Raw genomic sequence first — 72,089 nt, 5'->3', positions numbered from 1 at the left:
AGATTGCGACGGGACGTGTCAGTCTCGTCGCAGAACTGCAACGGGACTGACGCGTCCCGTCGCAATCTGCGACGGGGCGTCAGTCCCCGTCGCAGACCTGCGACGGGTCTGACGCGTCCCGTCGCAGTTCTGCGACGAGTCATCTGTACCCGTCACAGTTCTGCGACGGGACGTCGGTCCCGTCGCAGAACTACGACGGGATTGATGTTCCGTCGCAGTTCTGCGACGGGACACCTCGCTCCCGTCGCTGATTTGCGACGAGAGATTATTTTCCGTCACTATTTTGTGACGGGATACACCATCCCGTCACTGATTTGAGACGAAAATAGATATCCCGTCACAAAATTGTGACGGTAATTTCTGACCGTCACTAAACCACTTTAGTGACGGCTTTCCATCACTAAACCCGTCACAAATTAGTGATGGGAGCATCCCCATCACAAAACCCGTCACTAAAACTGATTTTTCTTGTAGTGGATCAATTGAGTAATGACTTAGTCATACTCGAGTAAGCTCTCTATATAATCTATTATTTGAAATATCCAATTGAGTATGCTCGTATAATAATCAAGTATCTCTAGGAATTAGTCGAGTAATCAGCATCTAATTTTGAATAATATAGTCATTACTCAAAAAGAAAAAAGATGACAGTTTGACCATTAAAGCTTTATCTAATTATTCTACGAAGTCTAACTTTGTTCTCTTATAAAAAAAATTGATAAATATAATTATGCATGGTGTGCTAAATGCTTATCCATATAAAAAGCATATGCTTTCTAACAAATTTGATTGTTATTGGTTAAATCAAAAAAAGTTGAGTGTGCGCAGGTTTCAATGCTCAAATCCAAAGTCTCAAGCTTCTATAAAAGGCTAAAAGCTGCAAAGAGCCATTGTTGTTGCCATGGCTGATTGATGAATGGCTATAGCTAATGTCCGATGAAACTATAGCTTATGTTCTAGTAACATAGTGCAAATCTACACACAACAAGCCTTATTCTTTTCAAGCCAATTCAAAAATGCTTGAGTGAGTGTTCATCTTGTTTATCACCTTTCACTCCAAGCAATTATATAGTAAGGATTCATGTATATCTTTGTAAACTAGATTTTAGAAAAAAGAGTTGAGTGTTTCATTCATTTATTCTAATAACTCTCTTTTAATCAAGAGAATATTTGGTGTCATTGTATAATCTTATATTTTTCTCTTAAGAAATCATTTCACAAGTTTTGTGAAACTTGTAAAAGGTTAAGCTTGCGCCTTGCAATACAATATCTTCGTTGTGGATAAGCTAAGTGTGAAAAAAGCTTATGTAAAGGTTATAGTTGCTCTTGTAAAAGCTGTGGTTCCTATTTAGTCAGTTAAAAGTGGAGGTTATTGCTTAACTTGTAAAAGTAGGAGTTCCTACTTAGTTCGTAAAAGTGGAGATTACTACTTAGCTAATAAAAGTTGAGGTTCTTACTTAGCCCGTAAAAGTGAAAATTATAGTTGGACCTATAAAAATTTTGTATGAATTATAACTGAGTCCTAAAAACTAAAATTTTGTATGAATTATAACTGAGTCCTAAAAACTAAAATTCCATAGTGGATATTTTCAAATATTTAGTAAAAAGTTAAGGTAGTGAATTAGGCAGTTGGCCAAACCACTCTAAATCTAGTGTATTCATGGTGCTTGCTTTTTATGTTTTTGTTCTAACAACATTATTTCTACTTACATGCATTCTTCTCATATATATATATATATATATAATATGAAATTTTAAAATTATATTTAGAAATGTTAGCATGAGCATTTTATATCTTCAAACCTATTTTGCTCATTCTTATTTTTAAATATTTTAATTCATCATTTCATATATTCTCTATTATTGAAGGAGAAGGTTTAGATTTGTTTGTCATACCATTCTTTTATTTTATATAATGTATTCTTATTTCATTTTAATCATGATCAAGTATCTTTGTAAAGGTTCTTAGTGCTTACATAAGAGTTTTCCAATCATGATCAAGTATCATGCCTATATTTGTGTGTATAGTATCCACTGCTGCAACTATTTTTAGTTTAAGAAAAATATTTTTATTATATAATTTTACTGCATTATATTTGAAATTATATTAAAAAATCTCCAAAACATCCAATTCAATCTCCTCTTAGATGATCTTTCAATGTTTTAATAAAAGGATGGCTAGCAGGGTGTAGGAAGATATTGGATATTGAAGACTTTTTTTTGAAAGGGATATGCAAAGGTATTTTATTGGTTGTTGTTGGGAAAAATGAAAATAATCAAATGTTCCTGATAGCTTGGGCTATTGTTCCAAATGAAACAAATGTTATTTAGACTTGGTTTATTAGACTACTCCAACATGATCTCTAGCCAGGACATGGTAAGAGATTGCTATTATCTCTGACATTCAAAAGGTAACTTTCATTTGATTATAGGGCTAATAACACCAAAAAATCAAAATTTTTTGGATTTTGGCGATTTTATCCAATCTTTTTAATTTTGGCAAAAAAGTACTGATTTTCTAAAATTAGTTACAATTTTGTCCAATGCTGAAATCAATTTTGACTAGCATATGATTTTGCCCAAACGACATGCCATTTGGAATTTAATTTATCTTTTTAATTTTTCCATTATTTTCTAAAAAAAATGCTTTCTCCTCTGCTATGGTCGTCTCCTCTCTCTTTTGCCATGGCCTCCTCTCGTATTGCCTCATCGTTGCCCAGCACCGCCTTGCTTCATATATACACACACAACAACATGTACACACACGCACACACAAACATTTACACACAAAAACATTTATATACATACACTCACACACACAACAATATACTTATACACATCAATATATATACACACACACAACAATATATACACAGCAATATACACACACACAATAATATATACACAACAATATACACACACACAGAGCAAAACATACAACAAAATATATAGTGGCTAGCAGCGAGAGGGCGACGGACAGCGCTGGTGACAGGAGGGCGAAGGATGGCGCTGGCGAGAGGGAGAGAAAGAGAGAGAAAGTGGGTCGATCCGATGAGAGAGAGAAGTCCGATCAGACTTCGGACTTTTCTTTCTCTCTTTCTCTCTCTCTCTTTTTCGTCGAACTTCAATAGAGAAGTCCGACTGGACTTCTCCGCCTTGGTCCGTCAGACTTCTTTGACGACCTTTGAGAAGTCTGATTGGACTTCTCTCTCTCTCTTTCTCTCTCTCTTCCATTGGACTTCAACTGAGAAGTCCGATCGGACTTCTCTCTCTCTTCCATTAGACTTTAACAGAGAAGTCTGATCGGACTTCTCTCTCTCTTTCTCCCTCCATCTTCTATTGGACTTCAACAAAGAAGTCTGATCGAACTTCTCTGACGACCTTGGAGAAGTCCGATCGGACTTCTCTCTCTCTCTTCTCCGACGGCCATCGGACTTCACCGACCATTGAAGAAGTCCGATCGAACTTTTTCGGTGAAGTCCGATCCTCCTCTCTCTCTCTCTCTCTCTCTCTCTATGCATGCGTGTATATATATTGTTGTGTGTGTATATATATTGCTGTGTATATATATTGTATTTGCTGTGTGTGTGTATATATATATATTGCTATGGGTATATATGTTATATTTGTTGTGTGTATATATGTTGTTGTGTGTGTGAGTGTATGTATATAACGTTTTTGTGTGTGTATACATGTTGTGTGTCTATACAAAGCAAGGCAGCGATGAGGCAAGGCAAAAGGCAGCCATGGCAGAAGAGAGAGAAGGCATGGTAGAGGAGAGAGCTTTTTTTTTAGAAAATAATGAAAAAAAATTAAAAAATAAATTAAATTCCAAGTGGCATGCCACTTGGGAAAAATCATATGCCAGTCAAAATTGATTTCAGTATTGAACAAAATTGCAACTAATTTTAGAAAATCGATACTTTTTACCAAAATTAAAAAGATTGGATAAAATCGCCAAAACCCAAAAGGTAACTTTCATTTGATTATATTGTGGTTATTTTTCAATTGATTATATCGTAATGAAAAATGTACATTAATTTATTTGTGATGAAAACTGACTTAATTTCTTATGTGCAGGGTCTTAAACGTGCTATGGCTAATGTTTTGCTCAAAGTAGAACATAGGGAATGTGTTAGACATATTTATCATGCTTTTGCTAAAAAAATGGATGGGTGGAGAAAAAAAAATGGTATTTTGAGAGTGTGCTAGGGCTTCCTTTAAAGAAGATTTGAAAGAGAAAATGAAGAAGTTGGCAAAGTTGGAAAAAGGGTTAGTTGAAGATGCATTGAATTGGCCAGTGGAGAAAGAGCATCGGGAATTGTTTAGAATAGATATTAAATGCGATGTGGTGGATGATAACATGGCCAAGGCTTTTATTGGATGAATATTGGATCCAAGACACAAGTCAATCTCATTGCTTGAGGAGATTAGGGTAATGGTGATAGAGAGAATAACAAGTAAAAGAAGGGAAGTTACAACCTGGGTTTCTAATTTATCTCCAGTAGCTATGAAGAAGTTAGATAAAACTAAAGAGAATTCTTATGATTGGATGATGGACTAGAATGAGAGTTTGGGTATGTGTTGTTGCCCAAAATACAACAATAAAAATTGTGAGGTGGGAAGGATCCGGGGTGACAAGATATTGTCTAAAAGTAGTGTCAGCATCCTGAAGCAGTCACCATATCAGAAACGGAAGAGATTCTCAAGAATAGTAATGATAATGGTGTCATGAAGCAATGTTAACACCTTGAAGGTATGCCCTAAAGGTATGCGTTGAAGGTGTGCCCTGAAAGTATGCCTTGAAGGCATGCACTGAAAGGATGTCCTAAAAGTGTGCTCTAAAGGTTTGTCTTGAAAGTGTACCCTGAAGGTAACTCAATGCCCTGAAACCATCTTCATGTCTTGAAACGAATCTGTTGAAGCAATGCTACCAAAAACCATGAAATAGGTTAGAAGGTCCATGGGGGTGTTCTCCCGCGAAAATCTTCCGATGATTAAGTTAGTACTAGGAAAATATGGTTCACACAATAGAAATCGATTAAGTGTTTAGAAATTACTAAATGTGGAAAAAGTCTCATTCTTGGTCTTGTAGCTGGATATTTATAAGGCTTGATTGTAGAGAATCGTTAGAAGACGTGTCAATTATTTGGGCATTTAAGAGATGTGTTGCCTGGAAGCTTATGCCCAAAAACATCTTAATGCTCGAAAACACCTTTTTATGCTCGGAAGCTCTTCTTATGCCCAGAAACACCTTAATGCCCTAAAACTCCTCTTATACCCAGAAGCTCCTTTTATGCCCAGAAACACCTTAATGCCCTAAAACTCTTTTATGCCCGAAAGCTCCTTTTATGCCTGGAAACTCCTTTTATGTCCGAAAACACTTTAATGCCCAGAAGCTCCTCTTATGATCGGAAACTCTTATATGTCCGAAAGTTTCTCTTATACTCAAAAGCTCCTTTTATGCCCGGAAGCTTCATTTAAATGCCCAAAAACTTTCCTCCTGCACCCGAAAACATTTTTTGGTGAGACCATTTTATCATGGTACAACAGTATGAAATCCAGAACTTGTGTGACCTTATAGACAATCATATAATTGACATGAAGAATAAGGCTGCACATGCAGATAATGGGACCTCATTGGTATCCCATGTGGCGGAGCATCTAGAGGCTGATGTCTTTTTATGATACAATAAGGAAATATACTAGAAGTCTTACAATGACTACTTGCAACCCTTAAAGAGGAAAGAGATGAGCAAACAACCTCTGTACCTCCACTATGCTAGGCAACACCCCCCCCCCCCCCCCCCCCCCCCCCCCCCCGAACCCACACACACACACACACAAAAAGATGAGACAGTGATGATTCAAAGAAAATGGGTACACTGTAAAAAAAAAAAAAAAAAAAAAAAAAAGAAGAAGAAATTATTATGACCTGTAGTTTATACAAGACAATAGGACACAATGCATACAAATGCCTAACTAAGCCTGTTGGAACTTCGGAGGTAATACACTGTCATTTTTACTTTTAAGTTTCCATTTCAATGTTTAAGTTTCCAAATTTGCATCTGTTGCCCTTTTTCTCTGTCCTTTTGAATTTTCAGGCCTTACGTCTTAATTTGCAAATTTAATTTCTTGTTATCACAGTTTCCATTATTTTTTTTTATGAAATTTAATCTTTGTTTTGAATATTTTTAGATCCACTTTTTTTTATGAAATTTAGATTTTTTATAAAATTTTTGGATCTTTAAAAAATATTTTAAAGTCTTTTTAAAAAAAATAGATCTTTTTATGAACTTTAAGTCTTTCTTTATCAAATTTAATTATTTTTTTATATTAAAGACTAAATATCAAATTTAGTAATTGTTAAAAAATTAAATATTATATAATATATTAAACCTAATTTGATGTATCTTGCTCATATAATTTTTTTTATAAAATAATATATTACGTAACGTAAACATGGCCACGGTTCATGAACCGCCGGTTCCGGTTCATGAACCGCCGGTTCCGGTTCAAGAAATCTTTGAACCTGAACCGAACCGCCCAAGGGCGGTTTGGGACGGTTCGGTTCCGGTTCCGGTTCGTGCCGGTTCGGTCAACGGTTTGGACCGGTTCGGTCAACGGTTTGAGCCGGTTCGGTCAACGGTTCCGGTTCCGGTTCCGGTTCAAACCGAATTTTTTTAATTTTTTTTAAATATTGTTGTATTCAATTTTGGTCCTTGTTCCGTTGTTCGGTTCGGTTTGGTTTCGATTTTTAATTGTTAAATGTAATTGTAAATATAAATATTCTCAACCATATTTTTAATAAAAAAACACTACTAAAAATTGAAGAAATATAAGTAATAATTTCATTAAAAATAATTAAAACAACTAAACAAGTATGTAATACAAGTAATTAATTTTTACAAATGTGAAAAATAAAAAATAAAAAATAGAATTAGACTTAATTTCATTAAAAAATAATTACAACAAAAATGTAATACAAGTAATTAATTTTTACAAATGTGAAAAAAAATAAAATATGGACTTGGATCCTACGCATCTTCATTGGAGTCGGAAGTCGCCGTTGTTGAACCATCATTAACCCATTCGTCAGATGATGATGAATGGATAAGTTCTTCTTGACGTCGCATGTTAGCTCTTTCCCAATCATCGAGGCAAACTTGAGCTTCCAATGATTCTGGAGCCAATCTTGATCTTCTTTCGTCTAAAATGTTGCCTCCACTACTGAATGTTTGTTCAACGGCTACAGTTGAAGCTGGAACTGCAAGAAGTTGACTTGCAATAATTGCAAGAGTTGGAAATGTCTCCTTGTGCCTTTTCCACCACTCCAAAATTTCAAAATTTAAACCTGTATCATCACCAAACTCAAAAACTGTGGTTAGATAAGTTTCGAGCTCCGAATGTGAGCTCGATCTAGGTTTTTTCCTCATTTGATCTAAAAATTTATGATCCCATTTCATTGGTTGGGAGGAAGAGGAATGTGAAGCCATGGATGGAAATGATTCTTCACTACTAGGAGCAATAACATATGCTTCATATAATTGATTGCATAAAGTTCTAACCTTAGAAATTATAATATTCACATCAATTTCTTCATTATTTTCTAATCCTAACAACGAATAATAGTTAGACAAACACTCAATTAAACCATCAAATTTACACTTAGGATCAAATACCATAGTAACAAGAAAAATTTCAGGAATAAATTGATAATAACGTAACTATTTTTCTCTCATTTCTAAAACAGCATGACAAATTTCTTCAACATTAATTCCTTCCATTAATACACCGGCCACATTCATTGCTTCTATTAAAAATTGATGTGAAGTTGGTTTATAAACACTACTAAGTGTATGAGTAGCATCATTAAAAATTCGTAAAATATTCAAAATTGAACTACAAACATTCCACATAGTTGGAAAAATAGGATATTGTGGAATATAATTTGCTGCAAAAGAACACAATAAATCTTTATATTCAAAAGATTGATTAAGTAATTTAAAAGTTGAGTTCCAACGAGTAGGGACATCTTTTGAAAAACGTTTTGGGGTTTGACCATTGGAGGTGCAAAAATGTGCCTATGCTTTTGCAGTTCGAGGGTGTACCCAAATATAAGAAATAACATTTCTAATTGGATCTAAATAAGAATTAAGTGACTTAATACCATCTTGAACACATAAATTTAAAACATGGCATGCACATCTAACATGAAAAAATCTTCCACCAAAATTTGGTTGGCAAATTCTTTTCAATTCATTAATAGAAGCAGTATTAGCCGATGCATTATCAAAAGAAATTGAAAAAATTCTATTAACTAATCTATATTCTTGTAAAATTTGTTGAATTAATCTACAAATATTTTCAGCATTATGACTTTCATCAAAACATCGATACGCAAGAATTCTTTTTTGTAAAACATAATTTTCATCAACCCAATGACAAGTAATACCCATATATGAATGAGTTTGCCAATGATCACTCCAAATATCACTACAAATAGAAACATTAATATTATTGTTTTGAAAATATGTTATCAATTCAATTTTTGAGTTTTTAAACAATTTTAACAAATTCCTTTTCAAAGTATTTCTAGGAATTGATTTAAAACTAGGATTAATAAAGTTTTGACAAAATCGAGTAAAACCTAATTTTTCACCAAAACTAAAAGATAAATGATCAATTGCTACCATTTCAGCTAAACCAGACCTACAATTAGCTTCATTATAATGAAATAATTGAGGAGAGTTTGAAGAGGTAGCAAACCCGGATATTTGTGTTTGATCGCGGCTCAATCCAACCTTGAGCGGGTGCTTTGTTTGCAAATGTCGGGCGAAAGTACCATATCCACCTCCTTGCTTGAATTTGTATACCTGATTACAATAATTACAAGATACATCAAATTTACCATCTCCTTTTGGTGTTTTCTTGAAATGAATATTAAAAATATCAGAAGTAGAAATTTTTCCACCTCCCTTTTGTTGAGTTTCACTCTCTTGTGTTTGAAAATTTTGAGTTTCAAACTCAACATTTTCAACATTTTCAAAATTTCTACCTTCACTTGCCATTTTTTTGAAAAAAGTATGATAATAAAAAAATATAATAATGATAAAATAATATAGTAACAAGTAATAAATAATTAACAATATAATTGAATAAATTGATAAATAACAAAATGAGAAGATTGAAGAAATTGAAATTGAAATATTAAATGAGAGACAAAATTGAGAGAATAATAGCTTGAGACTTGAGAGAGAGAGAGAGAGAGAGAAAAAAAGTGTGAAAAATGAGTGGGGGAGGGAGGGGTATATATAGATAGGAATTATAAAATTAAAAAAAAATTAATAAAATTGGACTTGGACCGTTGGGGGGGGAGGGGTGCTGCACGGGGGAGGGGGAGGGGGGTGGTGGGGGGGAGGGGTGCTGCACGGGGGGAGGGGGGGTTGTTCCGGTTCCGCGGAACCGGCGGTTCCGGTTCCTCGGAACCTTGAACCGGAACCGGACCGAATTTCGCCGGTTCAGTCCGGTTCCGATTCCGGTTCCGGTTCGGCCAGTTCCGGGTCCGGTTCCGGTTCGAACCGCCGGTTCGATTCAATTTTGGCCATGACTAACGTAACGTAGAGATAACGGCTCTATTTGCTTTTGCTCACAATAAATATTTAAAATAATAAATTTTAATAATTAAAATATTAAAAATTAGTATTTTATATATTAAAAATTAAATATGTTTTTTAAATATTTTGTTAAGACGCCACGTATCTCGTAAGCTTATTATCAAAACACATGACAAAAAAGGAGGGATAAAAGGACGAGATGGGATGGGAGATGGATGCCAAAAATATGAGTTGACAATTGAAACGACAACTCCATGCCACGGTTCCTGAAATATGAGCCACTTTCGTGGGTCCCACAGTCTGGGCTTCCAGTGCATATATCCGATTTCTTTTCCTTTTTCTTTTTATTTTTTCAAAAAATTATTATACAAACAACGTAATATTATAATTTATAATTTAACTTAAGATCACTATCTTTACGTTATTCTGTCAATTTTATTTTTTATTTTAATAAAAAAATAAATTATAAATATAAAATTTATCTTATTATATAAAACAATAATTAAACTCAATATATTATTTGTTCGATATATTACACAATGAATCTAATATCTATTCAACCATCCTAAAATGAGTAAATATAATTCCAAAGTGGTTGGTTGGTACATAACTACGAGGCAAAATATCTTCTTCAAGTTACTGACACAGTGAGTGAACAGCGAAAAGAAAGTTGAATAATTTGGATATACATAAACATAATATAAAATAAAAATGTGGAAGCAAGGACAGTGGGTGGGTGTTCCCGGGAGGATCAATTTAGACTGAGACATGGTGAAAAGAAGGCGCATGCCACGCCATGCCATACCCTGAGGGCAGGCAGGCAGGAACACTGCTGCACCATTGCGCTCACAGTCACAGCTGGATGCTGGATGATTGGATAGACAGCCACCCCAGAGTACGGATCAATTCCCCCTAATTTCCCCGCTGGCAGCGACTTATAAAAATTAATTAAGGCTTTAGCTTTTAAATTATTAACTAAATGATGCAATCAACCTACTATTAAGGGTTACTAGTTGGAAGGTACGTGCAATTACTGAATAATGGTTTGGCTAGAAATCTCTTTAATATTTAAATTAAAATTATATGATATCATCCTTTTTATATGGCTCTCGATACTAGTTGGAAGGTATATGACAAAGATAAAATTCATAACTTATTAGACTGATACTAATATATTATTTATCTGACTATTTAATTTATATTTTAAAAATTAAATTAAAGTAACTTATAAGGATGGATTGATGGAAAAATAAATATATTAATGTATAAAAAATGTAATATTGAGACAGTAATAGTAAAATTAAATTTAGGGCGTAAATGAAGTGATATTAGTACTTGTGAGTTGGGTCGGATACTTGATTTTATAGGCAAAAAAATATGATTGCAATATATGTGCATGTAAGTTAAAGTTGTCAGTTTGGCATGATAAGTGTGGACTCTTTTATCATCATTTTTTGGATAAAGTTGTAGTCACCTTTCTTGGGTTGGCATAGTGAATGATACCACACGCTTAAAACGAAGACATGAATTAAGTGTTTAAGAATTTACAAATTTTTAACAGATTTTGAAAAAATAATGAGATATCAATAGTTGATAGTGATTTGGTTCAAATCCAGCCTATTTTAGTGCATTACCTCCCTATTAAGAATTTTAAAATTAATTTATTAAACATTATATTTAATCAAATAGATCCTCTAATATAAATAGTTAAAGAAATGTAATTTCATACTTATACACAAGTAAGTCATTTATCTTACAAGATAAAAAATACAAGAAAGATATATAAAGAGATAATTTGAGAGTAAAATAATCTCTCAAATATTACACACAAAGGTTAAACAAAATAATATAAATGAAGAACAAAGTATTTTGAAAGAAAAATGAAAGCATAAGTACAATTGAGAAGTAAAAATACAAAATACTAGATCAAATGATTTTATTCTTACTCATTAGTCTTCTCTAGAACTTTCTTGGGTTGTATTTATAGGTTTCTCCAAAATTTGAAGTAAACTAGCAATTATTTAATTATTGGAGCTTGTAAAATTAGCCATTAAAATAATATGCGATAAAAACGATCGATTGAAACAATGGATCAATTGACCAGTTAGTGCAAATTCAAAAAAAAAAAAATGATCGACAAGATAGAAAACGGTTGACCGAAAGTGATACAATAGCTATCGACCACACTTAGCAGAGAATTTGCATAAAAGTAGTTGACATGCTTAAAAAAATGGTCAACACTTTAAGAAAAAACAGTCGATCATTTCAAAAACGGTGAACCGTTTTACAAAAACGATTGACATGCTAATCTTTAAAATTAAAATATGGATTTGAGATTCAAATAAAATATGATCAAGCTTGATATGTCAAATATAAAAGATTATTTTCACAATAAAAACTTATTTTTCCAAACCAAATACCATCAAGAGATTTAAGAATGAAATTTTTTACATTGGTTGAAATTGATTTTTATGATGGTACATATAAAACTTAAAATATAATTTAGATGCACCAAGAACAAATTTTTTCAACATAATTTAGTGTTACTCTTTATTATGATATTTTGGGTAAAGTTGTAGTCACCTTCACCTTATTTTAATTTCAAAATTTTGGTCCGAGTTATGTGAGGTTAAGTGACTATATTTTTCGTAGTCATCCTATTACAACTTGTGTGTACCAAATAAGTAGGCTCGTTGGTAGCGAATGGCCCTGCGGCTCCAAATGCCTGTGTATCAATGTTGTTGTAATTGCATATACGAGGGGGATTTCTTCTTTTTTTTTTTTTTTTTTCAAGATATTAATCATATAATATGGGGAAATCAAGTTGGACCAAGTTAGTTTAATGTTATAATTATTAAATCAGTTTTCACAATAACTAAATTCTTATATTTATAATAATTTACCATTAAAATTGCTATATAAAATATTTGGTAGAATAAGGGACTTTTTCAGTGATCATGCATTGAGAAAATATTATGTGAGATTAATTTATCAAGATTAAAATATAATTATTACATTATTAATTTTAAATATTTATTTATATAAAATTCTGTAACCATAAAATATTAGTTTAACTAATGGGTTAATTGCTAGCAAACTCGAACAATACGACATTTATTTGATGTAATCAAACTCAAAGAGTGCGATTTTGTTCACCCCATTTAACGGAGTTGAACATTATTGCCCTTCTGTTACTTTTAATCCCAAAGTGCTGGGAGTTATGTTTATTCCCGTTAAAGGGGTGAACAAAATCGCACTCAAACTCGAGGGGCATGGGCCCCACTCTTTTCCCTTACATTAATATTGTCCGACGTAAATAACAAATCAACTCTTAATACTAATTATAACTAGGTTTTCAATTTTAGATTAAATTTTAATTTCTTTAATAGACACATTTAACTCGGGATGCTATTCCTTGTTGGGACTCCCATCGCTCGATCCAATAAACACATTTAACTTATTATTTATTTGGGATGACCATTCTTGTGTTACTCTCGTCGCTTGTGTTCTTGATTTTGATAAGGGAGATAAATTTATAGGTCAGACCTTTGGGCCTTGCATAGAATAAAAAGTCGATCTCACAATTTACTGGTGTAAATTCTAATGTATCATTTGTCTGATCACTCGACCTATGTCTTAGGACAACTTATTATTTACTTTTAATTATGAATGGTCACTTATTTCGGTCCATAAGAATGATTTGACAAAATTAAATGAATGTGCGAACAATGAGATAACAAAGTTAACATGTAACATATCATTCTTGTTTGTATATTTATATAAAACTCAACCAAAAATTAAAGGACATGAACTTGCTGCATCTTTCTTAACATAATTATGGCTTTGTTTAATGAAAATTATAAACGGGAGCAAACGTTAAGTCCATTATTAAGATAAATTAATATGTTCCTCTCGTGATGTAATTGACACTCTCGTGATGTAATTGACAATAAGAATATGGGTAAAATTAATAAATAGTTATTGAACTTTAAAGTTGTAATTATTTACTCATTGAACTTTAAATTATAATTAATTATTAACTGAACTTTACTTAACGTTAACCATCCATCACTCGTTATAAATTCGTCAATTATTACAAAAGAAAAACACTAACGAAATCTGACGTGGCTAACGAAATCCGACATAACAAAAATAAATTTAATATATACTCACTGAACTTTAAAAATATAACTACTTATTTACTGAATTTTACTCAACGTCAACCATCCATATCTCATTACATTACCGACTGATCTTGAAACACCCGTTACATTACCGTCTAATCTTGAAATATATTAAAAAAAATTTGTATGCATTTGTGATCATTTACTTCTCAAATCAAAAGTAAAAAACTAAACTAATAATTTAAATTAAAAAAACTATTTATGCAAACTAAAAAAAAAAAAAAAATCTGTTTAGATTTTTTTACCTCCATTACAAAGAACAAAATTCAACATATTTAATAATAAGATTAAGAGTCAAAAACTAAAGGTATGTTGGTCACCGAATATGACCAATTTGGTCACTCATTGAAGGCATGCTGATCACAGATATGACCAATTTAGTCTCATTATTAAATACATTTTTTATGAATTTCGTCGTTCGTAATAGAGGTAAAAAAATATTATCTAAACAAATATTTTTTATTTTTTTACTTTTGATTTGCATCAGTAGCTTTTTTAATTTGAATCATTAGTTTAGTTTTTGACTTTTGATTTGAGAAATAAGTGATCTTAAATGCATATAAATTTTTTTTAATATATTTTAAGATCAGATGATGATGTAACGGGATGATTGATAGTTGACGTTGAACAAAGTTCAGTAAATATATGTTAAAATAATTTTTATCACGTCAAATTTTATTAGCATTTTTTATTTATAATAACTCACAGAGTTAAAATAAGTGATGAATGGTTGACATGAAATAAAGTTTAGGGATTAATTGGTTATAATTTAAAATTTAAAAAATAAATAATTATAATTTTAAAATTTAGTAAGTGTTTATTAATTTTATGTTATTTTTATAAATTAGGCTGAATTAAATGACAGAAGTCTGATTAAATCTAAAAACAGCAAGTGCAAGTACAGCCTGAACAATACACAGTAACACAGGTAGGCATTCGATGGGCTCTGCAGTGAATCTAAGTCCGCAGGCTGGCGTAGATTTGCATGTCCCCTTCCCCACGCCCCCATCCGCTATCCCCTTCTATATATATCCGCTTATTTTCTCCCTTCAGTCCTCGTATATGCCATATTTAAACTAATCATATCTCTCTTTATATGTCTCTGCTTGCACCGTTAATCTGTGCTTGCACTGTTAATCAAAGGCATTTTCTGGGCCCGATCCAATGCCATTTTTGGTTTGGTCTCATGTGGAATCTTCTGCTTCCATTAGTGAAACCCTTGAATAAGAAATGCTTTTCATCTTAATTTGTTTCATGAGGCAGCAGAGTGATATCCTTGTGTTTATATAGATATATAAGATAGTAGGTTTTTCATGAAGGAGGTATATACAAGTATGTGTGCGAGTGTCTATGTATATATATATATTTGAGTTATGGAGTATATACGGAAGGAGCTCTCTTCAGTCCAGCTCGAGGCGGTGAGAGGGTTGGTAACTCAGCTGCTGAGTCGTTGAATCAACAACTCATCAAACTGTGAATGGAGAAAACTGATGAGTTTCTGATTGATCGAAGCGGGAGCTGTGTTCAACCATTGCCGTCACGCCTTGGACTGAAGGGAGCTCCCTCTATACGTCTTGCTGTGGTTTCTCAGCTTATTTCATCACGTTCCATTCCCTATTCCCTATCTATACGTCTTGCTGTGGTTTCTCAGCTTATTTCATCATCGCGTGAACATTACTGGCTTCTCAAGTTCTCTAAGTTTCTGTGTCTACTATATAATGAACACAAGCACACGTGTTTATATATATATATATATATATGCTATCTGTTGTCCTTTGCATTTAATTTTAAATATATATTGTTGTTAATTGATTATTACGTGCATCTTGCTGGTGCAGGTAGAGATGCGAGCCGATTCTTGATCTTCATGTTCGTATGGCTGCAAATCAAGACTGAAGGCTCTATTACATCCAAGTTTCCAGATACCGTGGCCGAGCTATATATGGAAGCTTTGCATGATCTGGATTCGTACATTTTCAGAACGTAAATATTGTTGTACAAGTCAAATTTAAATTCCCTCGATGTTATGTTTATGTAATGTAGATTTAATGGTCATGTGAGTGATTATAGAATATTGTTTTTTAGTTGATGGGAAGCATAAAATAGTGTTCTTATGATGTTCATTATTATATCAAGGGTTTCTTTCTATTTAACTATTTGGCTGAATACAGATCTTGCTTTCTTCACACGATACGTACAATTTTGGTGATTTGGATGATTGTATTGGAGCTGGCCCTCTAATTTGATATTAATGTATCATTTATATAAAAAAAATTATGAGAAACCAGTTGTAATCTTTGTAGTTATAACTAATTCAGTGAGATTTTTGTACTTTTTAATATGATAATATTAGTGATTTATTCTATTTTATTAGACTGCAAGATTTAACGTCTAGAGGATATATATATATTCACATTTTCTTGTTTAATTTTATATTAATGGTATGTTTTAGTTAGTCTATCTTTATCAATTGTATATCACATAAAACTATTTGTGGAAGTCTTGTTAGCAAATTTCAAAATCTTTATTATTAGAATGATTTATGTTTCAAGATGTTACGAATATGTTTTTAATTAATTTGTATCTTAACCCTATGTATTATGAAGTCTTCATTGGTCTGGGATTTTTATATTTGAAACTCTTTTATAATAAGTTATCAACTTAATATTCTAATCCAATTATTTCCTTTGTAAAACTTAAATCGAATTATTCATTCCTAAAAAGTGAGAAGAAATCATTTTAAAATAGAGGAGAAATCACTTTAATATTTTTTTATTTCTTCAATCTGCATTATCCATTTATTTTTAATTTTAAAAATCATAAACCTGAAGATTTACATATTGAATCTCTTTGCACAGAAGCAAAAAATAAAAATTGTTTTATCAATTTATTATTTTGTTTGAAAATTATAAATTGGTTTTTCACATGAATTGTATTATCTATTTATTTTTAAAAATTGTGTTGCTGATTTATTACTTGTTTTTAATAATAAAAAATTGTAACTAAAAACTGGGAAGAAAATTCATAACTATTGTTTTTCTCTTTAAAGTATAATACCGATATACAGTTTTCAAAAACAGAAACAAGAATACAGTAACATGGTTTTTGAATATTTTTCTTTCTTTATGAATGTTGTGCTATAAATAAAAGCTTATTATAGGGTCAAGTAAACCTAAAAGCTTAAAATATCTTTTTTGGGTTAAAAGGCATAAATTTTTCATATAGGGAGTCCCACACAAAATGCGCAAACACAATAAGTCCGACATTTAAATTTTTTTTTGAATATTTCAAGAAGATGATAAATAATTATTCATAGCAAATTTTAAATTCTGAAATGGTTATGAAATATTTAGATAAGTATTATTCCTAATAAATTCTATTCCTAATAAGGATAAAATAAATATCATCTATCAAGATAAGCATTATCTGTAATTCTGTTACATTTTAAATCGCTCCAATTCTGTTACATTTTAAATCCCTTCCGTATTTCTCTATAAATAGGCAGGTATGCATTCCTAAAAGGGGAAGATCTTTGATACTATTTCAATACCGTTTCTTTCATTATACTCAATATCTAACTGAAGCGTCGGAGTATTTGCCCGGGAACCTCCCCACACCCTCTGACTGTTTTCTTATTTTTGCAGGCTCAAGCGGTTTGAAGACGACGTTTTCATTCTACAAATTTATTGTTGTATCTATGTCACAACAATTGGCGCCATCTGTGGAAAACGTCCAAAAAGCCTATTAATACTACAACGGCTCACACAATCTCAAGCCGCATGAAGCCAAATCAAATCAATTGAGAAAGAAGGCATTACACGTATGTGATAATCGCATCAATGGTATGTTCTTTCAGTTAATATTTTTACATCTCCCACGATATCGTTTTTCAATTATTATTTTATTTAAAAATAAAAATAATTGAAAAACAGATAGAGAAATCTCTCTATATATATGAAGACGCTTTGCGTACAGACTTGGCAGAAAAAGAAAATTAAAAGCCCATAGGCTTTTATATTTTATTTTAATTGCGGATGTAGATATTATGTCGAACCGCAAAAACAAAATATTATATTTTTCAATTGTGGACGTAGACGTTATGTCGAACCGTGAAAATAAAATATTGTTATTCTTTAATTGCGGACGTAGGCGTCACATTGAATGCGAAAATAAAATACTCTTAGATTGCAGATGTAGACGTTATGTCGAATCGCGAAAATAAAATATTGTTATTCTTTAATTGCGGATGTAGGTGGTATGCTGAACCATGAAAACAAAATATTGATATTATTTTGAATTGCAGACATTGCCCATAATTATTTCAGCAAGCATATACATATGAAACTGGGGAGCCGCAATATTATGGCAAAAAACAAAAGACCCGTTGCCCTGCACATAGCCCGACAACGAGGGAAAAACAACAAGTCCATTATCCCTCACATAGCCCGACAATGAAAGAAAACAAGCATATTGTCTCGCTAGTAGCCTGATAATGAGGGAAAAACAAAAGGCCCATTGTCCTGTGCATAGCCCGACAATGAGGAGAAAATAAAACCGTTGTCCTGCGAGAAGCCCGGCAACGGTGAGGCATAGTAAGTGTACTGTTCCCTTTGCCTTGCAGCCAAAAACAAGAGTGGGAAGCAATTGTTGTGTCATAAATAAAAGCCCATTATAGGGTCAAGTAAGCCCAAAAGCCCAAAATATCTTTTTGGGCTAAAAGGCATAAATTTCCCATATAAGGAAGTCCCATACAAAGCGCGCAAACACGATAAGTCCGACATTTAAAAATCCTTTTAAATACTCCAAGAAGAGGATAGATAATTATCCATAGCAAATTTTAAATTCTAAAATGGTTATGAAATATTTGGATAAGTATTATCCCTAATAAATTCTATCCCTAAAAAGGATAAGATAAATATCATCTATCAAGATAAGCGTTATTTGTAATTCTGTTACATTTTAAATCGCTCCGTATTTCTCTATAACTAGGAAGGTATGCATTCCTGAAAGGGGGAGGTCTTTGATACTATTTCAATACCGTTTCTTTCATTATACTCAATATCTAACTGAAGTGTCAGAGTGTTTGCACAGGGACCTCCTCACGCCCTCTGACTGTTTTCTTATTTTTGCAGGCTCAGGCACCTTGAAAACGACGTTTCCATTATACAAATTTATTGTTGTATTCATGTCACAACAATGAAAATATGTAGTTTAATTATTTTTTATATTTTTATTTTTAAGAGAAGACAAGGAAGAGAGAAAGAGGCAACGTGCCCATTAAATCTCGATCAAATGGGGACTAGATTTTTAAGAATCTCAAACTGAAACCAGGTTGATTGGAGCTTAGAATAGATCAAATCAAACTAATTCTAATCAATTAGGGCTGCGTTCTCGTTTTTTAATTTTGAATTTTGAATTTATTTTTAATTTTTTATTTTGATAGTCTATTTTTAAAAAATTTAAAATAGATTTTTTTTGAAATTTTGAAAATAATTTGTTAATGATATTTTATTTAATAAATTTAATTATTTTATAAATTAAAAATATTTAATATTAATATATTATTAAAAAATATATAATTTTAAAGTTAATGAATTTTGTAATATTTTTTCTATTATAATAATAAAATATAAATAAATATGTTTTGAATTTAGAGTTTGTTTTGGATAAAAATATTCAAATAATTTTATTGTTTTGAGTTTTTTTTTATATTTTTTTTGTTTTTAAAAATATATTTTTAAAAATAGTAAAAAGAATGTACTTTTATTATTTAAAAAAATTAAAAATTAAAAATAAATTAAAAACAATAAAGAGAACGAAGGCTTAGATATTTGTTTCTTTTTTTTGTCTTTATTTTTAATTTTTGAATATAAAAATTAAAAAAATGCATATAAATTTATATATATGATTTAAGCAAAAATTTTTCTAAAAAGGAAAGACATCTAAACAATAATAAACAATTAAAAATTCAACATAATGCAATATTTTAAATTAAAGCAATAATATCTTACTCCCTGAAATAAATTAAATAATCACCCATCAAATTCAACATTTAATTCAATATCAAATTTCACAAATCAAAACAATAACAAAATATAGTATTCAACCGAATGTCTAGTCTTCCACAAACCAAAATCTTATAATCAAATTTAACATTTAAAAGGTAATTTTATCGAAACATAATTATAACCCAATAGTTTTAACCTATAAAATATCACATTCAAATTTATCAAATTCAAGACTTAAAAGCCATAATCAAATTATCAAGTTGAAGTTTAAGGTCAACTTTAATTCAACATTCATCCATCCATGACCCAATTCACCAACCAAAACTATCAAATCTTTATGGCTAAATTTATATATCCATCCATGACCCATTCACCAACCAAAACTATCAAATCTTTATGGCTAAATTTATATTTATATTTTTATAATTTTATAAATTTTTTATACAATTACTTAAATTTTTCATTATTTGAATTACACCTCTAAAACCATCACTTATTTCTTTCCACATATTCATCTTTTTCTTCGCCCTCGGAAAACCCTTGTGCACGAATTCCATCTTCTTTCTCGTCTTCTTCTTCATCTTCTCACCGATCTTCCCCCATTCGCTTCATCGTTGGTCTCTTTTGCCAAAATCCTTATTGCCATCGCCAATTACTGCCCACCTCCACTATCGCCCCCGCCCCCATCTCCGCTACTCTCCAATGCCACCACTTCTGATTTCCAAATTTGTTTATAATTTGATTTTCGATTTCTTCTTCTGATTTGTTCTTAAAATAGTTTTGATTTCTAATTTCCATATTAGTTCTTAATCTGATTTCTAATTTTGTCTTCTGATATGTTCTTAATCGCGGTTCTGATTTTTGATTCCAAATCTCCTCTTCCTCCTCCTATGATTTTCAGATCCTATTCTTATTTGATTCTTGATTTTCGTCAAATTTCTTCTTCGAATTTGTCCTTAATCTTCTGCCACCACCATCGGTGTTCCACATTCTTGTTCAAATTTCGAGATTGTCCACCTTCAATTGTTAACCCATTTCCCTATTGTTGTTCTTTTTGATATATTATTTATAATAATTATAATATTTTCATTGAAAATAAATGTAGATATTTGGTAATAGGAAAATTTTGATAAATTTTTTTTATTTCAGTGCTTATCATATGGATTTAACAAACATATGAAAAGAAAAAATACAATTCTCAATAGATTCCAAAAAATTTAACAAACAGTCTGATAAAAATCTTGGAATATTTTTTACTCTTATCTTGACTATTTCATATCTTGGTTTGAAAAATATTCTTGCTTTATCTTGATACTTTCTTATCTTTCTCATTTTAACAAACAATACCTTAGTGTATTGTGCAAGGGGTTAGGGCGATTTTCAAAACTTTTTAAAAACTAAACACACAATGAAAAGGATACAAAAACCCTTGCAAGACTTGGTATAGGTAGCCATATGCAAAGAAAACTTCAAACAATACATAAAAGTAATTGTTATCGCACGCACGTTAGGATGCTGCCGATTGCTTCATTGATGCATGACGACCCGAACTCTTTTGGTCTCTCGCAAGCTCCCATGAACCAGCTCTCCTCCAAACCTTGTCTGCTCTAGTACTTGCATTTTGGCCAACCACACTAACCTTCCTAGTTGTAGGGGACCAAGGCAATCTTCATATTGAGTCTGAACATTCTGAAATGACACCAAAACGTAAGGAAAACACCACCTCTTCACCTAACAAACCATCTTCATCTAAGAAACCTAGAACAAAGCAACCATCGGACCTAGAACCTAACCCTAGTTATAACACACATTATAATACTCCAAATTAAAATAAGTAAATATATCGTTAATGTGTGAAATATTTCATACTTCATGATATTAGAAAAGTCAAGTTTAAAGATCTAAAAGACAGTTTAATGATTTTTTAAACTGTCGAGTCAATGGAAGGGAGTACCCCAGAACATAAAGGTCTAAAGAGAAGGGTATGTTATTGATAAGCATTTCGAGACAAGATTTATAATGTTAAAAGGAATCAAAATAGAGACTGTTCTCGGTAAAACTATGATGTAGCTTGAAAAAATTGAATGACTGTAGGGAATTTTTGAAAAGTCAACGGAACCATGAGAGGATTTAAGTTTCACATAAGGATCAATCCTAAAGTGATTTCGGGATGAAACAGAAGGATTTGCGATAAAAAAATGTGATCTTGCATGTAATATCCCAAAAATAATAAAAGTTTAAATTAAATTTATCTAAATTAATTTAAATTAATTAAATTGAGAGGCGGTGCCCGTGTGCTAAGCATCAAAAAGAAATTGATGCTTTTGTCTCTCAAGGAAGCTTCTGGCGAGATGAAGAAACAGATGAGAGAGAGAGAGATCAGTGGGCCGAGAGATTGGGTGAGGAGATGGAGAGAAGGAGATCAGGTGAGTGAGGGATTGTGCGAGAGGGAGAGATGAAGGCTCGAGAGAGAAGAGAGAATGATCGAGGGAGACGGCCGGTTGCAGAGCAAGGAGGGCTGGTAGCGAGCTGGCGCGTTTGCGGGCGGCCATGGCCGTGATGCCGAAGCTCGAGGCGCCGGTGGAAGCTTCAATGGCCGGCCAATGGCGAGCGAGGGCGGCCGATGAGGTCGTGCAAGTAGCAGTCTAAGGCTACAGCAGCTGGAGCAGCGAGGGCCGTCCATGGCGGGCGGCTGTGCGCAGGCGGTTGTGCGAGGTGCAGGTGACCGAGGTGGAGCCGGCTGTGGTGGTGGTGGTGCGGTGATTAGCGGCGGCCGGTGGCCATGAAGCTGGCCACAGCGGCGGCCGATGGGCTGGAGCCGTGCGTAGGGGAGAGCCGCGGGGAAGAAGAAGAAAGAAGAAGAAGAAAAGGAGGAGGAGAAGAAAAAAAAAAGAAAGAAAATAAAAAAAAAAAGGAATGAAAAATTGGGAAAAAATAGGCGATTTCAGGATTGTCTTGGTATGAAAAGTGACAAGGTACGTGGGTAAAAATTAGCAGAAGCGTGATATGTTTAAATTATAAATTTTGCGTGATTAGAAATAATTAATTTAAGTCCCAGTTGTGTTATTTGTTAGGAAATGATTTAATTCGCATCGGGAGCACAAGAAAGATTGAAAGCAGCTATTTTCAGGCAAGTTCCTAACCCTCTCCTCGTGTTCTTTAATTCACGTGAAAGATCCCGTGATTTCTCGTATTTTATCCTCTCTCTTACTCTAATTTGGCATCTAGTATTGTTTATTGAGTTATTCTATTTTACAATGTGTATTAATTTGGTGATGTTCAAATGTGGAAACGCTGTAAACGACTAAATACAGGCAAGTTCTTTATACCTTCATTGTCGATTCTTTCGATGTCAATTTATTTGACCTCCCTTCGTTGGTTTCGGCTGTTAATAAATTATGGAATTTAAAACGATTTGTTTTAAAATTTAATTTATTAAACTGGTCTCGAGGGTTTTATTCGTTGGTTACCTACGGGGGTTTGTACCACCCCCAAGCCTATGGGAATGATGTCGTACTCACACGGGGCTAGGTTCTTAGCTGTTCGAGTATTATTATTGGATTTTTGGTTGTTTATCGGTTAGAGCAGTTGTGCAGTGGGGGCAAGGATCGGCTGTTCGGTGACGGTGTGACTGTCTTACGGTCTATCTTAGACCGTCAGATGGTCTCTCCTGGTCACTGACCGCTGACCGGTGCCAGAAATTGCTGACTAGCTCTGCCGTTATGTGATTATAGCATGCCTGGTTATATTTTATTCTTGTTGCATGATTTGGTATGCACATGGGTACGGGCTGCATGTTGGGATTATCATGATTTGGTTATGCTTGATCACGGACATTCTAGCTTGGTCAGGTTGCATCCAGCACGGGCATATGCATCACGTGTGACTTACTATATGGGCGGAGCATGGCCTGATGCCTGGATGTATGGGCGTCTTGTATCATGTTGATGCTCACTACGCCATTGCATTGTTATGTGCATTGCATGGTTACTAGTAGTATTTAGTTCTTGGACTAGAGTACCGTTCAGAGGGAGCCTCTGGCTCGGGTGTCGGGAGTACCGACATTGACGAGTGACGGGAGTACCGACCCGGGATAGCGCCCGCAGGTTTGTTGGAGATACATGTTGCCTTTCAGGGCAACGACAGGTTGGTATAGGACTTGGGTGCCAGGTGTCTTGTGTGGGCCCCAAGGACCGGTATATGCTTTTATTATGCTATGCTATTGTGTTGTAGCGTCTCATGGCTTGTGTGTACCTGGGAGTTTATCCTGGGGAGAGTTTTCTGGATATGTTCATCTTTCAGCCTTTCTTTCTTTATGCTTGCTGAGTCTCTCGACTCACATTGCTTTCCATTATTCCAGGTAGTGCCAGCGTGGGCCATGGCGAGGGAGTCATCTCTTAGCAGCAGAATCGGTATGGTGTACAGGCAGTCTCGTTTGTCCCGGTCAACTCTGATGTCTGAGAAGGATTTACTCCATTATTCTTACTGTGCCAGGTTTTTCCTCGAGTCTCGTGTATGTCGGCACAGGAGTCTGTATTTATTTATTTATCATGTGACCGCTGTAATAGCGGGGTACCCGTAGTGCATGCATGTGTTTAGCTTCGTTTTTGCTGTTCTTATTTTTGCGTATGCATGCCAGGGTAGTTTTTGTCTTGTGTCTCATTCTTTTTCTCCTCCTGTAGGCGCTCCCGTTCGGGTAGTCCAGGTGGTTAGGGATATCCGAGCGGGGGTGCTTACATTGCATATATTTGGGTCTAAGTGTAATTTATAAAACTTGGCCGAAAGTGGTAAAACGAAACTTGGGGGACAAAATGTGAAATAGAAAATTCAGGGGTTCGTTGTGAAATTTTCAGAAACTCAATGGGCTACATGGAAAGGCCAAAATATAAATTTGAAGTTTGAAGGGGTCAAAGTGTAATTTTTTAAAAAGCCAGCCATTGCTACCTCCAACTAGCCATAGACTCCGTCGGCCAACCACCTACCACCATCGGGAAGGGTCACCGAGGGCCCAGCATGGGCTCCAAGGAACGGGGAGTCAATTTGAATAGGTAATGGGTGTGATCAGACGTTATTTGATGGCGGTATGGCGAGGTGATGGTGAGTCACCAAAAAAATCAGAATGGGGGTGTTCGAAGAAAATCATGGCGAATCAAGGTGATCTAAGGACGTATCAGAGCATTAAAGGCTGGGATTTGATAAGGAATGACCCGTTTTGACAATAAATCGGGTATAAATAGAGGTTATGATCGAGAGTTTTTTTTTTTCCATCGATCTCAAGCTTAAAGTTAAGGCTTTTAATGGGTGATTCGAGAGAAATTGTTAGAGGGCTTTTGTTCATAAGGTTGAGAGGAGTAAATCTGGAGAGTTTGGCAAGATTTCGTGTAGATTTTAATGGGTTTTTGGAAGTTGCTGAAAAACACAGCGGTCGTCGGAGCTGAGGCTTTATCGGTTGAGGTACTTCCGGCCATTGTTTCTAGAATCCAAGGGTGCCAACAGGATCGACTTGAAGAAGGCTTCATGGTGGTGAAAAAAAATTGGTGATCGGAGCAGTCGCCGACAACAGGAAGATTGGAGAAGATGACCGGCGTGTGAACTTCACGTGCTAGCCAATTACTTTAGTCGCATGAGATAGGCATGTGGCAAGGTATTTATTTTTGAATTTTTTTTAGAAATTTTTCCAAAATTATTTTATAATTTGTTGTGGAGAAAAATTTGGGAAATACCTTGAGGAAATAATTATTGTGCCATTTTGAAGGAAATGAGGTTTATGGAAATAAGGGAAAATAGGAAAAAAATGAGAAAATTATAAAGGAATTAGGAAAGTCATAAATTTTAATTTTCTAAAATAAATTATTGGTCAGGAAAAGAATTAGTCATAGGCTTAAGGTCAACATGTATTCAAGGATAAGTCAAATCATTGTTCAAAGTAAGTGTTTCTGCCTAAAACTTGGTTTATTATAAACGGTTCTATCCAAACATTAGCCTATTTTATGCAAGGATTTAGTCTATTAATGTTTTGTGTTATGGAAATAGCCTATCCTAAAAGACGACATGCACCATATAAGCAGTATGTTCTCAACTTGTTTTTACATATTGTCATGCCTTGAAGTGAATATGTCATGTAGTATTTACATGTATGATGAAATATGCATAAGTCCACGATTATACGATTGATCATACATTGTATATGTTTGAGAGTATGGACAGGTATCGCTGCTCTACTATGGGTGCCCTTATACACCTAGTCTTGGTAAGAAGTTGTAAAAAAGGAGAGTAAAAATAAAGTGTGATTAATATCTCGTAGGCTCAAACGAAAAGAATGAGGACATTTTGCATCTTGCATACATGCACGAAATAGTAAAATTTTGTTCCCTTAGATGATTCATCATCTAACCTGGACTTTGTCTTTGAAATAATCAAACGTTCCAGATGAAGATGTAGCAGAAGTGGGCATGAGAGAAGCTTGTAATGGTACTTAGCAAGTGCACGTTGTTTTGTCGATATGTTTATGCAATTTATGCATTTAAGTTTTGTTACTTTGAATTCTAAACGTTTTGAAAGCTATTGATGTATAACTTGATTTATGGTTAATGTTAAAGTTTAGCTTCAATTCTTACTTCCGCTATTGTTGAAATACCTAGTCTAGCATATGTAATGTATGATGAATCTCATGCTAGATAGGTAGATGAAAATTTTGGGAATTCTAAAATGATTGAATTAAGCATGCGAAGATTATTTTTTTTTTTAAAAAAAAACCCTCAGAATTTCCTAAGTTATGACATTCTTGAGAAAGTAGGGTGTTACACACACACTCACTCTTATTCTCACACACAACGCTTTAGAAATGATTGTCACAATACCTTGTTATCAAAGGTACTGACTAGGAGTTTCATCCTTGGTAGGAATATAGATTGACATGAATTTGAAAAGATTAAATTTGGTGAAAGCCTAAAGAAATGGATTACCAACATGGGTTGGTTTAAATTGTCAACCCTCAATCTACCTGTCTTCCTTGAAGCTTTAACTGAATTCTACTCTAGCCTTCCTAAATCACCAATAGAAAACAAAAAGGAATATAATCTAGAAAATATCAAATTTAGATTCCATGGTTTTGAATATCTGTTGACAGATGAAAGACTAGTAAACCTCTTAGACCTAAACCAATATGACAAGGTCATAGATGACCTAGAATTTGATCATAATGAAATATGGTTGGCACTAACAAGAAAAAAGGAAACTTTTTCAACCGACTATCACCCAAGTTCCCATGATTTCTTAGATTCTAAACACAGAGTCCTTCATTACTTTATCTTTACATCTATAAATGTTAGGAGTGACTCCTTTCATTTTGTCATGTTTTTAGATCTTGATCTCATGTGGTGTACCATAAACAATATCCAATTCAACCTTCCCAAGTACATTTTCTAAAAAATGAATGAATCAATAATTGTAAAATCCTCTTGCAAGCTTCCATTTGGAATGCTTGTTACTCTCTCTTCAGACCATCCATGGTCTCTTGCATGGCAAGTCTATCCCTTACTTTCCTTTTGATACTTACTCACTCCAAACTCTAAAAGAATTAGGTTCACATGTGAAGATGGGGGTTGGAAGATACCTTCCAAGGAAGAACACCTAACACACCCTGGGGGAAATATCCCTCCAACTTTAGAAGCTGGTCTTTCACAACCTACTCCTATTCTTCTAGCTTAAGCCTCCAATTCAAATCCTCAAAATTGTCCTACTCTTGGTATGACAAGAATGTCCTTAGGGGAATTTTTAATTCAACCTATCAACACCATTCTCAACAACCACGAAGCCATGATAGAGAGGCTAGATAAGGTAGAAAATGGGCTAATTGAACTTAAATTAGCTATGTATGCCTCTGGAAGACTTGAGTCCACAGCCAAAAGATCTACGAGAACCGTTGTGGAAGAAGAGAAAGACGAAAGAATAGAAGAACAAGAAGAAGAAAAAGAACAAATAAATGAAAATCAAACCCCAGTGTAATAAGATTATTATAATCTTTTGTTGGATATTTTGTATACTATGAATTTGGTAGGATAACTATTCTTTGCTGTTGTGAATATTTTTTTGATGAATACTTCTTGATGATTTCTTTTATGAGGTATATGTTTCAAATTCTTCTTACCTAGACTTAGTCTTTAAAGGCAAATTGATCTATATGTTAGGGAGAGCATATTCCATGCAACCTCTCAATCAAATTTCTAGGGACCCTCTTTTGATTAATTAATGACAAAAAGGAAGAGGGATGAGGGAGAAAAAGGTATCAGGAGAATTTCTCAGTAGGTCAATATCTTGTGTGCTTCTCATAGCTCGTTAGAGTTAAAATGTTTTGTCATCATCAGATAGGCTCATAAATAAAAAAGGGGGAGATTGTTGAAAATCTTGTTTTTTGATTTATTGAGAAAATATTTTTTGATAAATTTAAATGAGAAAATATATTTTCAGTAAATTTGGTTCATTGATGATATCCAAAACATTTTGAAGTATTCTTAAGTTTGATCACTTTATACTCAATTATGTTTTCAAAATAGTTGAGTACATGCTCATATCAATCGAGTATTTCATAAAACTTGTGAGAGCCAATTGAGCAACCTTTTTCTATGAATTGAGTAAAGCTTTTGAAAGTGTGTTGTAAAAAATTGAATCGAGTATGTTTTGAATATAATTGAGTATTGCTCATTGTGTTTCTCAAAAACTATCGATTACATTTCAGTAATAATAGAGTGAAGAAGTTCTTTAATCGACTATATACTTTCCTACTCGAATATGTTATGTAATCTAAAAAATTAATCGAGTAAGGATCTTTCGATAATTTAGCATCTCTAAGTTAAATCTTCTAAGCATTTTTTAATCAAGTGAAGCTCTCTTTATTATTGACTAATGTGTTTTTATACTCGATTGAACATTCTGCTTAATCGAGTAAAGATAGCTTGGATGCTAGCTGAGTTTCTGGTCTTTAGTTTAATTGAGTATGAAGTGTTTGTACTCGAGTAAAGATCTATATTAGTTGAGTAATCTTAGCCTTGTAATCGAGTGGATAATGCAAGTTTATGTGGCTTCTATATTAGTCGAGTAAAGACTTTGTCATACTCGAGTAAGCCATTCATATGATTGATTATATAGTATATCCAATCGAGTAAGATTCTATATTAGTCGAATAAGCCTATAAATTAGTTGAGTATCGACTGATAAATTTTGAAAAATATAGCCGTTGGACGTATTAAATGTTGCTAGTTTTATCTTTTTAGTTCATTAAATGCATTTCAAACAATATGGGTTTACTTTTGTGAATTTATTGTTAGATATAAGCCCTTAAGACTAATTTTAGTGACATAATGAGGCTTGATCTTGTAACTCTTTAAATTTTATTTAATGGCAAGTTTATGTTTTATTTAAATTGTAATATAGTTTAAATTAAACACATATATATATATATATATCATTTAGTATAATAAGGAGTGGATACCATTCTTAAGTGTTAAGAATATGCATGATGAATAATTCACAGTTCATTATACTATGAACATGTTATTGGCCATAGAGTTTCTAACCTGGATATTAGCAACTTACAAAGGCTAGTACATTATTTTCCTCTTTATTCAGTATGAGATACTAAAAGATAAGGTTGGTGAATCTCATGTTATTTTGTATAAGATACAGAGGGAAGATGAGTTGGTGTTTGTTAAAGGAACATGTTCACTGAATGAGACTGTTAACATTGAATTACATGGATTTTATCTCACAGGTCAATAATTCAATGTTAACTATGGATTTGCAACTAATCCTTAGACCTGAGATGCTATGGATATTTGTGTGTTGGTGAATTAGGATATCAACGATATTATATGGTTGTTCTAATCTAGGATGACCATACGTATCTATGTGCCTAGTTCAGTGACACATGGGGTATGTGTGCATCAAACATGAAATCTATTATCTCGAGATAATCGATGAGTATATCCTCTGTGATCCAGTAACTTGATGATAAATCTTTGGCCAAGATAATATGACTATGGAATATGTATTCCATAGAGATTGTGTCATGTTAGTCAAGTAGGATTATTGAATTTGGTCTTATGACGAGATTAATAGATCTGACCTGCTGATCGTGATTTTATATCTTGTCGGGATATAGAATGATAGCGAGATTGTATTGCATTGCATCAGTGTAAGGTTTGCATTATTCACTTCATTTTAAATTAGGTAATCATGACCTATTATTACATGTCACTCATGATTTGTGAGAATTAATAAATTGCCAATTTAATTATAAATCCAAAAAGTTTCATCCAATAAGAAATTGTTTTAAAGAGAGAAAGAATAAATTAATAATTATAGAATTACTAATTAAAAGTGTAATTATTTTTTAGATAAATAAGGATAATTAAATAATTAATATAATTATTTATTTAATTATCAAATTAGATTAAATTTTTTGCTAGCACAACAGCACTTATGGTTTATAGGTTTTGTCTATAAATAGGGCATTAAACCCTGAATCCCATGAGATCTCTTTTTTTGGTTGAATCCAAATTAGATTGAAGAAAATTTCTGTGTTCTTTTCTTCTGAACTTTTGGCCATTTCATGTGGATCGACTCTGTATCTCACGTGTGGGACATATACGACAGGTTATTAGTAACGAAATTAGATTTCATTTCAAATGTATTTTTCGTTTATGTCTTCGATTTAAACCTTAAAATTTAAAAAATGTGATACTTATAAAATCAAAATTTTATTTTCACCATGTATGATCAGATTATAATTTTTTTAATAATGATATTAGAGTCATTGTTTTTCAAATTTATGATTTAGTTTATGTGATTGTTGGACATCGTTTGTGTGTTTTGGAATAAAAAATTGTTGATATATGTGATATATATGTATCTATGTTTTGCTGGAAAACAAAAGAAAAACAAAAGGAATTGCAGGGGAAGATGATCGAACGGCCACCGCTGCCGGAGGAAGACGCACGGCCGCTGGGCGGCTGTCCTACCGCTGCTGGGCGTCGGATTAGATCCGCCGCCGCTGGTGTGGAGGTGAATGAAGGAGGTACCGCTGGGGTGCCATCGCCGCTTGTGGAAGCGGCGAAGGGCGGCGGTTCTGCCGCCGTTGGGCGGCTCCGGCCTTTTGGGCGCCCGGCCGATGGCCGCGGCCGTCGCTGGCGACGGCGATGGAGAAGAAGGTGGCCGCCGGTCGAAGCGAAGGCCACAGCCTAGGGCGGTGGCGTGCGTGCGCGGCCGCGTCGTGCGGCGTGCGCACGCACGACGCGGGCTGGGCCCGCATCTTCCTCGGCCGCCTGCCCTTGGGTCGGCCCGCGAATTGTTCGCGGGGCACGCATAGCCATCACGGGCCATGCGCGGCCGACACGCATGGGGCCCGCGTCCCACGCTCGCGGCCTTTGGCCGCATGCTTGGGCTGTGCCGCGGCGCGCCCGCGTGCCTTGCGCACGCGGCCAGGCCTTTGCACCCCTCCATCCTTTTATTTTAATTTTATTTTTCAGCAAATTAAAAAAAATTATTTTATTTTTCAAAACATTTAAGGTATAAATGTTATATCCACATTCGACATTCATATAAATTGTTTATTATATGCATTTAATTGTTAATAGCATGTTATGAATGCTTTGTTGCATATCAATATTGATCATGAATTTAGGACATTACATAGTTGATTTATGTGTTATGTGAATGTATGGATTGTTTTATTTGATGGTCTGGGTGCTAGAGATATGTTGTCTTTGGACGACGATTGTAAAATTAATTATTTAATTTTATTTTACTTTTATTACATTATAAAAGTAGTTTATAGTAAATGTAAAAGCGATGGGTGCACATTAATCGAGGCATGACTTGGATTCAAGGCGTCGATGGTGAAACAATCAAGGAAACGAAAGCCCTATATAAAAGGTTATCTTGTAATAGTTATAGGTGTTTCCTTTTATGCACCCATGAATGCACCACACAATTTCAATGGTTAGAATTGTGCCTAAAATGCATGTTTGAGTCCATGATCATATCAATTATATTTATGTAATGTTTATTTTACATAATAGATGTATGTATGATTCAAACGTTGCATGTGGAAAGTGAGACCTAATAATTAGACTGAAAATCTCTCATATTTGTAAAAATAAAATGTAACTGGTTAAACCTTAAGAGTTAAGAGAATCTAATCGAGGCTCTCCATCATGGTAGAGATTAGGGCATTTTGATTTGTGTGTTGATCGGCTATGGATACATAAATGTTGCACATTGATTAAAATGTTTTGATTTCTATTTAATATTTGACGAGATGAGGATGCACAAATATCAAGACCTAAGAAACTATTATGTGAGGGAATCGATATTCAACTATACAGACTTGTCAGCGTGATGGTATAATTTAACCATGTTCAATTGCCAAAAAACTATTATGTGAAGTACATTAGACTGGGAGCCGAATGAATATTTGGGTCGTACATGAGATGTACTGAACAAGAGTTATTCACTTGTTGAATTTATTATTCAAAGAATCTATTATGTGAGGAGTAATAAGTTTGATAAGAATCTAAATACTCATTGGAATTCATGCCAACGTGAATTCATTTTTTCCTTCATTGGGAGTAAGGAATCTGAAAAACTTAATGGGAGGCATTGTTTATTTTAAAGATCAAAATAAAATAGTTAAGAAATACAAGATGTCTAACAATCTATTTATTCTTTGCAAATACATCAACGGCTTTAATTAACCCACTTGCAAATATACTTGACACTAATCACTTAACTAGACCAAATATAATTGATTAGCTCCGTAATTTGAAAATTGTTTTCAATTTGGAAGGATTACTTATGCATTAGATGCGCTTGTACTTGCGACTATGACTCAACAAATTACTTAAGGAGAGCAAGATACTCTTAATAAATGGCGAGATGATGATCTCATCACTAGGAGTTATATCCTTGATTCAATGAGTATGAGTTGCAACGTTAACATGGTAAGATGTTAGATGCATACTCTATGATTACTCACATGCAAGAGTTGTATGGTGAATAGAATCGTACTGCTACATATAAGTTATCTAAGGCACTCTCCAAGGTAAAAGATGTGACTGGGAGGATCTATTGGAGAATATGTTCTCTAAATGATCTCATCGATTGAAAAGCTAAAGGATTTGGAGGTTGAGCTTAATGATAACCTACAAATTGATTTATTTTCAATTTTTAGATTCATTTGGAGGTTTTATTTCAAACTCCTATATAAATAAGATAGAATGCACTCCACTTGAGCTGTTGTACATGCTTAATGTGGCACAAAGTAATTTGAAAATAGGTGTTGTGATGGCCATTGCCTCTTTTAGTAAGACGATGAAGGGAAAGGTAAGAAAAATGCCACATAAGCACTGAGTGCATCCAAAGGGATAAGTAAGAAGAAGGGCGGAGCTGTGGTTAACAAAGGAAAGTGTTTCCATTGTGGCAAAGATGGGCATTGGCCTAAATGTAACTAACAACAAGCAATTGTGTACCATTAACAATAAGAGACCAAGATATAACCTGAATCCCAAAATTCTATGGTATCATAGATTAGGTCATATAGGGGATGACAGAATCACTAAGTTGGAGAAAAATGGGCTTTTAGGCCCATTGGGTTCTGTCCCATATCCAACGTGTGAATCTTGTATCCTTGGCAAAATGACTAAGTCGCCCTTTATTTGACAAGGGATTAGGGTTATATAATTATTAGAGCTCATACATTTTGATGTATGTGGACCCATTAATGTAATGGCCCGAGGAGGTTATCAATACTTCATAACTTTTACAGATGATATGTCTAGATATGAATATATTTATCTCATGAGACATAAATTTGAATTTTTTGAAATGTTCAAAGGTTTTAAAGTTGAAGTAGAAAATCAAACTGATAAAAAAATAAAGGCCTTACGATCAGATCGTAGAGGCGAATATCTTAGTAACGAGCGTAAAAATTTTCTTAGGGTCTCAAGTATTATTTAACAACGTACCCCACCAAGAACACATCAACTGAACAGAGTTTCAGAACGAAGGAACCGAACTCTATTAGATATGGTCTAAAACATGTTTTATTCTGACTTACCAATGTTCTTGTGGGGTCACGCCTTTCTTATTGCAATATATATCCTAAATATAGTTTCTTCTAAGTCAGTTCCTACAACACCACATGAGATATGGTTTGATAGGAAGGCTGGTTTTAAACATGTTAAGATTTGGGGATGCATGACTTTTGTGAAAAAGCTTAAATCAAAAAAACTTGAGACACAATCTTTGAAGGATAGTTTCGTAGGTTATCCTAAGGTTAACTTAAGATATGAGTTCTATATTCCTGAACTGCAACAAGTAGTTAGCAAGAACGCTATTTTTCTTGAAAAATAGTTTATTCAAGAAAGTGGCAAGGAAAGGAAAATAGAACTTGGTAAAGGATTCACTGAACTTAAAGCTATGCCACGAGACATCCAAATACCTATCAAGAAGTGCAATAAGAAGTAAGGAAGGCCGTAGGCGAGTTGGTCAGGCGTGCCAAGGGGGAGGGAGAGGTCGTGGGATCAAGCCCGCAGCCAAGCAAAAATTGAAACTGGGTTTTTAAAACCTAGCTGGCGCCAAACGGTGCCGTTTTAAGGCGCCTAGCGCGCCTAGGCGTGCGCGACCGTGCACCTAGAAATTTCCAACTGCTGCTATGCGGCTGCCAGCCATGCCAATTGTCCAAACAACCATGCCACTTGTCCCACTTGTTGTTTTGCCACCATAATTGATCTCTCTTGTTGCTCCTACGATGTTCCTACCTCTTGGCCTATAAATAGGTCATGAATGGTTGAGGAAAGGGGGAATTTCAGAGAGAGATTAGGGGAAATTTTGGTGGTGTGTGCTTCGGTTGAGACATCAACGACCCTAGTACACTGCAAGAATTAAGAAAAATAATTAAGGCAAATTCCTATTCCTTAATTTCCTAAATTGTAGGTTTATGTCTATTTTAGCAAGTCATTTTGCAAGTCATTCCTCTTTTATAGTATATTGTTTTATGGTTCTCATTTATACCTCCTAAGTCTCAAATTGGGCTTTGAATCACTCTATCTTTATTTGGGAATAATGCTTTATTGAGGATATGCAAGGTTTGATGTTGTCTCGCATGGGTATTACTTTCTTGGTTATGTTGCTTCGGGTAGTCATGTGTCAGTTATGTAAGAGAAGTCATTTTAAATATGCATGTTATGATGATGCATGGGACATATGCATGAAAATGGTTTCAAAATTGTGCAAAGGCTTTATGATGCACGCGGCGAACAAGTCCGCAAGATATATCTGTAGAGAAAGCTTCAGCTTAGAGATGGACTTCGGTCCCATGGTTCTGGACTTTGGTCCCATGATTATGGTTTTAAAAGAATTGCATGTAAGCATGAATGCATGTTTCATCGTGTCCATGTGAAAGTCCCTTAAATGGCATTCATGATTATTTGCTTCTCGATATCCATGACTCTTATGCTCATGTTCTTCCAATTATACTTGCTGGGCCTTGTGACTCATATTTACTTGCATCATTCTAGATAAGGGTAAGGGTAAAGAAGTGGGCAAGTCAAGTGAAGTTGGAGCCATGGGGTAGAAGTGTGTACAGAGCCGTCTCAACCAAAAGGTCTTTGGAAAGTGTTTTGTGTTGTGTAATAGTAAGTTACGCTTGTTTATGTTCTAAGTTGTTGATGTGGGAATTTATATACACATTTATTGGTCATAATTGAGTAGTGTTTAAGTATTTTATATGTGTTTTATCTATAATTATCTAATATTTTAAGTTTCTTTTATATATATTTAATTTTTAGTATTTTTTGTTATTTTACATGAATGTTACTTTGTGTTTGGGTTGAATAAAAAATAATAAAGATATTATAAAGTTAATATTAGAAATTAATATTATAATATAAAAAAATAAATATAATTATACTTAATAGTATATTAATATTAATATTAATATTATGTTTTATATTATATCATATTATATATTACATAGCATATTATGTTATATATTATATTATATATATATATAAAGTGGCGTGAATGCGTGAGTGGTGATTTGTGTGTGTATAATAATATATTATATAATCAATGGAGTCCATGCCCTAAGTATATATATATGATAGAATTGCAGAAGCTTGGGCGGCGGAAAAACGAGAGGACTTGGCAGAGAAATTGGGAGGCGGCGGAAACAGAAGCAACAGAAGGAAGCGGCCATTGAAGGATTTGAAGATTTAGCAAGGACATTGGATGCGCAAGGACTTGGGCAGCAGAAGCTCCCGCACGCACCCAGATCTGGAATAGATCTGGACATAGGGAATTTATTTCTTTTTCTTTCATATTTAATTAATTCTCCTATGTTCCTAATGTTGCCTTGGATTTCAATTAATTATGCCATGAATTAATTAGTTAAACTAAGGCCATGTATTGACTGAAACTACGATGATGCATTTTTATAATTTTATGTGATTGAATAATTTGAGTTATGTCGAGTTGTGTGGTATTGGATTTAATGCTTGTAAATAATTAGCCACTATTTACATGATTTGATGCCTAATCTTGAGACCGAAAGGAGATAGTTTGAGGATTGCATCATAGGTACCATACACCATAAAGTAAAACCGACTAGAAATAGAATTCAGTTTCTTTGTGCGGTTTTTAGCGATAAGCTAGGAATTTTATAATTTTTAATGCGTTTTCATTTAATTAAACTTTCATAGAAATATAGGAAGTTATTAAATGAAAATAGACTCGTTATAGCCTAGAAATAGGATAACGAATGCATTAGGAGATTTCGCCGTCACATACTCAATTGACAAATTCATTCCCATAAAAATCTAATATTTGCATTGCATATCTAGATTCATACATGTGCCTTAGTTATTAAAATCTACTGATTTCTTGATTCAAGTTTCCTTCCAAATCAATTTTATTTTATTAATCTAATTAATTTTTTTTTGTTCTTTATTAAATCTGAAATTTTTATTATCTAAATAATTAAGAAAGTTTATAAATTTGGTATTTGAAATCTTTCCTCATGGGAACGATATTCTTACTTACTATTATATTACTTGTTCGACTCGTACACTTGTGGTATATTTTAGGGTGATCAAGTTTTTGGCGCCGTTGTCGGGGAAAGTATTTTTCAATATCAAATTAAAACTTTTTCTTTATTAATTTAGATTGTATACATTTTTTTTTAGTGTCTTTGCCTTTTGTGATTTTTTGATTTATTTTATTTATTTTATTTTTTGTTATTATTGTTATTTTTTATTCTTTATTTATTTATTTTTTCTCATTTTTTATCTATCTTACATTGTCTTGTTTTACATTGTAGGCTGAGTTGTGCATGCCAAGAAAGCGTGGAGAAATTCAACCATTTGATCCCGAGATAGAAAGAACCTGTCGAGCAATAAAGAAAAGGACGAGATTAGCACGACAAATAACAGTCATGGCAGAAAATCACAACCAGAACCTGAACCAGAATCAGAATTAGAGATTACTACGTGATTATGCCATGCCAGACCCAGTTGGAGCTCAAGCCAGCATACTGAGACCAGCTGTCAATGCTAATAACTTTGAGATCAAACCATGACTCATTCAGATGGTTCAACATGGGCAATTCGGTGGAAATCCAACTGAAGATCCTAATGCACATTTAGCAAACTTTTTAGAGATATGTGACACCATCAAAATGAATGGCGTCAGTGAGGATGCAATGAGACTGAGGTTGTTTCCTTTTTCGTTGAGAGATAAAGCTAAAGTGTGGTTAAATTCCAAAGCTCCAAATTCATTTACCACATGGGCAGTCGTATCACAAGCATTCTTGAGTAAGTATTTTCCACCAGGTAAAACTGCCAAACTTAGGAATGATATTACTAGTTTTGTTCAATTTGATGGTGAATCTTTGTATGAGGCATGGGAAAGGTTTAAGGAATTGCAAAGACTGTGTCCACACCATGGTCTGCCTGACTGGTTGATTGTACAGACATTCTATAATGGTCTATCTCATTCAGTTATAATCATTATAGATGCTGCCGCAGGGGGTGCGCTAATGGGTAAGTCTACAGAGGATGCATATGAGTTACTTGAAGAAATGGCTTCCAATAATTATCAATGGTCTACTGAAAGAGGTATGCCTAAGAAAGCCTCAGGTATGTATGAAGTTGATGGAATTAATATGTTAAACGCCAAGGTGGACAATCTTGTAAAAATGTTTGGTAAGTTGGGGGATGTCAATGCTGTTTATTCTAATTTCAATTCTGTCAGTAATTCTGATTGGTATGAGAATTCTCACTTGGGTTCTGATTGTATGCAGGTTGAGCAAGCACAGTATATTTCAAATTCTAACAGGCAAAATTAGCAAAATAACCCATATTCTAACAGTTATAATGCAGGTTGGAGAAATCACCCCAATTTTTCCTGGAGGGATCAGGGCGGCAGTAGCAATTCTAGGCCTAGCAATCCTCCTGGTTTTCAACCAAGACCTCAAGGAGTGATGCAACAGCAACCAGAAAACAAGCCGTCTTGGGAGTTGGCAATTGAAAAGTTAGCAAATGCCACTGTGGATAGATTTGAAAAGCTGGAGGCAAAAGTAGACCAGATGGCCAGTTTCAACAGAAATTTGGAGGTTCAATTGGGGCAGATATCAAATGCCATAAATTCGAGAGATCAAGGTAAATTACCCAGCAAAACTGAGGTGAATCCAAGAGATGAGGTCAAGGTAGTGACATTAAGAAGTGCTAAGCAACTTGGTGAGGTAAGTAGCGAACATGTTATAGGGGATGTTGGTAAAAAGAATAATGTTGAAATTAGTTATGAGAATGAGCAAAACGAGATGCCACCCTTAACACCACCTGTTAAGCCTTATGTGCCTCCTATCCCTTTTCCTCAAAGGCTTAAACAAAACAAGGTTGACAAACAATTTGAAAAATTTCTTAAAGTTTTTAAGCAATTGCGCATTAACATTCCATTTGCAGATGCTTTAGCGCAGATTCCTGCTTATGCAAAATTTCTAAAAGAAATTATGTCAAACAAGAGGAAGCTGGAGGATTATAAAACTATTGCCTTGACTGAAGAATGCAGTGCAGTGATTCAAAAGAAGCTGCCACCAAAGATGAGAGATCCAGGGAGTTTTTCTATCCCTTGTACTATTGGTGATATTGATTTTTCTAAAGCTTTGTGTGATTTAGGTGCAAGTGTTTCATTGATGCCTTTATCTATGTGCAGGAAACTTGGATTGAAGGAGATTCAGCCAACTACCATTTCTTTACAGTTAGCTGATCGGTCAGTGAAGTACCCATCAGGAATTCTAGAAAATGTGCTTGTGAAGGTAAAAAAATTTATTATTCCAGTTGATTTCATTATTCTGGATATGGATGAAGACATGGAAATCCCTATCATTCTTGGATGTCCTTTCTTAGCCACAGCAGGAGCTGTTATTGATGTGAAAAATGGTAGGTTAACATTGAAAATAGGTGAAGAAGAGGTAGAGTTTGATTTATTTAAAGCAGACAGAAATGCCTAAGGAACCTCTCGAGAATTGTTTAGTGTGTGCAAGAACAACGAGAGATGACAATGTGGAGATTGCACAAGTAGCGACTGCTTTGGAGAGTCCATGTGCCAAGTTTAAGCACAAAGGTAAATATTTTGAAGAGTTAGGAAAAGGTAAGCCACTCCCTCCCCCTTCTAATGTGCAGGCACCGGTTCTTGAGTTGAAACCATTACCATTGCATCTCAGGTATGTGTTTTTAGGAGAAAATGATACTTTACCTGTGATTGTAAATGCTTCCTTATCTGATAGTCAACTTGACAAACTGTTGCATGTCTTGAGATTGAGAAAGAATGCCATAGGATGGACAATTTCTGACCTTAGGGGGATTAGCCCTTCAGTGTGTGTACATAAAATATTGATGGAGGATAACCATAAACCTGTTATTGAAAATCAGAGACGGTTAAATCCTAACATGAAAGAAGTAGTGGGGGCTGAAATTCTGAAATGGTTAGATGCAGGAATTGTTTATCCTATCTCTGATAGTGTATGGGTTAGTCTAGTGCAGGTAGTACCTAAAAAGGGTGGGATGACTGTTGTGCATAACGAGAATAATGAATTAATTTCCACGAGGACAGTAACTGGTTGGAGAGTTTGCATAGATTATAGAAAACTAAATAGTGCAACCCGAAAAGATCATTTTCCTTTACCGTTTCTTGATCAAATGCTTGAAAGACTTGCTGGGTATGACTATTATTGTTTTCTTGATGGTTATTCAGGGTATAACCAAATTCCAGTAACTCTCGAAGACCAAGAAAAAACCACTTTTACTTGTCCATACGGCACTTTTGCATTTCGTAGGATGCCTTTTGGATTATGCAATGCACCTGCTACATTCCAACGTTGTATGATGGCCATTTTTTCTGATTTCGTTGAGCAGATTATGGAAATTTTCATGGATGATTTTTCTGTTTTTGGCTCTTCTTTTGATGATTGTTTGGCTAACTTGTCTCAAGTTTTACAGCGGTGTGAAGAAACCAATCTAGTTTTGAACTAGAAAAAGTGTCATTTCATGGTACAGGAAGGCATTGTTTTAGGTCATAAAATTTTTGCGAGGGGAATTGAGGTGGATAGGGCAAAGATTGATATTATTGAAAAACTGCCACCACCTACTAATATGAAGGGAGTTAGGAGTTTCCTTGGGCATGCAGGATTTTACCGACGTTTTATTAAAGATTTTTCTAAAATTGCTAAACCTTTGTGTAACCTGTTGAATAAGGACGTTGTCTTTGATTTTGATATTGATTGTTTAAATGCTTTTATCAGGTTGAAAAAGGAGTTAGTGTCAGCACCTATCATGGCGTCGCTAGATTGGAGCTTGTCATTCGAATTAATGTGTGATGCAAGCGATTTTGCTTTGGGAGCTGTTCTTTGTCAATGAAGAAACAGGAAGTTGCATGTTATTTATTATGCTAGTAGAGTTTTAAATGATTCTCAGTTGAATTATACAACTACTAAAAAAGAATTGCTTGCTGTTATGTTTGCTTTTGATAAATTTCGATCTTATCTTGTAGGTTCCAAGGTGATCGTGTATACAGACCATTCAGCAATCAAGTACTTGTTAACCAAGAAAGATGCCAAACCACGTCTGATCCGATGGGTTTTATTGTTGCAAGAATTTGATATTGACATCCGAGACAAGAAAGGCATGGAAAACGTGGTGGCAGATCACTTGTCTAGATTGGAGGTGCAGTCCCAAGCCAATGAGGTGCCAATCAATGATTACTTCCCCGATGAGCAGTTACTAGCACTATCAATGGTTCCATGGTATGCCGATTTAGTAAATTATCTGGTTCAAAAGAAAGGAAAATAAAGCTGATTCAATTTGGACTTGCAGGGGTATTCGTAACGCTCAATTATGTGGCCAGGGGAGTATTCATTTTTTATTTTTCATTCTAGTTCTTCTTTGTCTTTCACATTGAGGACAATGTGTTGAATAAGTTTGGGGGGAATTATTAATTGTTAATATATGCTATTTGTTTTGCTTGGGTGTTTTTGATATGAAAATTTTTTGTGAAACTTATATCAGGTGTATATGTGGCCAACCCCTAAACTAGGAAATTTTGTGAAAGATAAAATAAGCAAAACTTGTTATTTGGAATCATGATTTGCATTTGGGTTCTTTATTGTGTTTAACATTGAGTCTTTAACTTGGAATGAGCAATATCTTATAAAGCAGATTAAGTATACTTGGGTTCTAAGATCATTGAAGTACATGTTCTTTGTGAAGTTGTGTGAGTTGTGTAACTATGCATGAAAGATAAATGCAAAGTTTTTCTTGTGATTATTCCTTCTGAGCTAGGCCTAAACAGGGTTTAAGTAAATAAGGGTGAATAATGTTGAGCGAGATGGAGCATAAAATGCATTCGTTCAGTTAAAAAAAAAAAAAAAAAACGAAATGGAGCATAAAATGCACTCGTTCAATTAGAAAAAAAAAACAAAAAAAAAAAAGAAACAAAGAAAGAGAAAGAAGAAAAAAAAAAAACAAAAGAAAAAAAGGAAACCCTACTTTGCTACCTTTGTTTGTAGTAGTGAGAAGGGATGGTTGCAAGAATGGTTGTTGCATTATTCGATTGTGCGAGTTACATGACAAAGCATAATTGAGTTTAAAATTTTGTATGGATTCTTGAACTTGGGAATGTAAGTAGGCTTAGTTTTTTTTTTGTTTGCTATTGTTGCATTTTGGATTGAGGATTTAAATATGGGCATAATAAAGGATTTGAATGTGATAAATGATTCCAACTATAAGTTTTGTGTTTGAGTATAGAATTTATTTTCTTTGCTTGAGGACAAGCAATAATTCAAGTTTGGGGGTATTTGATGTGGGAATTTATATACACATTTATTGGTCATAATTGAGTAGTGTTTAAGTATTTTATATGTGTTTTATCTATAATTATCTAATATTTTAAGTTTCTTTTATATATATTTAATTTTTAGTATTTTTTGTTATTTTACATGAATGTTACTTTGTGTTTGGGTTGAATAAAAAAATAAGAAAGATATTATAAAGTTAATATTAGAAATTAATATTATAATATAAAAAAAATATAATTATACTTAATAGTATATTAATATTAATATTAATATTAATATTATGTTTTATATTATATCATATTATATATTACATAGCATATTATGTTATATATTATATTATATATATATAAAGTGGCGTGAATGCGTGAGTGGTGATCTGTGTGTGTATAATAATATATTATATAATAAATGGAGTCCATGCCCTAAGTATATATATATGATAGAATTGCAGAAGCTTGGGCGGCGGAAAAACGAGAGGACTTGGCAGAGAAATTGGGAGGCGGCGGAAACAGACGCAACAGAAGGAAGCGGCCATTGAAGGATTTGAAGATTTAGCAAGGACATTGGACGCGCAAGGACTTGGGCAGCAGAAGCTCCCGCACGCACCCAGATCTGGAATACATCTGGACATAGGGAATTTATTTCTTTTTCTTTTATATTTAATTAATTCTCCTATGTTCCTAATGTTGCCTTGGATTTCAATTAATTATGCCATGAATTAATTAGTTAAACTAAGGCCATGTATTGACTGAAACTACGATGATGTATTTTTATAATTTTATGTGATTGAATAATTTGAGTTATGTCGAGTTGTGTGGTATTGGATTTAATGCTTGTAAATAATTAGCCACTATTTACATGATTTGATGCCTAATTTTGAGACCGAAAGGAGATAGTTTGAGGATTGTATCATAGGTACCATACATCATAAAGTAAAACCGACTAGAAATATAATTCAGTTTCTTTGTGCGACTTTTAGCGATAAGCTAAGAATTTTACAATTTTTAATGCGTTTTCATTTAATTAAACTTTCATAGAAATATAGGAAGTTATTAAATGAAAATAGACTCGTTATAGCATAGAAATAGGATAACGAATGCATTAGGAGATTTCGCCGTCACATACTCAATTGACCAATTCATTCCCATAAAAATCTATTATTTGCATTGCATATCTAGGTTCATACATGTGCTTTAGTTATTAAAATCCACTGATTTCTTGATTCAAGTTTCCTTCCAAATCAATTTTATTTTATTAATCTAATTAATTTATTTTTTTTTGTTCTTTATTAAATCTAAAATTTTTATTATCTAAATAATTAAGAAAGTTTATAAATTTGGTATTTGAAATCTTTCCTCGTGGGAACGATATTCTTACTTACTATTATATTACTTGTTCGACCCGTACACTTGCGGTATATTTTAGGGTGATCAGTTGTCCCCATGAGGGGATATGGTGGGTATGTAGACCCTGATGTGATGTGTAATATTAAGTTACGTTTGTTTATGTGGGTATTTGGACCCTAATGTATATGTCTATGAGTAAGAATGTATGTGTGACTTCCGTTGTTAATAACAAGGAGCATGTGTGATGCTTCTAATTGGTTTTTAGCATATATGTCATCTTTCCGTGGGACCCTAGTTTAGAAAAGCCTACAGTAATGACATACTTTGAATGAATGAGAGGATATATGTGTTTGCCTATGGTGAGTTGCAACATAAAATTTTGAGTGAGGCACATTGTACCCCATATACGGTGCACCCTAGAACTACCAAGATGTATCGGTATCTTCGGGAAGTATATTGGTGGCGAGGAATGAAAAAAAGTGTTGTTGAGTTTGTGAGGAAATGTGATACTTGCCAACAAGTGAAAGCTGAACACCAAAAACCATCGGGGAGTTTGCAACCTTTGGAGATTCCTGAATGGAAATGGGAGAATGTGATAACGAATTTTATTGTAGGAATACCCCAGATTGTAAGGAAAGTCGATGCTATTTGGGTGATTGTGGACCGATTGACAACGTCGGCGCATTTCCTACTTGTTAAAAGTAACATAGGCGCTGAACAACTTGCCCGACTCTATGTTCAAAAGATTGTATGATTGCATGGTATTCCAATAAGTATTGTGTCTGACAGAGATAGTCAATTTGTGTCCAATTTTTGGAAAGCTATGCAGGAAGAATTAGGAACTCAATCGAATTTTAGTACAACTTATCACCCCCAAATGGATGGACAAACGAAGCGTGTTAATCAAATTTTAAAGGACATGCTTAGGGTATGTGTGCAATATTTTGGGGGCAATTGGGATGAATATTTATGTTTAGCAGAATTTACCTATAATAACAGTTATCAAGCAAACATAGGGATGGCACCCTTAAGCACTATAGGGATGACGATGCTAATCGTCGAAATATTGACTTGAAGTAGGGGAAAAGCGGCTTGCTCGAACAGATCTTATAGATAAAACAACTTAGCAGATTGAGGTGGTTCGCAAGAACATGAAAGCAACCCAAGTTCGGCAAAAGTAGTATGTAGATCGTCGAACTCGACCCTTGGAATTTACTATGGAGGATTTGGTGTACCTTCGAGCTACCCTATTACATTCGTTTTTTAAACACCAACGAAGAGGTAAGTTGGGACCTCAATATTTAGGGCCATATCGAATTAAAGAATAAGTTGGACCAGTCGCATACCATCTGGAGTTACCTGAAGCATTAGCTAGATTGCATGATGTATTTCATATTTCTTAGCTATGGAAACACATATATAATCCTAATGTTGAATTGTACGTTGAGGAAATTGACCTTCAGCCTAACCTGACGTTTGAAGTAAAATCGGTATGAGTGCTAGAGCGACAAAATCGATAATTAAGATATAGAGTTCTTCCTATGGTTCAATGGAGTCAACACTCGGAACGAGAAGCAGCTTGGGAGATGGAGGAGAAAATGCAAGAAAAATATCCTTATTTATTTGAGAATCATAGTTAATTCTGGAAGTGTTTGTGTGATATGAAGGGTTGTTTAAAAATTTCGAGGACGAAATTTATAAGGAGGGGAGACTGTAATATCCCAGTATTTTGAAAATAAAAATAATTAATTTCTGTATTTGAGATGATTTATTGAAAATTTGTGACTTTGTGAAATTTTATGGAGGACATTAAATTTATTGTTATTATTTTTTTGAATAGGGATGTGATTGGAAGATTTTAGATTTTTTTCGAGAATCTAAGTATATGTTTGAAATTTTGGGAGTTATTGTAATTTTTAATTTCTTTTTAAAGCAATCTCCCTAAAAAAGAAGTTTCATGGATTGAGAAAATGTGTTATGCCAAAAAGCTACATCAATTGTTTTTATATATTACATTCATATAAGCCTTCCAATTTTAATCTCCATTTTTGCTTTTCTTTCCAATTGCAATTGGAGGGACCTACGCATATTATGCCTCTGCCAGCAAGCCATACTTTATTTCTTTATTTCTATGTTGGTTATAGATGGGTTGAATTCCTTGAATTAAGGGAATAGGCTCAGGCTAGAATTTATGTAAATTGAGGAATAAGTTGTAGTTAGGGGTTTTAGAAATTTATCTGTATAAGTTGGAAGAAGGTAAGAAGAGATTAGAAAAAGCCGTGTGAGTTTAATAAAGAACCAGAGCTTTGAGGTAAGAGAAAAATATTTGAAGTTTGATGGATGTTGATTTTAGTAATATTTCATTTTGTTGAATTATGTTTAATTTTTGTTAGAGCAATCTTGAGGAATAATATCAGTGATTTTAACGCTGTAGATAAATCTTTCCTAAAGGGCTATCTCAATGTTAGGCAACAAAATTTGTAAGGGTTTAATATGTTTTCTGTGCTAATTGTTTTTGTTATGATTTGTATATGATAATAGGAGAGTGCCTAAGCTTGAGGCCTATGTTGCACGGAAATGGAAACGGGAATGGGAAACATTTTTGATAGGAAACGGAAACGTAGAAATGGATATTCTTCTAAAAAAATAAGCATAAATATGGTCCAAAACGGAATAGGAAACATTTCGGAAACGTTTCAAAAACGGGAAAATGGCTCCTATTAGGTGTTTCCGTGCAACATAACTTAAGGCTATGGATTTTTATTTGGAGGAGACAAAGCTCGTGTTAGGGTTCATAGAAAATCATAAGGGGCCACTAAGAGTCCGAGAGGGGTGAGATGGATGGGCCTACATTCATATTTATCTATGTTTGTTATGATTTACAATTTGCTATGTTTAAATATTTCCTTTACTGAGTCCCTGGACTCACCATTTATAAATAACTACAGATGACTCATGCCCTAGTAGAGGGAAAGCAATGGTAGTGGACAGTTCTTCAGTGGATGTGGTTGACCAGCCGTAAAAAGACTTTTGTTGTACTGCAAGTTTTACAACTATTTTATTTTCTTGGTTTGTAATATATTTGTGTGAGACGGACGATATGTTAAACTTATAGTATTTCGTTGGACAAATAATTTTATTGCAAAAAATTAAACTTCCACCCCAAAGCCTTGTAAATGTATAGCTCGGTAAAGACACAGTTTCCCTCCACTGCCTATGTTATTCATGGGACCCGATCTTTTGGATAAGCAAATGTGGTAAAACCTAGATCCTACCCAGGGCGTCCTAACTTGTAGAGCATATCCAACATTCAAATTTGTTCAATTATCGTGGTTGCAACCGTGAGTTACGGTGGCACCCCGAATGTGGGATCGGGGGCGCCACACGAGGTCTCATCAAAAGTCCAAACACATTGAGAGACGCTTCCACCTTATTCGAGAGATCGTTGATAGATGAGATGTTAGTGCACAGAGAGTAGATACATAAGAGAATGCACTAGATCCATTAACTAAGGTCATAAACCAAAAACAACTAGATTTTCATCTAGATAGGTGGGGTATGAGATATCATTCAGAATTGTTTTAGTGCTAGTGGGAGATTGTTAGATATATGCGATTACGACCAGTTCTAGTGACACAATGGGGTTTGATCTTGTAACTCTTTAAATTCTATTTAATGACAAGTTTATGTTTTATTTAAATTACAATACGGTTTAAATTAAACATATAAATATACATATATATCATTTTGTATAATAAGGAGTGGATACCATTCTTAAGTGTTAAAAATATGGATGATGGATAATCCACAGTTCGTTATATTATAAACATATTTCTGGCCATAGAGTTCCCAGTCTAGGTATTAGCAACTCGCAAAAGCCAGCACATCGTCTTCCTCCTTGTTCAGTATTAGATACTGAAAAATAAGGTTGGTGAGTCTCATGCCATTTTGTATAAGATATAAAAGGAAAATTAGTGAGTGATCGTTAAAGAAACGAGTTCACTGAATAAGACTGTTAACATTGAATCACATGGGTTTTATCTCACGGGTCAATAATTCAATGTTAACTACGAATTTGCAACTAATCCTTAGACCAAAGATGACATGGATATCTTTGTGTTGGTGAATTAAGATATCAACGATATTATATCGTTGTTCTAATCAGGGATGACCATATGTATTTATGTGTCTAGTTAAGTGACACGTGGGGTATGTTTGCATCAGACATGAAATCTATCACCTTGAGATATTCGAGGAGGATATCCTATGCAATCCAGTAATCACTTGACGATAACTCATTGGCCGAGATAATATGACGATGGAATGTGTATTCCATAGAAATTGTGTCATATTAATCAAGTAGGATTATTAGATTTGGTCATATGACGAGATTAAGAGATTTGACCTACTGATTATGATCTCATCATATCTTGTCAGGATATAGGATGATAGATGAACTGTATTGCATGGCATCATAGTATAAGGTTCGCATTATCCGCTTTACCTTAAATTGAGTAATCATGATATATTACTAGATGTTACTCATGATTTACGAGAATTAATAATTGATTAATTCTCGTTGCCAATTTAATTATGAATTCAAAAAGTCCCACCCAATAAGAAATCGTTTTAAAGAGAGAAATGACAAATTAGTAATTATAGAACTACTAATTATAAGTGTAATTATTTATTAGATAAATAAGGATAATTAATATGATTATTTATTTAATTATTAAGTTGGATTGGGCTTTTTGCTAGCACATAAAGCTCGATCAAACATCACTTAGGATTTTTAGGTTTTGCCTATAAATAGACCATTAAACCCTGAATCCCAGGAGATCTCATTTTTGGTTGAATCAAAATCGGACGAAAATTTTAGAGAAAATTTTCGTATCCTTTTCTCCTGAAGTCTCTTGGAGTCTTGGAGATTTCGGGTAAACCAACTCGGGATCTCAGGCATGGGAGATATACTGCGGGTTATCAGTAATGAAATTAGATTTCGTTTCAAAGGTATTTTTTGCTTATGTCTTCGATTTAAACTGTAAGATTTGGAAAACGTGATACCTATAAAATCAGATTTTTGTTTCTGCTGCGTATGATCAGATTATAATTTTCTAACATTTATATCGGTTGTTTAATACTCATAGAGACAAAAAGTGACAGTTGTCACTCAATTAAATAAGAGAAGAAGTTAACTGAAGAAGTAAAGAAGAACTGAACACACATTCAAGAACCGATTGCAAAAGCTTGCTCGAGCATTCAAAAAGTTTTTCGAAAGCTTTCTTCATCTCACGAGCTATATATATTATCCTTCAGTGAGATTTTTCAAAGTGAGTATTTTACATTCAAATCTTGTAACTCTCTTTCAAGGGGAAAATTTAGTGCATACTATTTTATATTATATTTTTCTTTTGAGAAGTCATTTCAAACTTGTAAAGGTTACGCCTTATCTTTTGAAAGGCAATGGTTGTGGCTAAGCATTGTTTGAAAAAGTCAACTATAAAGATTAAGTAACTGATCTTGTGAAAAGTTACAAGGTATGGTAAAATACACTTTGTGTGTTTGCCAAATCCTTGGTTGTGAACCAAGGTAGTGGACTAAGGTTTGTGGCTAAATGACTTTAAATCTAGTGTCTGTAGTATTTCTTTTCTTGCATTCTTATTTCAAATTCTTTTATTTAGATTCAAGTTTTAAAAAGGGTGAAAAAGTTTAATTCACCACCCTTTTAATCTAACAAATTTATCAATCCACAAATATCTATGTGGATTAATCCCAACAATTCACTGGCCCTCCCATTTTGTCCAACAAAGGGCAACTTGGCCATCTTCCCAAGAAGGTAGGACTTGCAAGTCGGCCTGAGTTCAGAGCACACTCGATCAATAAATCCATGTTTAGCCAACTCAGTAATCCTCCTCTCATTAATGTGGCCCAGTCTTAGGTGCCATAATTGTTTAGGATCAACACCGTCATCACGAGAATGCTTCCAACTCCCAATGGTTGTAACATTTACATTTTTTTTCTCTCATACTCTCATGCAATTCATGAATATAAAGACCATTCCCAAGAATACCCATGCTAACACATTCATTTCCAAAATGAATCTTACACATATTGTCCACAAAAGAGAATTCATAATTATCTTTCACTAATCTTGGAATGGACACTACATTTTGAATGACATTAGGTACACATAAACTGTCTTTAAGTCTTAATACATGCCTAGAAGGTAAAAGTACAAAAGAAGTTCTTATAACTAATGGATTAACTCTTACTCCATTGCCTACTCTAAGGTTGATTTCTGTAACGACCCGCTCCCACCTAAGGGCGCTACCAGTGAATAATCAACCGGATTACTCACACGTAACACCAAACCAATGAAGAGATGGACTATGTTTCATCAAAAACGTTCTAGGTGAGGCTAGGCTTCGTCATTCCCTTCGCTCTACTCGAGGAGTGGGTCCCAAAACATAAAAAAAGGAATACAGCGGATGGGACTCGAAACTCAAGTAAGCTTCACCTTTCTTCGGCTTGTCTCACCACAAGCCAAAGGTGACCCAGGCACAAAACTAGCGCACAAATATCTACTGAGTATTGGGGATTTATGGGAAGCACCGCCTTGATCCTTACCTGTTCATAAACTTGGCTCCACCCAACAAGCCACTAACATCCAGAAGTTTACACAATCGTATACTACATTATACCAATTACAACAAACTAGATATAATCCAGTGCCCAATAACATACACATTCATCTACACAGATATATATATACATAGCAGGACATGAATACATACAAAAGACAATATAATTTATAATGCGGCAACAACGCTAGTCGCCACTTCAACCTCCCGATATAATCCCTGCTTGTATCTAGACTTGCAACATTTACAACACGAGGTAAAACCTCATGAGTCATAAAGACTCAGTAAGGGTGCAAATGAATGTAAACAAGATAATATATGCAATGCAATGACAAGTAAATGTGCATGAATGACGAGGCATCACTGCTCTCCGAACCTACTTGTTCGAGGCACTTACCTCACATATTACCCCTAGCATGCATTTAGTCTCCCCCATGGCCATAGGACTCCACTAGACTACCTATAGAGCATGCACAACACACCACTGCACACAACATATATTTAACCATATTATCAAACATTCGCATGACCGCCACCATTGGGGCCGTCCCTTACCTAGCTTGAAGCCTTATCTCTTCCATGGGCGAGAACGCTAGCACGAACTTTGAACTCTTCTAGGATCATTGCCTCCTCGATCGACCCTAGATGCAATCACAAACCCAACAATAAAAATTAAACCAGGGTTTATGTTTTTGCTATACACCACAAAATCACCCATCAATAACTTCCAATAAACCCCAACCGAGAGTTTAACCAACCAATAATTATTCTACAACATTTCACATAAGGCAAATAACTAAAAAGAAATAATTAATTTACCTCATTGAATCTGGAGAAGAAAATCGGCCAAACGTTTACACCGGCGTCGCCTCATGGGACGTCACCTTACGCTCAAAACCTCTTTTTGAGCTTTCAACTAGACATGGCCAAAATTGAACCGGACCGGCGGTTCGAACCGGAACCGGACCGGCCGGAATCGGACCCGGAACCGGCCGAACCGGAACCGGAACCGGAACCGGAACCGGACCGAACCGGCGAAATTCGGTCCGGTTCCGGTTCAAGGTTCCGGAGAACCGGAACCGCCGGTTCCGCTGAACCGGAACCGCCGGTTCCGGTTCCGGTTCCGCGGAACCGGCCCCCCTCCCCCCCCCCCCGTGCGCGTGCGGCCGCGCACGGTGCACCCCCCCCTCCCCCCCCCCCCCCCCCCCCGTGCGCGTAAGGCCGCGCACGGTGCACCCCCCCTCCCCCCCCCCAACGGTCCAAATTGGACCGTTGGACCCCCCTCCCCTCCCCCCCCCCCCCAACGGTCCAATTTGGATTGGACCGTTGGACCCCCCCAACTTTTTTTTTTTTTTTTAATTTTATAATTCCTATCTATATATACCCCTCCCTCCCCCACTCATTTTTCACACTTTCTCTCTCTCTCTCTCTCTCTCTCTCAAGTCTCAAGCTATTATTCTCTCAATTTTGTCTCTCATTTAATATTTTAATTTCAATTTCTTCAATCTTCTCATTTTGTTATTTATCAATTTATTCAATTATATTGTTAATTATTTATTACTTGTTACTATAGTATTTTATCATTATTATATTTTTTTATTATCATACTTTTTTCAAAAAAATGGCAAGTGAAGGTAGAAATGTTGAAAATGTTGAGTTTGAAGCTCAAAATTTTCAAACACAAGAGAGTGAAACTCAACAAAAGGGAGGTGGAAAAATTTCTACTTCTGATATTTTTAATATTCATTTCAAGAAAACACCAAAAGGAGATGGTAAATTTGATGTATCTTGTAATTATTGTAATCAAGTATACAAATTCAAGTAAGGAGGTGGATATAGTACTTTCGCCCGACATTTGCAAACAAAGCACCCGCTCAAGGTTGGATTGAGCCGCGATCAAACACAAATATCCGGGTTTGCTACCTCTTCAAACTCTCCTCAATTATTTCATTATAATGAAGCTAATTGTAGGTCTGGTTTAGCTGAAATGGTAGCAATTGATCATTTATCTTTTAGTTTTGGTGAAAAATTAGGTTTTACTCGATTTTGTCAAAACTTTGTTAATCCTAGTTTTAAATCAATTCCTAGAAATACTTTGAAAAGGAATTTGTTAAAATTGTTTAAAAACTCAAAAATTGAATTGATAACATATTTTCAAAACAATAATATTAATGTTTCTATTTGTAGTGATATTTGGAGTGATCATTGGCAAACTCATTCATATATGGGTATTACTTGTCATTGGGTTAATGAAAATTATGTTTTACAAAAAAGAATTCTTGCGTATCGATGTTTTGATGAAAGTCATAATGCTGAAAATATTTGTAGATTAATTCAACAAATTTTACAAGAATATAGATTAGTTAATAGAATTTTTTCAATTTCTTTTGATAATGCATCGGCTAATACTGCTTCTATTAATGAATTGAAAAGAATTTGCCAACCAAATTTTGGTGGAAGATTTTTTCATGTTAGATGTGCATGTCATGTTTTAAATTTATGTGTTCAAGATGGTATTAAGTCACTTAATTCTTATTTAGATCCAATTAGAAATGTTATTTCTTATATTTGGGTACACCCTCGAACTGCAAAATCATGGGCACATTTTTGCACCTCCAATGGTCAAACCCCAAAACGTTTTTCAAAAGATGTCCCTACTCGTTGGAACTCAACTTTTAAATTACTTAATCAATCTTTTGAATATAAAGATTTATTGTGTTCTTTTGCAGCAAATTATATTCCACAATATCCTATTTTTCCAACTATGTGGAATGTTTGTAGTTCAATTTTGAATATTTTACGAATTTTTAATGATGCTACTCATACACTTAGTAGTGTTTATAAACCAACTTCACATCAATTTTTAATAGAAGCAATGAATGTGGCCGGTGTATTAATGGAAGGAATTAATGTTGAAGAAATTTGTCATGCTGTTTTAGAAATGAGAGAAAAATGGTTACGTTATTATCAATTTATTCCTGAAATTTTTCTTGTTACTATGGTATTTGATCCTAGGTGTAAATTTGATGGTTTAATTGAGTGTTTGTCTAACTATTATTCGTTGTTAGGATTAGAAAATAATGAAGAAATTGATGTGAATATTATAATTTCTAAGGTTAGAACTTTATGCAATCAATTATATGAAGCATATGTTATTGCTCCTAGTAGTGAAGAATCATTTTCATCCATGGCTCCGCATTCCTCTTCCTCCCAACCAATGAAATGGGGTCATAAATTTTTAGATCAAAGGAGGAAAAAACCTAGATCGAGCTCACATTCGGAGCTCGAAACTTATCTAACCACAGTTTTTGAGTTTGGTGATGATACAGGTTTAAATTTTGAAATTTTGGAGTGGTGGAAAAGGCACAAGGAGACATTTCCAACTCTTGCAATTATTGCAAGTCAACTTCTTGCAGTTCCAACTTCAACTGTAGCCGTTGAACAAACATTCAGTAGTGGAGGCAACATTTTGGACGAAAGAAGATCAAGATTGGCTCCAGAATCATTGGAAGCTCAAGTTTGCCTCGATGATTGGGAAAGAGCTAACATGCGACGTCAAGAAGAACTTATCCATTCATCATCATCTGACGAATGGGTTAATGATGGTTCAACAACGGCGACTTCCGACTCCAATGAAGATGCGTAGGATCCAAGTCCATATTTTATTTTTTTTCACATTTGTAAAAATTAATTACTTGTATTACATTTTTGTTGTAATTATTTTTTAATGAAATTAAGTCTAATTCTATTTTTTATTTTTTATTTTTCACATTTGTAAAAATTAATTACTTATATTACATACTTGTTTAGTTGTTTTAATTATTTTTAATGAAATTATTACTTATATTTCTTCAATTTTTAGTAGTGTTTTTTTATTAAAAATATGGTTGAGAATATTTATATTTACAATTACATTTAACAATTAAAAATCGAAACCAAACCGAACCGAACAACGGAACAAGGACCAAAATTGAATACAACAATATTTAAAAAAAATTAAAAAAATTCGGTTTGAACCGGAACCGGAACCGTTGACCGAACCGGCTCAAACCGTTGACCGAACCGGTCCAAACCGTTGACCGAACCGGCACGAACCGGAACCGGAACCGAACCGTCCCAAACCGCCCTTGGGCGGTTCGGTTCAGGTTCAAAGATTTCTTGAACCGGAACCGGCGGTTCATGAACCGTGGCCATGTCTACTTTCAACAGACTCCTCAGGTCCCAAAGTAATTTTCAGAATTTACTCCCATTTTCTGGAATTTTCTGATATTTTTTTCCTTATTTTCTCCTTTTTCCAAATTTCTTTTATTTTTATTTTCTTCTCTTTTCTTTTATTTTTTTTCTCTCTTCTCCACTGTTCATCTCCTTCTTCGCGCGTCCGCTACGTGCACCAGCGGCTGCCTACACGCCGCCGCTTGCCTCCGGCCGCCATCGTCGGTCACCTCCCTCGCAGCCAGTCGTAGCCAGCAGGTCTCGCGCACGAAGCCTACTCGTCGTTGCTCCTGCTACCCTGGCCGCCATTGTCGCTACCGAGCTCCTAGCCCTCACCGCGAGCAGCTCCGCCACCAGCCTCCATCGTGACTAATTCAAGCCGCTGTCGTTGCTTGCGCGACCACTGCAGCTGCTCCGCCACTAGCCTTCGGTCATCTCGCTGCTGCTGAAGATGGCTGCCCCCAATACCAACGTGCCTATGGCCACGGCATCGGCCTCTGCTGCTATTCAAGCCGTTGGACCCGCTGTTTCCAAACCAGCAACTCATGTTGAGAAGCCACAACAGTTCAATGGGGAGGACTTTAAGAGGTGGCAACAAAAGATGGTCTTTTATCTGACCACTCTGAACGTGGCACATATCTTGAAGGAAGCATGCCCAGTCACCCTAGAAAATGCAACTGCTGAGGAAGTAGCAGCCAAGGAAGCATGGATGCATACGGACTTCCTGTGCCGGAACTACATCCTAAGTGCTTTGGCAGACTCACTGTACAATGTATATTGTACTGCTTATCCGACAGCCAAGGATCTATGGGATGCTCTAGACAAGAAGTACAAACTGGAGGATACTGGGACCAAGAAATTCCTCGTGGGGAAATTTCTTGATTACAAGATGGTTGACTCCAAGTTGGTGGTCAACCAGTTGGAAGAACTGCAAGTGCTCTTCAGTGACTTGCTGAGTGAGGGACTGGTCATAAATGAACCTTTCTAAGTTACCGCTGTAATCGAGAAGTTACCATCCTCGTGGAAAGACTTCAAGAACTACCTCAAGCACAAGCGGAAAGAGCTGTCCATGGAGGATCTGGCTGTCAGACTCCGCATTGAAGAGGACAACCGGAAAGGAGATAAAGCTCTTCTCAGGATGGAAGCCAGAGCCAACGTGGTTGAAGCTTCAAAAACTCAGCCCAAGAAACAACAAGGCAAGAAGAAGAATGTGAACATGGGTCCCAAGAATAAGACCCCCACCAAGCACATCCAAGGGACCTACTGGGTGTGCGACAAGACAGGTCATAGGGCCATTGACTGCCGTCACAAGAAGGGACAGGGCTCTGCCAACAACCAGCGCAAGAACAATCAGGCCAACATGATGGAAAAAGATGTCGACCTAATAGCGGTTGTCACAGATGTTTGCATGGTGTTGAATGCCAAGGGCTGGTGGATAGACACGGGGGCTACTAAGCACATCTGCAGTGACAGGGCTCTGTTTGCCACATATGAAAGTGCTGACGACTTTGAGAAGCTGTACATGGGGAATGCTTCTGCATCCCCTGTGATAGGAAAAGGCAAGGTCTTGCTGAAATGGACCTCTGGGCAGATACTTACCCTCAATGACGTGTGCCACGTACTGGAAATCCGGAAGAACTTGGTGTCTGGGACTCTGCTAAACAAGAATGGTTTCAAACTTGTATTTGAGTCAGACAAGTTCACTTTAACTAAGGGGGGTATGTATGTGGGACGGGGTTATTTACTTGATGGTATGTTTAAACTTAATGTACTAGCCCAAGTTCCCAAAAATAATGAAAATAAGAACAAGGCTTCCGCTTATTCTGTTGAGTTGTGTGATGTGTGGCACTCGAGGTTAGGGCATGTCAATTATCGTTCTCTCCAAAGAATGGTAAACTTAGGACTGCTTCCGAACTTCAGTATTGACAAAGGACATAAGTGTGAAGTTTGTGTCGAGTCAAAGTTCACAAGGAAGCCATTTCCATCTGTGGAAAGAAGCAGTGAGTTACTCGATTTAATTCACAGTGATCTATGTGACATGAAAAGTACTCCTTCTAGAGGTGGGAAGAAGTACTTTGTCACATTCATAGATGATTGTAGCAAATATTGCTATGTGTATCTTTTACACAGTAAAGACGAGACCTTAGATGTCTTCAAGACATATAAGGCAGAAGTTGAAAATCAACTTGGAAAGAAGATGAAGGTGCTGAGATCAGACAGAGGTGGTGAGTATGAATCGTCGTCTCTCACTGAGTTCTGTGAGGTTAATGGAATAATCCATCAAAGTTCAAACCACAGCACCGTATACACCACAACAAAATGGTGTAGCCGAAAGGAAAAAATGAACTTTAAAGGACATCGTCAACTGCATGCTTAATAGTTTGGGTTTACCCCACAACTTATGGGGGGAGGCGTTGCTCACAGCAAATTTAGTTTTGAATCGAATTCCACATAAGAAGACTGACAAATCTCCTTATGAAGTGTGGAATGGGAAGCAAGCCTCATATAAAATCCTCAAAGTGTGGGGGTGTTTGGCTAAGGTGCAAGTTCCTTTACCGAAGAAGGTCAAACTTGGACCAAAGACGATAGATTGTGTCTTTATTGGCTATGCACTGCATAGTGCGGCTTATAGATTCCTGGTGATAAAGTCAGAAATTCCTGATATTAATAATAACACCATAATGGAATCTATAGAAGTGGAGTTCTTTGAGAACATATTCCCTTTTAAGGAAGAAAGACATAATGACGGTGGTTCCAAGAGAAAGCATGAAGCGAGCTCTTCTGAGGGACAAGTTGGTCAGGAGACCGAGGTTGAACCTAGAAGGAGCAAAAGAGCTAAGAAAGCTGCTTCCTTTGGACCATATTTTCTAACCTATATGGTAGAAGATGAGCCTCAAACATTTAATGAGGCTATGACATCGCCTGATGCTCCGTATTGGAAATAGGCCGTCAATAGTGAGATAGAGTCCATTATGCAAAACCAGACTTGGGTGTTGGTTAACTTACCTCCGGGAAGTAAGCCAATTGGATGCAAATGGATATTTAAGAAGAAACTAAAGGCTGATGGTACTATCGATAAGTACAAAGCTCGTCTAGTAGCTAAAGGCTATCACCAAAAGGATGGACAAGACTTTTTCGATACCTATTCTCCGGTGACGAGAATCACATCTATAAGGGTGTTGATCGTAATCGCAGCGTTACACAATTTGGAAATTCACCAGATGGATGTAAAGACTGCATTTTTGAATGGAGATTTAGACGAAGAAGTTTATATGGATCAACCCGAAGGGTTTGTCGTAAAGGGACATGAGAAGAAAATGTGCAAACTCATAAAGTCTCTTTATGGACTAAAACAAACACCAAAGCAATGGCATGCGAAATTTGATCACACTATGCTTGCAAATGGGTTCAAGATAAATGAGTGTGATAAGTGTGTTTATGTTAAAACCATAAACCACGAGTATGTCGTTGTGTGCTTGTATGTGGATGATATGCTCATAATGGGCACTATCAGAAGTGTCATAGAATCCACAAAAGGGATGTTGAATTCCAACTTTGATATGAAAGACCTGGGTCTTGCTGATGTCATTCTTGGTATTCGCATAACAAAGAATGCCGAAAGGTATATACTTTCTCAATCACACTATATCGAGAAAGTGTTGCGCAGGTTTTGGTTATTTCGAGAGTAAGGCTGCGGTTACTCCGTTTGATCCAAATTCTAAACTAAAGAAGAACAATGGTGAAAGTGTATCTCCATTGGAGTATGCTAGGGTCATCGGAAGTTTGATGTACATCATGAATTGTACAAGACCCGATATTACCTACTTAGTAGGTAGGTTGGCAAGATACACGAGCAATCCTGGACGTGACCATTGGGATGCTTTGGTCAGGATACTCAGGTACTTGAAATACACGTTAGAGTATGAATTGCATTACACGAGGTATCCACATGTACTGGAAGGGTTTAGTGATGCTAATTGGATCTTAGATAGCATGGAGACTAAATCTACCAGTGGGTATGTGTTTACCTTAGGTGGAGCTGCTGTAACATGGAAGTCTTCAAAGCAGACGTGCATTGCGCGGTCTACGATGGAGTCCAAGTTTATTGCTCTGGATAAAGCAGGAGAAGAAGCAGAATGGCTTCGAAATTTCCTTGAAGACGTTCCACTATGGCCTAAGCCTGAAATGCCATATGTGTCTACTGTGACAACTTAGCTGCTTCTATGCGAGCTAAAAACAGTGTCTACAATGGGAAGTCAAGACACATACGGCGCAGGCATAATTCTATAAGACAGCTCACCAATGGAATAATTTCCATTGATTATGTGAAGTCGAAGGAAAATTTGGTAGATCATTTGACAAAATGAGTGACAAGGAAACAAGTCACTTCTACATCGAAGGGAATGGGGTTAAAGCCTGTGAAATGAATTACCCGGTGGTAACCTAACCCAGTTGACTGGAGATCCCAAGATCTGGGTTAAATAGGCAAACTAGTTGGGATAATTCATAAGTTTACACACTAAGGAACTTATAATTCCTTCCCAGTTCCCAGTAGTAAGAGTGTGTATTCTGTTGATGGTACAGGTAATATTGATATCTTGACATAAGAGGAGCATTAACAGAGTGCTCTTAATCAATGATTACCTATGTGAGAGTAGAAGTGGGTCGCTTCTATGAGAACTGTTCTAAAGGCTTGGGTTCTCTAGAGCTCTCATGAATTCAGGATACTGTCCAGGACCAAAATGGACACAATCGTATAGAACTCGAAGGTGTAAGATGAGTTGTGTGTGATATCTGTTGTCTTGATTTACCACCAGGAGGGTAGTTCAAGAGCTGGGCTCACTACTTCTTCGGTAAGTTTGACAGATACTCACTAAGGGAGGTTCAAGTTCAAAAGACACCTTCTCTGATGCATAACTTGTTGTTTGCTCTCTGTGGTGTCGTGTCAGTTTTTCGGTTTATCACACTTACACTCATGTGGGGGATTGTTAGTTTTCCTAGAGTGTGAATGTAAGTGTGTGTGTGGGTGGTTGTCCCACATTGGTTGTGTAAAGAGGTGAGAGTGGGTATTTATACTCCTCCCTCACACTTGGGTTTGGGCCCTAAAGGGCACCCAGATTTTGTGAGCGGGCGAACCCCTTGGCCCACGCGCGCGCCGCCATCACCGTCCGTCCGTGCGGTCGGGTCGTATAGATATATTTTTACATAAAGAAAATCTGAAATTGAATTATTTTCTTTAATTTTATTTTTTCATCTTCTAGAAGTGGCTCTGGGTACCCGAAGTGGCGTCCTTTATTTATTTCGCTGGTCTGTTCGTCTCCTCGAACCGTCGGACATTCAAGCTAACGATCAATGCCGACTTGAATGTTGCGTCGTCTCGGTGCCCTCGTTCCAGCCTATAAAAGGATGGATGTTCCTCCAATTCAGGGAATCAGAATTGCAACATCTGCCTTCCTTCCTCTTTCGCATTCTATCCCACAGAGAGTAAAGTTTTCCTCGAGTTCTGCTAGATCTGGTCGATCATGGTCGCCGTTCGCCGGAGATAGACCGTTGTAGCCTGCGTTGACAGTGACCGGAGCAGGGCGCATCTGTCTTCAGGCCAGCGCTTCCCTGCGTGCCTCGGTCGTTCCTTCATCTTTCTGCCATTGTCAAAAGCTGGGTTTGAGTTTCTAATATCTCTTGCTTGCTGTGTTGCTATTTTGGGAGTATATTGCTGTTGAGTTGTCTGTTCACTGCAATCGAAAACTCCATTTATATATATTTCGTTGTTGTTGTTGGTACTAGTGGGGAATTTGACTTTGGGCAGCTTCAACATAATTTTGATTTCTATCGATTGTTGCTGTTGTCTCGCCAATCTGCTTTTATTTTCCTCTTCGGATCTAACAAGGATGACCCTCCTAGGCATCCGCATAAGCATCCGGTCAAGTCTCCAATGACCTATTGGGTCACTCGAAGACCCCTAAGATCTCATCCCTTGTCACCACATGGCAATAAGGCCAACCTCCTAAGACTCTCGTTCCTCCTAGGATCCTTCCTGGGGGGGGGGGGGTTGTTTCTCACCTAGAAGTAAAGATCTTGTTCCTCGTATCTCCCAAAAGCTCTTTCAAATTTTTGTGCTATATTCAACATTATATATGTGAAATTCCACTTGGTCTACTTATCAAGAGATAACAAAGTCTCACTTTGAATATTTTTTTGTTACTACACAATCCTTAAATTTTTGCAACTGTCTAGGAGATTGTCTCACATATTTCACAATTGCACGTATACAATCAATGGATTAGTGTATTTCTTTTAAATCATCCCACACAACAAGATTAATGATGTGAGTAATGCATCTCATATGAAGATATCTATTCCCAAAAATAAAACCTCCATTTGGGTAATTTTTTTCTTCAAATATGAACAAGTAATATCATTAGAACTAACATTGTCAACAAGTATGATGAAGAAGTTGATTGATAGTAGCCAATCCATTAATGTAGTCTCAACAACTTTGCCAATAGCTTCACCTTATGACTAGAAATTACACAAAAATTCTAAGTTTTCTTATGCAATTTTCAACCATTATCTATAAAACATATAATGAGATACATATAATTAATCATTTGAATTAAAGTTCAAGTCTCAGTCATTAAAGAATCATTAAACAAGCCTCTTGACATGAGGTCCTCAAAAACTCCTGCAACTTTGTCCTTTCACTAATATAGAGTTAAAAAACAATCACGTACAATGGTGATATGTGAAGACAAGAGAAATCTAAGACATGTAATTATAGACATCAAATGCTTAAAACTAGGATGTTCAACAACCTTAAAATCTAATTCATCCACAATGATCACGTGAACTATTCAAACTTGTATTGGCACATTTTAGCCTACCTCCATTAATGAAAGATAAGACTTGTGCTCTTTTCTTTTTTTTTTTTTTAAAAAAAAAATCTACTATCTAGCAAACAAAATAAATAAGTTCACTAGAAATAATTATTATTTGTATAATTTAATATTTTTAAACATAATTAGTTATATCGTTACTTGAACTAGCTTCTTCTTTTACAAAAAAACGTTAAATAAATCAATAGTTCTTTCAAAACAACGTTGGTGCAACTAGCTGTCTAATAATGATATAAAAAATTAGACAGTATTTTGAAAAATAGTTTGGCATAATTAGTACTTTGGGATTTTCTTTCAAAATAATATTAATTTTGAAAAAAAAAATCTCATTTTAATGATTTAATCTATCATTCAAAGAACCCACCCCTTCCCTTCTCTCTCTTTCTCTATAAAATTAAGTCTCTAAACAATTTTATAGATTAACAGGTACTTCGGGCTGAGATGGGTAAATCACATAAAAAATTACTAAATTTTAGTGTTTTTTATTTTGATCATTAAATTTTAATTCTTTTTAACGTGATCATAGAATTTTAAAAAATTTTGTAATATGATCACATACAAGATTTTTCAGCCACTTAGCAGCTGAAGTGGGTGATGTGACAAATAATAAAAATATTATATAATAATATTTTAATATAATATTATTATATATTGACACGTGACACGTACTGATTAGTTGTTATTGTATAATAATTTTTATTATTTGTAATCATATTAAAAAGAATTAAAAATTAATAATTAAAATAAAAAATACACTAAATTAATGATCTTTGATGTGATTTACTTGGCTGAGGCATTGTTGGTAGACATGGCCACGGTTCATGAACTGCCGGTTCCGGTTCATGAACCGCCGGTTCTGGTTCAAGAAATCTTTGAACCTGAACCGAACCGCCCAATGGCGGTTTGGGACGGTTCGGTTCCGGTTCCGGTTCGTGCCGGTTCGGTCAACGGTTTGGACCGGTTCGGTCAACGGTTTGAGCCGGTTCGGTCAACGGTTCCGGTTCCGATTCAAACCGAATTTTTTTAATTTTTTTTAAATATTGTTGTATTCAATTTTGGTCCTTGTTCCGTTGTTCGGTTCGGTTTGGTTTCGATTTTTAATTGTTAAATGTAATTGTAAATATAAATATTCTCAACCATATTTTTAATAAAAAAACACTACTAAAAATTGAAGAAATATAAGTAATAATTTCATTAAAAATAATTAAAACAACTAAACAAGTATGTAATACAAGTAATTAATTTTTACAAATGTGAAAAATAAAAAATAAAAAATAGAATTAGACTTAATTTCATTAAAAAATAATTACAACAAAAATGTAATACAAGTAATTAATTTTTACAAATGTGAAAAAAAATAAAATATGGACTTGGATCCTACGCATCTTCATTGGAGTCGGAAGTCGCCGTTGTTGAACCATCATTAACCCATTCGTCAGATGATGATGAATGGATAAGTTCTTTTTGACGTCGCATGTTAGCTCTTTCCCAATCATCGAGGCAAACTTGAGCTTCCAATGATTCTGGAGCCAATCTTGATCTTCTTTCGTCCAAAATGTTGCCTCCACTACTGAATGTTTGTTCAACGGCTACAGTTGAAGCTGAAACTGCAAGAAGTTGACTTGCAATAATTGCAAGAGTTGGAAATGTCTCCTTGTGCCTTTTCCACCACTCCAAAATTTCAAAATTTAAACCTGTATCATCACCAAACTCAAAAACTGTGGTTAGATAAGTTTCGAGCTCCGAATGTGAGCTCGATCTAGGTTTTTTCCTCCTTTGATCTAAAAATTTATGACCCCATTTCATTGGTTGGGAGGAAGAGGAATGCGGAGCCATGGATGGAAATGATTCTTCACTACTAGGAGCAATAACATATGCTTCATATAATTGATTGCATAAAGTTCTAACCTTAGAAATTATAATATTCACATCAATTTCTTCATTATTTTCTAATCCTAACAACGAATAATAGTTAGACAAACACTCAATTAAACCATCAAATTTACACCTAAGATCAAATACCATAGTAACAAGAAAAATTTCAGGAATAAATTGATAATAACGTAACCATTTTTCTCTCATTTCTAAAACAGCATGACAAATTTCTTCAACATTAATTCCTTCCATTAATACACCGGCCACATTCATTGCTTCTATTAAAAATTGATGTGAAGTTGGTTTATAAACACTACTAAGTGTATGAGTAGCATCATTAAAAATTCGTAAAATATTCAAAATTGAACTACAAACATTCCACATAGTTGGAAAAATAGGATATTGTGGAATATAATTTGCTGCAAAAGAACACAATAAATCTTTATATTCAAAAGATTGATTAAGTAATTTAAAAGTTGAGTTCCAACGAGTAAGGACATCTTTTGAAAAACGTTTTGGGGTTTGACCATTGGAGGTGCAAAAATGTGCCCATGCTTTTGCAGTTCGAGGGTGTACCCAAATATAAGAAATAACATTTCTAATTGGATCTAAATAAGAATTAAGTGACTTAATACCATCTTGAACACATAAATTTAAAACATGACATGCACATCTAACATGAAAAAATCTTCCACCAAAATTTGGTTGGCAAATTCTTTTCAATTCATTAATAGAAGCAGTATTAGCCGATGCATTATCAAAAGAAATTGAAAAAATTCTATTAACTAATCTATATTCTTGTAAAATTTGTTGAATTAATCTACAAATATTTTCAGCATTATGACTTTCATCAAAACATAGATACGCAAGAATTCTTTTTTGTAAAACATAATTTTTATCAACCCAATGACAAGTAATACCCATATATGAATGAGTTTGCCAATGATCACTCCAAATATCACTACAAATAGAAATATTAATATTATTGTTTTGAAAATATGTTATCAATTCAATTTTTGAGTTTTTAAACAATTTTAACAAATTCCTTTTCAAAGTATTTCTAGGAATTGATTTAAAACTAGGATTAACAAAGTTTTGACAAAATCGAGTAAAACCTAATTTTTCACCAAAACTAAAAGATAAATGATCAATTGCTACCATTTCAGCTAAACCAGACCTACAATTAGCTTCATTATAATGAAATAATTGAGGAGAGTTTGAAGAGGTAGCAAACCCGGATATTTGTGTTTGATCACGGCTCAATCCAACCTTGAGCGGGTGCTTTGTTTGCAAATGTCGGGCGAAAGTACCATATCCACCTCCTTGCTTGAATTTGTATACCTGATTACAATAATTACAAGATACATCAAATTTACCATCTCCTTTTGGTGTTTTCTTGAAATGAATATTAAAAATATCAGAAGTAGAAATTTTTTCACCTCCCTTTTGTTGAGTTTCACTCTCTTGTGTTTGAAAATTTTGAGCTTCAAACTCAACATTTTCAACATTTCTACCTTCACTTGCCATTTTTTTGAAAAAAGTATGATAATAAAAAAATATAATAATGATAAAATAATATAGTAACAAGTAATAAATAATTAACAATATAATTGAATAAATTGATAAATAACAAAATGAGAAGATTGAAGAAATTGAAATTAAAATATTAAATGAGAGACAAAATTGAGAGAATAATAGCTTGAGACTTGAAAGAGAGAGAGAGAGAGAGAGAAAGTGTGAAAAATGAGTGGGGGAGGGAGGGGTATATATAGATAGGAATTATAAAATTTAAAAAAAAAAAAAAATTGGCTGGGGGTGGCAGCCAACGGTCCAAGTCCAATTTTGGACCGTTGGGGGGGGGGGGGCAACGGTCCAAATTTGGACCGTTGGGGGAGGGGGGGACGGCCGCACGAGGGGGGGGCCACGGGGGAGGGGGGGGCACGGCCGCACGGGGGGGGAGGGGGGGACGGCCGCACGGGGGGGGGCCACGGGGGAGGGGGGGGCAACGGTCCGGTTCCGCGGAACCGGCGGTTCCGGTTCTCCGGAACCTTGAACCGGAACCGGACCGAATTTCGCCGGTTCGGTCCGGTTCCGGTTCGGCCGGTTCCGGCCGGTCCGGTTCTGGTTCGAATCGCCGATCCGGTTCAATTTTGGCCATGTCTAATTGTTGGCCATTGAAAATACAGAACAAAAGACTTCACTTGACCAGAAAATACAGAAAAGGACTGGGGGGGGGGGGGGGGGGGGGGGGGGGAAGTGAAGTTGTTGGGCATCTGATCTGGATTTAAAAATCAAACCACTTACTACTACCCCACCCTTTCACTCAACGAGTCAATAGGTATTTTGTGTTGCTTCAAAACGGTTAAGTAACCACAACCTTACAAATTGATTTCAACTTCATATCTCTGGAGCCAGGTGGGCACTTGGCCAAGAAGAACGCATACATCCCAAAAGTCTGCCGCCCGCCGATGAGGTCCCATCGGAGCGGCCGGGCCACCGCGGCAGCCAACAGCAGTCCTGGAAATTGCCCAAAAAAAACCCTCTTGAAGATCCCGAATGACCTACAAATATGAAAACTTCAATATTCAAAAATCTCATCGAAAATTTCATGAAAGATAGGCATAATTTATAAAAAATTTAATCTTAATTAATCTCAAAATACTAAAAATATTTATTATAAACTGATTAGTTATAAATAGATAAACCTTCGTTATAAAAAAAGATATACCATTAGTACTGATTCAAGAGTTTTGTAACTTTTTTAAAACATTTTCAAGATTCTGATTTAAGCATTTGAATATATGTATAAGGACAATTTTATGCGATTTGATTGTTCTTTTTTTTAAAAGCAATTTGATGATGGTATTTTTAGTAAATAAATTTATTATTATAATCGAAGGACAATAAATCTAAATTAGAATTTGTACACCTTAGAAATATGGTTGAGAGTACAAACAAGTGAAAAAAATGTTGATTGGTTTAAGAATAAAAGTAAATGGTAAAATAAATAATTGTGAACTATGTTTAACAATCCAAATGCAAAGAGATTTAGATTTAAACCATTTTTATTTAATCCAAACTTAATGGATTTGGGAAGATCAGGGGTGAGTAAAATTTTGGTTTAACCAAAATAACCGAATTAAATTGAACGAAATTGTCGATTCGTTTCGGTTTAAGCTAACGGTCAATTCGGTTTGATTTTCAAGTTTAACAATTTCAGTTATTTCGATTTGATTCAATTATTGAAAAAAATTGAAATAACCGAACTGACCGACTACTTTAATAGAATTTTATTACTCGATTAATGTTGCATGTTAATTGAGTATGATGTAGTAATTAATCGTGTAGTTCCCTAGATTAATCGACTAATATTACTCGTTATTTGAGTAATAATAATTTAAAAATCAGATCACTCTCTATAAGATTAATCGACTAATATTGTTCACTAATAATAATTAAATTACTTGCGTATAATTTCAAGAATAATCAAGTAATAAACAGAGAATTTTTTAATCCTTTTTTATTTTAAAAAATAATCGACTAATTCTTTTTATTAGTCAAATTCACTATTATCGTACAATTTCAAGAATAATCAAGTAATAAATAGAGAGTTTTTCAATTCTTTTCTATTTTAAAAAATAATCGACTAATTCTTTTTATTAGTCAAGTAATATTTATAATTACTTATGTAACGTAACTATTTATTCGAATGATTGGAAAATATTTTTTGAGCATGTAATTTTTTTATTTTTTTTCCTTTTTTGTTTTTTCAATTTTTTCAGTCGATTCAATTTTTTAGATAGTCAATTTGTTTGATTTTTATATTTTTTTTTGATTAATTCAGTTTGATTTTTACATAATTTTAATCTATTCAATTTCAACATTTTCATGGGTACCCTAGGCGAAACTGCATCTGCTTGTCCATTTAAGCCGCTCCTAGGATCTAATAGATGGCTTTCTTGTAATATGGCATGCAAGGGTGGCCGTACCGTACATATATATGGGTTAATTATTAAAAAATTAAACTCTTTAACTTAACTTTTAATTTAAAAAATTAAAATTTTGAATAATATACTAAACTTATTTTCTATTTATATTATTCGGTCAACTTCTTCAATTAAATGCTATCTTGACAAAGATAAAATGCTGACTTGAAGATGAGTTGGCAATTGGTACAGTGCATGCCCCAGCCCTCTCTCTCTCTCTCTCTCTCCCCCCACCAAAGAGTAAACACAGAAATTCACGATGTATGTATGTATATATATATATATACTTTCACTAATTAATTAATGGATCAAAATTCACACCAAACAGCTGAATACTACAAATTAAAGTTGTCCCTTACAACTAAATATTTACAAAATTAAAAATTTCAATCAATTTCTTCTTCTTTTTTTTCTTTCTAATATATATATATATATATCTAAGTGATGAGATGAACAGCAGCTAAAACTTCCCTGCTCATCTCCATCAAATGAAACAAAAGCAGGCCAATTGAAGCCGGCACGCTGAGACCAACGAGCGCCACCATTCCCAGGGCCAAACACGGCCTTGTGTCCATCAGCTTGGCCTGCAGAAACCCCATTGCTTCACACACAAACTCGTCGTATCCCGCATAGCAATTCTTCTCCCACTCCATCCAATCTGACGGCGGCTCGTAGTTCCTCTCCATCATCTTCATCTCGTGGAGTCTCTTCCTCAGCACGATCAGGTTCTCGTCCACCAACCCCCGCCGGCCGTTCCGGTAGAAATTCGGGTCGTGAGCTTCGTTACTGGGTGCAGACGCCATTGATATTAATGTTGGAGCTCTCTGCTTCGTACGTCTTCTCGTCGAAGAAGGCCTACTACGTGGCAGGAAAGATGAGGAAAAGGAAGGTGATGATGATGACGAGGCCATGAGTTGTACTAAATGCTTCTGGAATTCGCTGAACTGAAATTGATGGGTTTTGGGTGCGTTGGGAAATTGGTGGGTTTTGGTTCCGTTTATATAGGAGGAGGAGAAGTATGAGACGCTTAGCTAGATACCAATGGCCATTCTGATCCATAAATGCGGATCTTAATAATATTCTTATAAAGCATAATGTGGGTGCATGTGTGAGGATGACTTGGTAGCTAAGGCAAAGGAAGAGCGAAAAAGGGGCAAAGCCGTGTATTATTAACCGACAGAAGCCCCATTACGCGTTCTAATTATTTTGTAATATTATTTTGTGGGACCCACAAGTGGCTTGATTCGGTGGAACTTGGAAATATCCCGCGATGCTCTCGTGGTTGATTAGAATTCAATTTATTATAAGAACCCCCAAACTTGTACCGAAATTGGCAAATAATAGATTTACATTCGATATATGGGATTGCAGAAATTAATACAAATACATGAAATGCTGGGTTTTACGTACGTAGCTGATTAATGGATTAATTTGATACAATTATTATTAGATTAGGTATCATTATCAACCTGAGAGGACTCGCGCAATTAATCGCGGTTGTAGATCATAACGGTGTTGCCTCCTCCAGCGGAGAAATACCCAAATCGGCTATTGATAAATGATGAAAGGGAATCCCCAATGGCTTCTCGCAATTTGGCTTCGATGTGATTTTTGACTAGACTTGGAGGACGGCGCTTTTTTTAAGCCAAGTTCTTTGTATCTCAATTAGCAACTTTTCAAACTTTATCCATTTATTTATTATGGCCCGTCGGCCATTTTGCTATTTTATAAGTAAATCATATATACACGTATATTAGTTTAATCTTGTAGCTAGAAAGCTGGCAGAGGAATGCCCCCATACTGTAGCAGTTTCAAATTATTGGATCATGCTTTATGTTGGCAAATTGGGTAATTCTGTCCACTCCACCATGTGAAAGCTAGATATAAGGGTTGTTGGCTTAATGATGATGTTTTCTCCCTAACTGCCCACAACATAATCGGGACAATTCTAAACTCCAAGGGGTGGATTTGAATCATTCGCTTGCTTATTTTCAATTATTAGAAAGGCTATCTTTTTTAACGGTGAGCATGCAGCTGGACTGGACAGCTGCTTTGAACTCTCTAATATTCGTTGATTCATGTTAGCCCGAATTAATTAATTATTGATGGATTTTACGTACCATCAATATTTGGATATATAATGCCTTCCTAGTAGTTGGTTTCTTCGTATGCAATCGAGTAAGAAGAAAAACAATGGTTACACGGTAAGGGTGGTGTGTTAATAATGGTTTAGGTGGAGCCAGCAAAAGAGATGAGTAAATGTAAAGCAAATGCTAATAACATACGTTAAGGGTTGTAGTTGTTTTGTATCTCAAGTTATTAGGGGGATTGTTCACTAACATATTGATTTTTATTTATTTGGTCTGCCAGGGCTTTTTCATGTGCTTGCGTTTAATATGAGAATTGTTCATTAAAACATAAGTAAATGAAATTTAATAACATGATAACAGAAAAATTCTAAAAAATATCGTTCATATAGCACGAATTTAACTAAGACCTAAAGAATTTGGTTCCCAAGGAGGGCTTGCCATTGAACTAAAGAATTTGGGGGTGTTCTTGAGAATATTTTTAGTTTATTTATATTATTCATTTTCTCAATAAACTAACCATGATAGTTTTTTTTATATATATATATAATTTTTGTGTGTGTTTTAAATATATTTTGCAATAAAAATATATTTTTAGAAATATCTAGAAACTATATATCTATTTATATATTTTTAAAATATATAATTGATGTGTCCAAATAAGTGGGTCAATCTCTGAGGCTCAAAAAGCTTGTTGAAAGAAGAAATTTATAAAAATAAGTTATGGGTGTAAGAAATTATTGGATAACTGAGAGACTTAGTGATGTCAATTGAGTGAAAAAAATTGAATAATTAAGAGTAAGAGATAATTGAGTGACCTCACTCAAAAATCTTTTTATCAGCCTTTGAGAGACTTTCTTGAGAATTCATGTACTATTCAATCACTACTATTTAGAAGACTCTCGTGAATTTTCAATATCTTTGACTATAAATTTGAAAGAGAGCTTGAAATGCTCGTTGTTATAATTGTAACTCAAAATTTAAATTTGATTGTGATTAGGATTTCTAATTTGATCGTGATTAAAACTTTGAATTTGATTATAATTAGAATATCAAATTTGATTATGAAATGGATTTATTCCAATTAAAAATTTATCCCATCCACTTATTTTCTAATCAGAATATTTTCAGTTATATTATAGTATATTATTATCCCGACCGCCCATGTGTTAGTGATATTATATATTATACACGACATTGATTGCGCCGCGTACAGTACAGGCGCCCGGCCGTTTCTATTGATTGAGACAGTTGCTATATTTTTTATTTCTTTTTCTGTAGACAATATTTTTTATTCAATATATACTACAATAAAAAACTTTAACCAGAATAATATGAGGGTCAGCTCTTAAAATAGTAATAAGAACGAAATTTTACAAGTACTTAAATTGTAATTATTAATAAATTTGTTGCATATAAAAAATATGATTAAATTCTTAATCACGATTAAAGAAGAAGTGTGACAATCAAATTTTTTACTCGAAATATATGAAAGTGCTATTAAAAAATAGTAATATTTAGATTAAAAGATAGTCATGCTGAGATAAAAGTGTGGGTATAAATATTAATTTTTGAGATTATATAACAAATATTAATGAAAGAAGGGTCGAGGGGGATCCTCATTGAAAAAATAAAATTTAGTATTTTTCTTGCAAAAAAAGGCCTAATTGGTCTCTTAATTTTATTTTTTATTTTGGTTAGTGTACCCTCTAACATTTTTTTTGGGGTTTAAATTGTTCCTGAACTTCTTATAATTATTCATTTTACCCTTAAAATAATAGGTTTCGTTTCATTTTGTCCCTAAAATTTTATTTTATTTTTTTTGCTTAGATTCACTCTCAAATTTTAATTTTTTATAACAGTATTTTTTTGGACCAGGTAGCATAATAATATAATTAATTTTAACAAATAAGTGAATATCCCATAGAAAATATGCGTACTTTACATCTCCAACAACAGGTAGTTCTTACTTAATCCTAAGCAGCCATCATTTTGGGAAAAGATCCATCCATGCATATATAAAACTCTTCAAAGCTCTTCCCTTTTTTTATTTGCCATGCATGACCAAAGTACGTACGTACAGTAGTCCCCGCCGCCGGGCTCACAGCCCTTTCACGGTTTGAACCAAGTGAAGCACCACCACGGCCACCGTCGCTGGCACACTGAAGGCCATCAGAACCACCGTCCCCAATGCCAAGGACGGCCGAGTCTCCATCAACCACCGTTGCAGCTGCCCCGTTGCCTCACATATATCCTCCGCATATCTCCCACTCCCAGCATACTTCTTCTCCCACACCATCCAATCACGCTGCGCCGGCTGATCGCCGCCGCTTTCCGCCACCTTCATCTCATGGATCCTCATCCTCAGCACCCCCATGTTCCCGTCCACCACCCTGCCACCGCTGTAGTCTCCATCGCCATACGCATCCCTCTTTGATGCAAAAGCTACTGCACCGGAACCATCAGGCCCTTTTACTCTTTGGCCCGACCACGACCCCGCTTTCCGCCGCCAAGGGCTGCCGGAAAAGGTCCTGTGCGCTGGGAGGCCTAGGAACTGAAGGGAATAAGCTGTTTGCATCGCTTTAATTGGACTGACTGGAAATGGAATCAACCTCTATATATGATGTTGCGTACTATTGTGAAGCTTAATTTAATAAATTCTGCGAGGATAGAGAGATGGTGATCAATTGTCTATATATATGGATGATATATGCATTGACATGGAAATGCGTGGAGATACTTACAGAGATTGGAGAAGAAATTCAGATCTACGTCTGTGGAGTGGGACACGTGCAATTGGCGCGTTTTTTGAACCGGTGACGTGGCAGGAAGTTG

At 35.0% G+C, this 72,089-nt stretch overlaps 2 protein-coding genes and 1 non-coding gene across 3 annotated transcripts; 1 reads left to right on the top strand and 2 right to left on the bottom strand.

The window, feature by feature from the left end:
• Nucleotides 1-36,000: 36,000 nt before the first annotated feature.
• On the top strand, nucleotides 36,001-42,376 carry LOC127809523 (uncharacterized). Its single transcript, XM_052348373.1, has 2 exons — nucleotides 36,001-41,164; nucleotides 41,235-42,376. The coding sequence occupies exon 1, from the start codon at nucleotides 38,345-38,347 to the stop codon at nucleotides 39,371-39,373; it is 1,029 nt and encodes a 342-aa protein (XP_052204333.1). The 5' UTR covers nucleotides 36,001-38,344; the 3' UTR covers nucleotides 39,374-41,164; nucleotides 41,235-42,376.
• Nucleotides 37,706-37,812, bottom strand: LOC127810727 (small nucleolar RNA R71). Its single transcript, XR_008025538.1, has one exon. It is a non-coding gene; the product is annotated as a small nucleolar RNA R71 (small nucleolar RNA).
• Nucleotides 42,377-67,420: 25,044 nt separating the features above from the next.
• Nucleotides 67,421-68,233, bottom strand: LOC127810194 (uncharacterized). Its single transcript, XM_052349528.1, has one exon. It carries the CDS (start codon nucleotides 68,076-68,078, stop codon nucleotides 67,605-67,607), a length of 474 nt encoding a protein of 157 aa, XP_052205488.1. The 5' UTR covers nucleotides 68,079-68,233; the 3' UTR covers nucleotides 67,421-67,604.
• Nucleotides 68,234-72,089: the final 3,856 nt, after the last annotated feature.

Source organism: Diospyros lotus, chromosome 9 (genome assembly GCF_014633365.1).
Source record: "Diospyros lotus cultivar Yz01 chromosome 9, ASM1463336v1, whole genome shotgun sequence".
Taxonomy (NCBI): Eukaryota; Viridiplantae; Streptophyta; class Magnoliopsida; order Ericales; family Ebenaceae; genus Diospyros; species Diospyros lotus.
This window is presented reverse-complemented; position numbering and strand designations above follow the sequence as displayed.

What these genes read in the sequence shown, in the direction of transcription:
- LOC127809523 (XM_052348373.1), top strand. Translation starts at nt 38,345, where the DNA reads ATGCAACAGCAACCAGAAAACAAGCCGTCTTGGGAGTTGGCAATTGAA.
- LOC127810194 (XM_052349528.1), bottom strand. Translation starts at nt 68,078, where the DNA reads ATGGCCTCGTCATCATCATCACCTTCCTTTTCCTCATCTTTCCTGCCA.